Genomic DNA, 72089 nt, shown 5'->3' with positions numbered 1-72089 from the left:
GTCTGGATTTGCAAACATTTTGTGTGAGGAAGACAAAATTGTCTTCCCCGGAGTCATGTCCAGCGAAATAGTCCTGTACTGGTGGATCGGTGAGGTCGGCCACGTCGAGGAGGTACATGGCAGCGAAGGGGAGCCCCTTGGTGATGGTGCAAGGTGGTTGATGGCAGACGACTGAGACGGTGACCTCGGACCCCGGCTGAAAACACACCACTTCAGGAACGACGGTAACACGGTCTGGTGTGAGCCTGCAATCTCCGAGTATTAACACTGTTACCTCACAATTACGGTAAGGGGGTTCCAGGAACCCAGCGGGAACTCTTACCAGGTCCTCATCCTGGAGAGTCACAGTGATGGAGCTTTTGAGGACCCGGTGAGTGTCTGAATCTAAGTTGCGGATTCTACGGAAGAGGCGGAGCCCGTTGTCGTGGCTCCGCCAACCCTCCGGAACTGTCCGCTGGGCCACCGGTCCTCCCGGATGGTGGGGAGGCCTGGGCGCTGTGAGGGGCCACTTGTTGTCCTTGCGCGGCCCCTCCCCGCGCTCCGCGACCCGTTTCCCGCCTGCTGATGGTAGGGCATCGGGTTCCTGGGTATTGGTCTTGGGGAGGGTGTGTACGAGTAGTGTGGTTGCTCCGGGGGCCAGTATGGGCAGTTGGCTTGTATGTGGCCCATCTGGCCACACCCGAAGCACCGGATGGTGTTCATCGTCAACATCGCCTCCCCAATCCCCTTACTTACTGCAAGGGCGACAGTGGTCTCGGTGGAGGCGGCTTTCGTGCAGGCCTCCACCATCTGTGCGATGGTGGGTTCGGGGTCCTGAGGTAAAGTCCTTAATATCTTCTTTGTCTCGGCTGTCGCGTTGGTCATGGCCATCTTTCTCAGGAGCTCTTCCCTCGCTGCAGGATGGTCTATCTGCCGGTCGATGGCCTCCCTCAGCCGGTCCACGAATTTTATGAAAGATTCCTCTGGGCCCTGGGTAATAGCTGAAAAGTTCTGGAGCGGGGTTTTCCCATCGGGGATTTTTAACAGTGCCGCTCGGCCAGCCTCCTTGATGTCATCTAGGACCTCCGTGGGTAACAGTATTTGGTCCTCTGGCTGTCTGAACTCCCCCTCCCCTGCCAGGGCTTCTATGGCTTCCTCTCCCTCTCCAATTGCCTCTGCTAAGTTGTGTTTTTTCAGAAGAGGCTTGAGGAGCTTTCTCCATTGAATGTCCCACAATAAAAGCTCGGTGGGAGTGAGCAGGGACTTGGCAATATATTTAACGTCATGCTGGACCAATGTATGGCCCGAGAAAGTGAGGTCCAATACATTCTTAAAGAAAGGAGAGTCTCGACCATAGTCTTTGGCAGCCTTCCTCAGTTCTTTAATCTCCACATATGGGAGTTGCTCCCAGTGTGGCCGCTGCCCCCTGGTCCTCACCACAGGTGCTGCGAACGGCCCCAGATCTTTTGCGAATTCTAAATCCCCATCCTTAATTGCCTCTGCCCTGATCCGGGCCCACCCACCTCCCGGCCTAGGTGTGGGCCGGGGGCTGTCGCTGTCCTCATCCTCATCGGAGGATGAGGCAGGACGGGCAAGGACTCGGACCTTCCCCTTGGCCGGTGGGCTTCGGTGGCATGAAGCCCGGCAGGCCAAGATGGCCTGCTTCCGGCCAGGCCGACTTCCGGTTCCGGTGGCGTGGGAACCAGAAGAGGCCTGAGGGGAGGCGTGGCCAGGCTCACCCACCGGGGCGTGGCCTTCCGGCAGGGGGTTCCCTCCCACCGGGGCGTGGCCTTCCTGCAGGCCGGTCCCTCCCACCGGGGCGTGGCCTTCCTGCAGGCCGGTCCCTCCCACCGGGGGCCCACCCAGGGGTGTGGCCATGGGGGCTGGAGGGGCGGGTCCCGACGACGTAACAATCAACGCGGTGGTAGGGGCGGGACCCGACGCAGGGGCGGCACTCGACGGAGGTGGAGCCTGAGGGGGACTGGCAGGGGCCCGAAGGGAGTGAGGAGGTGGAGAGGAGGCGCCATTTTGTCCCTCGGTGGCGGGCTGCTCGGCCATGTGGCCGGCGCCATTTTGTGAGGTGTGGTGACAGAGATCAGGAATCGAATAACATGGTTTTAAACTGGGTACAGGGGTTTGAGGGCTTTGGGGAGAGGAAAGAGTCGCACTGGGATGGCCAGTCCCAGGACGAGGAGAGGACAGAGTGGGGCGGGGAGCAGCAGGGAGACGGTAGCAGCCCTGTGCCTGGTTATGGCAGGATCTGCTGCCCGACCCACCCTTAGGGGAAACCGAGTTAGGAGTGGGGGGGGCGGAATGAGGGTTAGGAGAACCGGGAACCCAACTCTCACCCTTTTGTTTAAATAAAGTGTAAATAGAATGAAAAAGTGGAAAAAAATGCCCCACAGAAAAATTCCCCTTTACTTGTAATGCGTATAACAGTTTCCCAATATTTCCCCAGAAAATAAGAGAAGAAAAATCATCCCTGGAGGTGTCAGGGAAGTTATCGAAAATAAGATTAACAAAAGCCTTAAGGTCCCTCTTTTTAAAAGAAATGTTACCCAAAACAAGGGAGGATTTAACGTGGAGGTAAAAATCCCGCTGGGCAGGAGACAGGCGATTGCCCATTCTCACTGCAGAAAAAAGGAAATCCCCAAAGAGACAAAGAGAGAAACGAAAAGGAAAAGAGACAGGGTCGGGTGCCAGACAGGGCACCAGGAACTCACCACAAAAAAGACCGCTGTCAAAACGAAAAAGCCTCTGAGGGGGAGAGGAAGCGCTGCAGGTCTCGTCCCGTTCGGAGTCTGCTCTCAAACTCGAAGTCGAACCAGGACGAGGTGTCTGCAGCCCGCGAGGTAGGCGATCTTCTTCAACGAAGAGCAGCCGCTCGTGGAACTGGCGGCGAACGGCGCTTTTCGTCCTCGGGCAGCCGGATCACAGAGCCGATGCAGCCGAGGAGACGCTCTGCGGCTGACTCCTGAGAGGGGCCAGTCTGTTCGGGCGCCAGTTGCGGCTTCTGGGTCTCTGACCACTCTGCTTGTCAGAGAGCCGAGTCCTCGAAAGCCGGATAGTGTAATGAAATCTTCCTCTATGAAGGCGGGACGGCACACAGGCGGCTTTATTTCCAGGAGCGTTTATTGAGGAACAGCAATTCAGGGAGCGAAGGGAAAACAACCTCTCCGGGAGGGAGCTCGCTCTGAGAGCCTCGAACAGGGGGCGGAATCGGGATTATAACTGGGACAAGAGAGGGAGGGTCCAGGCATGAAGCGTTCAGTGAAGGAAGGCTTCGGGGGCAGAGTCAGGGTCGAGTGGCAGGGTTATAACCAATGAGGGTAAGGGGAAGGAGCGGCTTCAGGGAAGGAACCAATGGAGGTATAAAGAACAAAGAATTTTCTAGCACCAAGGGATGACAGACATACTGATTGATAACAGGGGAGGCAGGGAACTACACACCTGTCACCTCCCAGGGTAATTCGGGGGGACAGTTTCCCAAGTCCCCTCCCACACACCACTGGAGGGTTTTGCCCCAGGGCATGAAGAATAGCCCAGTTATATGCCAGTGGTACGTCTCTTCCTTGCTGTCCCCCGTCCGTGTAACTGTAGGAGACACCATCATCCTACACTACATGGATGACATTTTGATGCGTGCCCCCACCAATGATCTGCTTGCCTATGCGCTTGAACCGACAACAGAACAACAGATGTGTTGATTGCCACAGGGTTCAAGCTCCAGACCAAGAAGATTCAAAGGATGCCACCTTGGAAATACTTGGGGCTGCAGATGACACCGAGGACCATTGTTCCTCAGAAATTGGAAATTCGAAATTCTGTCCGGACCCTAGCGGATCTCCAACGACTGTGTGGGTCTTTGAACTGGGTAAGACCGTGGCTAGGTATTTCTACTGAAGACCTAGCCCCCCTCTTCAATTTATTGGAAGGGGGAGAGGGGCCTAGTTCCCCACGGACCCTTACCCCAGAGGCGGAGGAGGCACTGGAAAAGGTACAGAAATACATGTCTGCCAGGCAGGCTCACTGCTACCAATTGGGCCTGCCCTTTAGTTTCATCATCTTAGGAAAACTGCCACATCTCCATGGGGTGATTTTTCAATGGCACAATAAGATCAAGGGAGAGGACCAGGGCGAGAGGGACCCTCTCTTAATCAAAGAGTGGGTCTTCCTCAGCCATCATAGGTCCAAAAGGATGACATCGCCACAAGAACTGATGGCTGACCTGATTTGGAAAGCGCGACTGCGCATCAGGGAGTTGGCAGGGTGCAACTTTGACACCGTTCACGCCCCCCTGACATTGACCACGGGCCAAATTACAAAAGCAATGCTAGAACACCTACTCCAAGAAAACGAGTCCCTGCAATTTGCATTGGACAGTTACACCAGCAAAATTTCAATTCATCGGCCGGCCCATAAATTTTTCAATTCGGACGTCCAATTTTCATTATCATTAAAAAGGGTCCAAAGCAGGTCACCTCTAAAAGCTCTGACAGTTTTCACTGACGCGTCCGGAGCATCCCACAAGTCAGTCATGACTTGGAGGGATCCTCAAACTCAGCGGTGGAAGGCAGACATTGCCGAGGTGGAAGGATCACCTCAAGTAGCTGAGTTGGCCACTGTCGTCAGGGCCTTTGAGAGGTTCCAGGAACCCTTCAATTTGGTTACAGATTCAGCATATGTAGCCGGTGTGGTGTCCAGGGCAGAGAATGCAGTATTGCAGGAGGTGTTCAACATTGCCTTATACGAGTTGCTCTCGAGATTAGTAGATCTTGTCTCCCACTGAGAGCAACAGTTTTACATAATGCATGTCAGGTCACACACTGACCTGCCAGGGTTTATCGCCAAGGGGAATCGAAGAGCTGATGCCCTGGCGGCTCTGGTACACAAGGTGCCACTCCCCAACAAATTTGAACAGGCCAAGTTCAGCCATCGCAAGTTCCATTAGAATGCACCTGGCCTGGTCCAGCAATTCCAACTTACCCGTGACCAGGCCAAGGCCATTGTGGCCACATGCCCCTAGTGCCAAAATTATCAGATGCCTGCGCTTAGCACCAGAGCTAACCCCCGAGGACTCAGAAGCTGTGAGGTGCGGCAGATGGATGTGACCAAGGTTCCTGAGTTTGGCGGACTGAAAGACGTGCATGTCTCTGTAGATACCTATTCTGGCGCAGTCTATGCCTCTGCCCACGCAGGGGAGAGGGCAAAGGATGTAATCAACCACCTTGTCCAAGCCTTTTCCGTGTTGGGGGTTCCTAAGGTTTTAAAAACGGACAATGCCCCAGCGTATGGCTCCAAGGAGCTCAGGAGCTTCCTGCAGCAATGAGGAGTGGAACACACGACTGGCATCCCCCACTTCCCAACAGGTCAAGCCATAGTTGAGAGGACCCACCAGAGTCTGAAGGAAATTCTAACCCATCAACGAGTGATGATGAAGGTGGAATCCCCTCATGTCCAGCTGGCCCAGGCATTATTTACACACAACTTCTTGAACTGTGCATTTGAAGACCTAAACCCTCCCATTACTTGACACTTCAAAAGTAACCCACAGCTGGAGCTGAAAGAGAAGCCCCCGGTCCTAATAAAAGATCCTGAAACCTGGCAAGTGCAAGGACCTTTCAAACTGATCACATGGGGGCGGGGGGTACGCCTGTGTGGCCACTCCCTCTGGTCTAAGGTGGGTCCCTGCAAAATGGGTGCGCCCATACATTCCTAAGCCAGTCCAAGCCAAACCTGTACAACAGGTGAAGGACGTCTGTTGGAGGAGAAGGAAAACCCTTTCTATTTAAGTTACAACCGTTAATCCTCTTTTAATCTTTATTTTGCAGCCTCAACTCAAGACCCCAAAAGACATTATGAACCCCGCACATCTAGTCACCTTACTGTGCCTCACCGTCCCCAGCTGCTCCTGGATCGTTCCCCAGCCAACAAAAAACGTCTGGAAGACGCTAGCGCAATCCCTGGGACAAGTCCACATCTGTCTGTCCATCTCCTCTGCTGCCGACCCCTTCCTCCCCTGACTTGTGGGGATCCCATATAAGCTGGATGAGTTTCCTTTAACATTTCCCAACCCCACTACTTCTCCTGGCAGGAGAGCCTGCTCCTTCACCATTTGTCAGTTGGACGTGTGGAGGAGTTGGGTCAAACTGTTTCCCCCTATGGATAAGGAACCCCAAGAGCTTGATTTACTAGGTTCCTCCCCTGCATCTACCTGTGTTCACTTTTGCTGTTACCCCCGATCCTCAGGCCTGGCCAAACATTGAAATCAAACAGTACATTCTGGAATATACCGCAAAGGAATGGTGCCGGTGGGTCATCCAAATCCCCATGTTTTCCACCCCTGCTAATAAACCTTACTCCCTACCCAAAGGCACCTTCCTAATTTGTGGCACCCGGGCCTGGGCTGGCATCCCCCCCCCACCTTATCAGAGGCCCTTTTACTTTTGGCCAGTTGAGCCTGTTCACGCCAAACCAAACCCAAATTTCCCATTGGAAGAAGCTAAATGAAACTTATCAATTGGCAAGGTCTAAAAGAGATACTGAACTCACCAATCTGGATGAAAATTGCAACTCTGAAATTATTCATTGGTCTAAACCAAAAGGTGTTGCCACAATTGCTTTTTTACCTTGGGTGGCAATTGCCCATGCCTTCAGGGAATTGGTTGGCCTGGAGTTCTGGGTCGCAAAGCAGGCAAATGTTACATCAACTGCGCTTGCCGGCCTCCTATCAGATGAGGAAGTAACAAGGCAGGCAACCCTACAGAATCGGGCAGCAATTGACTGCGGTGGTGTGTCTTTTATTTAATTTGATATTTGTTCAATATCTGTTCCCCCCCCATCCCTAATCTCCTCCTCTCCCCAATTGTCCGCATTCCCTAGCTCTTCCTTAATCCCCTCCTCTCCAAGTTGTCAATCCTCCCTTTCCCTGCCCCTTTCCCTGGAACCTTCCCTGTCATTCATCCTAGCCCCCTCCTCTGCTTCCAGAGCATTCCCTGTCTATTTAGTGAGGCTCAACATCCTATTGCTTACTTTGTGTTATTCCACTCCCCTGCTTCCCCTGATAGGTTTGTGATACGTTCGTCCTGCCCTAAACTCCTCCCCTTGCTATTCCCTTATTGGTTGCTGTTCCGACACCGGTCTTCCTGAGTTCTTGTATAAAACCTTTGCCCCCCTCCCAAGGGGGTCTTGGGGCTCACTGAATAAAACCATCCTGTTCACCCCCAAGTCCCGTGTCGCCTCCGTCTGTTCCTGCACCACCGACTGGGACAGCAGAGCACCCTGGGGGAAAGCGGCCACCCGTTCTCTTCCCTCTCGCCGCCCAGCAAGCTTCCGCTTGGGGTATCGCGGCGAGAGGAGCGCATGCCGCGCTATAACATTTGCTAGCAGAAGATGGTTCCCTCCTTCATCTTGTAGAAAAAACGGGCAAATTCGTGGGGGCGCCCGCCTCACAGAAGAAGGAGGGAAGAGGGACATCTACGGCTGTGGAAGCTCTGCCGGATGCTAAGAGGAGCTGAGCGCCGAGCAACAAGAAGATTAAAGCTCCGTGACCTCTTTGCCCTTGCCACTGTGCTCTCTACCCGCCCGGGAGCAGCCGCGCTGCGGGGGCAGCCGGGCTGCAGAGGCTTTAAGCGGGTAGACTTACCTGAGGACAAAGACTGCGATTTGGCAGTGGCTCGGGAGTTGAGCCTGAAGAAAGGCTGACTGAGAGGAGGTGGCTTTCCTCTTTTTTTTTTTGCTTTATCGGGACCTGCCAGCCACGTGCTAACACAGGCGGGCTCCCTTTCCTTTTCCAAGGAGGAGATGATAATTCCTTGCTTGGTCTTTTATGGAAAACCACATTTGAATCCCTCAGTCAAGGCATCTGCAGCGAGATCACCAGAGGCAGATAGTGGCCGAACCCAAGGCTTCGGGGACGAACTTTGGTTAATGGGAACACCTAAGCCTCTGGAAGGGCCAAACTGTGAAGGAACATCCCCAGTTTTAGTGTGACTTTTCCATCGAGTCGAGGAGAAGATTCAAGTCATCACCACCCGGGCCCGGAGGGTAAGGTGGGCTAGACAGGGTGGGGGCCGCCCCGACGGGCGGCTGGGTTTGCCGTTCTTCTTTTTGTGTTTTAACCCCCGCCCGCGCCCAGACTGGGGCTGTATCCCTGCATGTCCCTGGCAGGCGGGTGGGTTTTCCTTTTCTGGGGGGGGGGCTAGCACTCTTCGCTGTGTGATACCCTTCGCCCAGACTTTTGTGGAGCCCCATACTGGATTGCTTTTTCTTCTCAAAAATGTTGTCTTCTCTATCCTCCCCTCCCCATTCTGGGCTGGACGGAGGGGGTACAAAAGACACAAGTGAGATAAACATCTAAAAGGCGACACGTTAACTATGGGAGGGTTGTTAAAAGAGGCCCTTTACGCCCACACATTGCACCGACATCCAGCTGCGTGGGGCCCCCCTCCTATAAATTGCCCCTTTTTGCTTCTGTGAAGCTCCCCATACTCTCATCCCCTCGGACTTTCCTAAACCTTTTCCTATCCTCCCTTGGGGATTGCTGTGGCCGAGCTGCCCCAAGTGCCCTGCTGGACACTGTTCAGGCCAAGTGCAGTGTACCCGGCAACCCTTTCCAAGATGGCGATGGCCACGCCACTTGGAACCCGCTTTCCTGCCTTGACCCTTCTTTTCCGCCCCTGGTTTCCTGCCAACCCCATCCCTTCCCCAAGGACCCTGAACCATCCCTGCACGAGGCTAGTCCCTATTGGGGGAGGCGGGGTTGGATATTCCCCAATCCTTCTCCTGGCTCTTCCTCTGGGGGGAAGGATCAGGATGGACCTTCTTCCGAGAAAATGGAGTCAAAACCCGGGACTAGGGATCCGTCATTTTGTTTTCCCCCTAAGATGGTGGCATCCTAGTCCACTCCTTATCGATTCCCCTTATTATTCATGACAATCACTAATTAAGTGATTGTCTGATTCCCCTATCCTATTCCTTAATGTACCCTACCCAATGTTCCTTTTTATTTAACTTCAAATTCTTCTTTTTGCTTTTGATTATTTTTGGAATAATCTGTTTGTTGAGTTATATTTTATAGAAATAAAGATCATCCCATTTAATTAATACCAAAGATATTATGCCAACCTCTCAGACAAATATTCAAATTGGACAAACCACATCGCTATACGCTGACTCTGCTTTAAGAATTTTAAGAAGCTGAACATCACAAGCGCTGCGACAAATCAAGTTCTAAATTGGATCAAGTTACAAATTCTGCTGGTTTTTTACCCTAGATTTGGAATTCAGTTAGTAAAATTTTGTATACGTTATATTAACTTTTTATGTGCTTCATGTGTTGTAATCATAATTAATTTATCCTTTTTTAATGTCTTTCGATTTATGCCTTTTTAGTAATGTGTAATGTTATTATTTGAGTAGGAAAACATATTAAAAAATCTTTCTTTTGACTCCTCCTATGTCCCCATTAGCCTAGAAAGGTCCTTCCCGAAAGGGAATTTTATATTAAGCTGTTTTGTTGTAATTATAATTAATCTATTATTTTCTGATATTTTTGACTTAAATGCTGTGTTTGTGACCATCATTGCTACTGGAATCACGTAGCTACTGTATCACTTCAGGCTCGCTGCATTGCTGCGAGGTTTAAAAATTTATTAGTTATATTTAGTTGATCTTTTATTGTATTAGACAAAATTTGACCAATTTAATTATTTAATTCCAATAATTCCATTTAATTATTTTATTTAAATTGGATAGTTGTGATTTTAATCATTCTAATTCAATTATTTAGTTTAATTTATGTTAATTATTTCATTCTATTTCAATCACCTGAATTTTAATTATTCTTTGTTAATCTGATTACAATTCTATTTGTTTTATTTAATTGTTTCTCAGATATGTTTATTTCAATTGTTTTATTTTAATTCATTACTTATCTTTATTATCATTAATTGTTTGTTATAATTTATTATCATTAATTGTTTGTTATAATTGTTTCTTTATTGTGATTACACAATTTTAATTCCAACTAATTTAATTTTATTTGTTTTATTTAAATTCAATTATTTTATTTTAATTGTTTTATTTCAATTGTTTCAATTAAATTTCAACATTTTATTTTTGTTTATTTTCAATCACTTAACCATTCCATCTAGTATTATTTAAATTATTTTAGATTGTTACTCAGAGCAGCAAAGCAGCAAGTTTTTGTGCAGTTTTGTGTCTGATTTAGGAGCAGTATAGCCAGCTAGAGTTGCAGGCACTAATATTCTCTCCAGCTTTCATACAGCCTGGTGCCCTTCCTGGCACTATTGCCACTCACCTCCAGCCCTCTGCTGCCTCAGACCTGGACGAGCCTTAGACAGGCCCGAGCACCACCCAGTCTCCTGCTTGCTACTGGCTCTGGGTTAAGAGTTGAGCTATACCAGAAATAGAGTCAAATAAATGGGATTCCTAACTTCTACCTGTGTGCAGCAGGTCCGTTTGAGGTATTTCAGGCATCTGAAAAGACAAAGATGTTACTGCTCTTCCAGCCTTATGAATGCAATGATGTGTCTTTCATGTCCTTTAAGTAATTTGCAATGTTATCATATGATCCTGTTCTATTTTGTTAATGAAGTTTATATTATTTATATGCTATAATTTTATATTATTTGCATGTTGGATTAATTTGCTTAAACCACAGAATTCTCCTTCCTTTTGTAAAAAGAAAGGGGGAGATGCGGTGGTGTGTCTTTTCTTTAATTTGATATTTGTTCAATATCTGTTTCCCCCCCCATCCCTAATCTCCTCCTCTCCCCAGTTGTCAGTCTTCCCTAGCTCTTCCCTAACCCCCTCCTCTCCAAGTTGTCAATCCTCCCTTTCCCTGCCCCTTTCCCTGGAACCTTCCCTGTCATTCCTCCTAGCTCCCTTCCCTGCTTCCAGAGCATTCCCTGTCTATTTAGTGAGGCTCAACATCCTATTGCTTACTTTGTGTTATTCCACTCCCCTGCTTCCCCTGATAGGTTTGTGATACGTTCGTCCTGCCCTAAACTCCTCCCCTGCTATTCCCTTATTGGTTGCTGTTCCGACACCGGTCTTCCTGAGTTCTTGTATAAAACCTTTGCCCCCCTCCCAAGGGGGTCTTGGGGCTCACTGAATAAAACCATCCTGTTCACCCCCAAGTCCCGTGTCGCCTCTGTCTGTTCCCACACCACCAACTGGGACTGCAGAGCTTCACAGGGGGAGCGGCCGCCCGTTCTCTTCCCTCGCCACCCAGCACGCCACCGCTCAGGGTATCGTGGTGAGCGGAGTGGCACCGCGATACAACAGAAATTTATTAAGCTACTACTATGATAAAAGACACACTAAATCCAGAATGAAAACCTTCCAAAACATTCCTCCTCTCCCCTCACCCAAACTCCAACAAACCACAATGAGACACAACTTGGACCCTTATTCAAGTCATCACCCTTCAGATAATCAATACTCAGGCCATCAAGGGAAAGAGGAGTCTCTCTTCCACCATAGACCCGCAGGAAACACAATTGCCACCTCTAGTGTTTCCATGTCACACATGGCATTGCCCGGAGAAAATCTGCCAGTGTGACACTCTCCTATCCATGTCACAGTGCTCACACCACCGTGCATGAACAGACTGCTCATAGGGCTGCTTTAAGGATGCGTTTCCAAGGACCAAAAGAAACAACAGTTCAGTTTCTCATTTTGGGACCACAGTCCCCCCCATTTTCCTCCTCCCCTGGGGCCGAGAGTGCAAACAGAGATCTTCTTCTTCCTGAAGACAGAGGGCATCATCACACCCTCCTCAGCTCTCTCTCTTCACTCCATTCCTGAACTGGTAGTTGCTGAAGCAGGTCTCTTGGCTCACCATGCATCCCCCTAAAATGCAGTCTCTCTTGGAGGTGAAATTGGTTCAGTCTATGGCTAACAAGAAAAGTCCAGCCAAAAGCCACTCCATCATCTCCCCCCAACCTTCTTTTCTTAATATCTTAGCTCCCAGACTGACTCTCTTCTCTTTCAAATCAAGAAGGAGTAATGTTTCATAAAGCTTTCATTTCCCAGGAAAGGTTTAAATGTCTCGGACTCCCTGGATGGCTGAAATCTCGGCCCAGGACTCCAACTCCCACAGCTGGGCACTTCCCCCCCCCCCCCCTTCTCCTTTTCCTCTGCTGGAAAATTTCCAGGTGCCTTCAGGCTCTCTGTCTCTTTCCCTCTAGATGTTTGGGGGGAGGGAAACAAAGACATTTCAGATTTTCCTCACCCTTCCGTCCTCAGGAGCTGGCTTGGTTCCAGACCCTTCACACCCTGTGCCTACCTCTCCCAGGCCACATGGCTTCCCCTCCCCTGCTGGGCAGGGGAGGTCTGCACTCTCCGATGACTGGAACCAAAGAGAGAGTTCTCCTGGGAGTTCTTGCTTTTAACCCCCTGTGTTCTCAGAGGCGTGTCCAGCCTTCAGTGTTCACTCCAGGTGCCAATATCCAAATGTGACCACTGATTAGTTTGACCCCATTTCCTGAGAAAATTTACTTCCATGTCAAACCACGACACACAGAAAGAACTATAGGTCAGCCCATGGGGTGTACCCTCTCTCTCTAGCTGGGGAATGTTGGGCTCTGACTTTCGGGCCTGTGACTCACACTGGTGTAATGTGGGAACTGTTCCTCCTCACCTCCTCCTATATCTCCCTCATCTCTTATTTGAGTTCCTTGACTACAGTAGAGACATGAGCCTGCATTGGGCCATTAAACATACTTTCATAATTTTTAAGCTTGTTGGCAACAGAACCCACTGTCTCTTGGTTGGTATTGGCATTAATCATTGCAATGAAGGTGGTGTATTGAGATGGCCCTAGATTTGCCAGACTCTATAACATTTGCCCTGTGCACCTGACCTTGTCAGGGTCATTATCATGCTGTCTATCCTTCCTAAAGAGTACTTTTAATACTGCTACTTCTCTCAACTGTTGGATCCCTTCCTCAAGGGTCTTCCAGTGCATTCTATGGTGGTGTTCCTGCATTCTCTCCTTGTGGAGAAATTTCTCTCTGACACTTATTAAAAGCCGCTCCCAGAGGGAAAGGGACCCTGGCTCTTTTACAAAAATCTGATTCATACCTGAGTCATGGGTCAAGGGTCCCAGATTCCTTGCCGCACTACTATCCAGTTGGACACCTGTACTTATAAGGTTCTAGCCTTCAAGTAGCTAGGTTGTATAAGCCTCACGTCCCCGTCGTACAACGTCTTTGTGCAGATTACGGAGACTTTTGTATGTCAGGGACTCGGGTATGATTGCAATTTCTAGCTCCTTTGTGGGTTGTGAGGGCACTCTCTTATCTGGGTGCTCTGATTTGATTTTAGATCTCCTTGTTTCTACAGGGGTAACTGCTGCTGGCTGTGACTGCCTTTGCAGTTCAGCTGGAACCTGGACAGTTGTAACATCTGCAGGTTCCACTGCTGCACTATTAGACTCTCCCTTTTTGAGGCAGGGGGAGGGCTTTTCATTAGCTGGGGAAATGTACTCCTTCAGCATCTTGCTCATCTCCTTCACCAGAACACCGACTCAATCTGGGTAGTTCATATTTGGGGTGGGCTGTGGGGCAGGGTCAGGTTCTGGGGCAGCAGCATCCTTGGTTTTTGATGCTGTGTTAGGTTCTGGGGTAGGTGTCAGGGTGGTTATCTAAGTTAATCTTCTTTTATCTCTAAATGTTACATAGAACAGCAACACTAGCCACTGTATGATATCATTAGCATTTAGAGTGGATCTGAACCCTTCAAAAACTGGTGGGGCAGAACCAAAGAGATGGTTAAAGGGTTGGGAGAAAATTTCCCCGGTATCATTTCCTTACAGTAGGTGCCATTATTAAAGTAACCCCAAAAACATACAGTTAGTGTGTGGTAGCTGTGAATCCATGTGCCTGCTCTCCAGAGGAAGCAAAAAATCTATTAATTCCTCACCTTATTCACCCATAAAACAAACCAGATAACAGCCACAGTAGCCTTAGTTATAGGACCCATGTTTAGATAAGGGCCTGCAAATGGGAGAAATATAGCGACGATTACGTGCCACCCAAACCAGGGTAGGCTGGACCACATGGTGTTGCTTAACGAGGTTTCTATAGCAGCACACAAAAATTAGATTACTCAAGAATTGTTATTCCCTTTTTTGTTTCTATGCCCTCAAGCCTCATGCTGGGCACCAAAATCTGTCTTGGTTTGAAAAAGACAAGTGTCTGCTAAGGAAGGCAAGAGCCCCCCCAAAATGGAAAAAAATGTAGACCACTCCCCTCTGAATTGTTATAAATTTGAACTTAAGGGGGCTCTCAGGCAAAAATATGGGAGCAGAAATAGCAGTTCTTTATTAGGGAAGAAAATAAAAAGATAAAATAAACAATGCAGTGAACTAAAAGAACAGTGACAGAGTTAGAATACAACCTGACACCCTGTTGGACAGGGTGTTGGTAGCAGTCTAATTGGAATTGTGGTTGCAGTCTTCCTGGAGTGTCAGGTGTGGTTCTGTTGGAGTAATGATCCTGTAGAAAAGGGTGCAGCATTCCTCTGAAGAGACAGTGGAAGAGGCAGGGAAAAAGGGGTGGGGCGGAACTGGGAATCCACATCCAATGGGACACAGGTGAGGAGATGGGGGGGATCAGGTCAGGGAGAGACCACCTCACCTGAGGCTTGGGGGGGGGGGGAGGGGAAAGGTGTGTAGAATAGACCAATGTGATATGAACTCCATAGTGCAAGATAAAAACTACCCAGTGCAACTTCCCAATCACCCAGTGCAAAACAACAACTAAATAACTATTTAGTGCATTACAACACTGGTGGGCCAGAATCGCAAGACTATATGCAGGTAGGAATGCTTGGCTCCTCCCTCTGGGCAGAGCATCTCACAATGGGATGTTATAGTTTTTATCAGTCATGAAGTGACACTTAATGGCCCATTATCAGCAGATGTATCCCCAGAGGGAGGATTGATTGTGGAAGAGATAAGGAAAAACTGCCCACTTAACACAAGACAACTGCCATACAGATGGCAAATAGAATACATCTTGCTTTTCAATCTGGGACATACTTTAAAACAAGGTTGTAATCAGATGGGTGTTGGTCTCTTCTCCCTAGTAACAAATAGTAGGACAAGAGGAAATGGTCTCAACTTGTGCCAGAGAAGGTTTAGATTGGATATTAGGAAAAATGTTTTCACTGAATGAGTTGTCAAGCATTTAACAGGCTGCCCAGGGACATGGTTGAGTCACCATCCCTAGAGATATTCAAAAGATGTGTTGATGTGGCACTTAGGAACATGATTTAGTGATAGACTTTACAGTGCCAGATTAACAGTTGGACTGGATAATCTTAAAGGCTGATCTGGATGATCTTTTCCAACCTACACAATTCTATGATTATAAGTCAACACATCTGAAACAGCACTTCTGCACAAAGAGAATTGGAGAGAGTTGGAAAATTCAGAAAAACAGATTTTACATAGGCATAATTTAGATACACGATCAGACGCTTCCAGACTCTGAAAAACACCAGTCACTTGTTTTTTTTAAATTTTAAGTTTATTAGTAATAAAATAGTTATAAAAAATAGTAATAAAATTAGAGTAATAAAAATTTGGACAACGAGGATTAGAACACTGCGAGACAATAAAAAGCAAAGAATTACGCACGTCTGGATGTTTTTGGGCCCTAAGTTGCCAAAAGCACGCCTTGCGAACAAAGGAATAACCCTTAAAAGCAATAGACTGTTGCATATTCATATATCTCATACATGATGCATAAATTCCTTGCAAATTAAGAATTTTTCTGGTTTTTGTCAACTTCTTCCCCTTAATCCTGGTGGTTTCATAAAGACTGAGAGAAGGTGGAAGAATGTTTGTCTTTTCCCATAAGGAGGCAGTAACTCTTTAGGCTTCCTGTTGCTGTTATCTCTGTGTGAAGAGTTTCTTAATTATCTTATCCCTTTCTTGAGCTAGTAAAAAAATATCTTACATCGCATAGCTTCTATTTCAACATCATGTTGTAACCTAAAACTATATTTAAGACACTACTTAAAAAGAATTAATACAGTATTACAAAATAACCCTCCATAATACACATAGTATTGAATTTAATATTTGCGAAGAGCCAATAATTTAATCTGCATTTTTCACAGACTAAACATCTATCATCATCTGCAACTACAGAGAGATAAATAATGATGTAATTCCAATTCTTTACTTCCTAATTATGAGAATCTATACTTAATTCTGTAAGTTATCTATGTAACAATTATTTTGCCGTGAAAGCTCTGGACCAATTTTCCTCATCCAGTGCCTCAGCTTGATGCTGTTTGTTACCAATTAAGAATCAATCTAAATAAACTCTGAAATGAAGTGTACACTGCCTTTTAAGTATGACTACTGCGCATAACTATAACAATCTCAAAATTCTGATGCTAATGTTCTACAGAACAGAAGACTTTTTAAGACCTCTTTAATAAGTCTGAGAACCCTGGGCTTGGTTCAGGGGTCTCGTGTGGTGGTAAAGTCTCTCCTCCAACCCGTGCTTGCAAAGAAAAACTCCGCAGCCTCTTGTTGTTCGGTCTCAAGGCAGTTTATTGCAAGCTATCTAAAAGATTGTCTTCGCGGGCTGTGGCTGGCTGTTTGCTCAGCAGCCCAGGCAGAGACACAAACACTCCTGACACTCTCACTGTCTGGTGTCTTCTTCTTCTCTCTCCCCGCCCAGGGCTGCTTCTATCTTTTATATGATACATTACGTGTTTTATGTTTAGTTTTCCCCAATACCTACTACCTATGTTAGAAGGTGCTTTTCTACTCTAAACCAATCCATAAGTGCCAGCATCACCAAGAACATGGAGGCAAGGAAGAAGAAGGAGGAAGAACAGGATCAGCCCATTTTCCTCCATCTTAGAACTTCTGACCCCCATGTACAAAGTAAAAACCCCCTTGTATAGGTGCTAGAGCCCCTCTGTACAATACTAAAAGAATTTTCCCTCTAATTTGTAACTACTTCTACTATACTATCTAACCCTTTGTGATTGCTTGTTCCACCTTCAAAGTTGGTAACTCATTCCATGGCTCAAACTCAAAATCACAGCTGTTTCCAGCTGCTTGCCAGGGTCTAAAATGCTTCTGACCAAGGCCTGGAACATCTAAAAATGTCTGAGAGACATTTTGAGTTCCAACAAATAAGAATCTTAACATAATTCTCTCATCCTGGAAGTATTTTTTTCTCTTTTTACATAATGGAAGCAATAGGTAAGAGACTTGAAAAGCTATTAAATAAAATAGTGCAACTTTCTTGGAAAAGTGTCTCTTGCTTATTTATTACAAGATCTTGCTTGTTTTATTGATGCAATAAACAAACACACCTATATTTTGACAGAGCTAATAGCATGCCCAAATACATTTTCTAGAAAAACTGAAAGTGTTTCTTATATCCTCTAGTTTAAGCCTTTTCTTTACTACTGCCCATTACCAAAATTCAAAGGTTTGGTTGGAGCATAGTAAGAGAATGAAACATGATAGTATGTTTAAGGTATAATAATGAACAAGATCAAAGCCTAAATCTGCAACATTCACATTTAAGTATTCATACTCAACTGAAAAAGAGGTTCAGCAACCAATATTACAGTAACCCTGAAGAAAACAGATATATGGACTCAGACAGGTGTTATCTAGAGCATATTTTTAATGTAATTTGCATTTAGAGCCAAAAAAGAGTAAGAGTAGAGAAATATATTTGTTATTCCTTTTTTTTACATTATCGTTGAAGCTAATTTTAAAAAGAAAATGCGGTATTTCAATACATGGAATTGATATATTTGAGTTTATAATTCAAATATTTAAATCACATGGAATTTCTTTGCACAGGAAGTCTGTGATACAATGGAAGACAAAGAGTTAGTTAAAACCAAATAAACAACTTTTCATTCTGCCTACTGAGGGTTCAACAGTTACTTTCATCCTCATAGCAAAAAGATTTAAACAATGTAAAATAAACTATATTTAAGTCTAGCACATCTCCATCACATTTCTCAGTTACTTTGAAACATTAAATGCCACTTCATTGTAGTCACAGAACACAGAAATTAGTGTTAAGTCTTTGTACTCACATGTGTCAATATTTGAGAGCATAAAAGGCATTCCACTCTATAATTCAAAGCACAAGGAAGCTATTTCCAGAGTAGTCATATCCTGCGACTGCTAACTTGCAGTTGATGTAAAACTGAGAAGAGGCATATGTCTTTTCTATTAAGGTTTTTATTCTTTTTTAATACCTCAGTAAGAATTTTGCTATAGCATTCCATTCCTTCTATAAGATAGTGTTTTATAAAAGTGAAAAGAGTTTAATTTCAACAAATTTCAAAAGAATCAGTAAAAGAGATTTTTTTGTATTTAGGTAATATATAAAAATACCTCCTATCCAAGGACTGTTGCAGAGTATGCACGTGAAAATAACTACACACTTGCCTTGCATTTTAAAATGTGCTTTCTACCATGTGCATAACAATCAGAACCTCAGAGATACTACAGACAGCTGGAATCTTGTTACTGACATAAGCAATATAAAAATAGGAACATAATTTTAGAATTTGACAATAACAGCTTTTTCATTTTTTCTTTTTAACCACAATAATTTTCATCTTCCTGGCTGAAGTATTTCAGTGGAAGTTCAGGAAGAATGCTTTGAGTATTTATAAAAAAATAAATCTAATTTCAGATGTTTCAACAAGCAATGGGGTATTAATATCCTTGTCTTTAAAACTACATACCTGCAAAGTATTTAATAAATTTTTATATCTATATTTCACCCCTACAGAGCATACAATTTTTTCCTCAATGTTCTCAATATCTTTACGGGCTGACAACTTGGGTGCAATGTAGTTTAATCATTAAAAATCAGAAAAAAAAAAAAATCAGCCAATTTAATACAAGTTTACCGCTGCAGATTTGCAAGAGAAGCAAATAGGATTTTCTTATACACAGAATTTAATACAGTATAGGTATATCATGGAACAAACACATGAAAGTGGTTTCAAAATAAGAGTTTAAAAGTGGCAATATACAAACATCATTACTTTCAACATATCTTTATTTAACGGTATTACAGTATTCTCCCCAAGAATGGCTAAACTTGTTGGCTCCACACTGAATACTAAGAGAAAACACAAAACAGCCAAGAAGCGAGGATGAACTTTTTTTATATATATACTCTTTTATACTCTCAAGACATTCTTCGTCAACTTAAATCACAAAAGAAAAATACTCCAACATGAAATTAAAAAAAAACAACTCTCCTAAATAATTTTTCTTTTTGTCTACTTATTTTGGCTTTTAAACACCTCTATCACCAATAAAAGCCTAAACCAACTTGTTGAGTTCCTGGAGTAAGAAACCCATTTACTGCCCATCACTAAAATGAAACACCAAGTCAACAATATTCAATATGCTGGAATATTAAATTTGCAGGTAAACTATATTCTACCCAACACAAATCAATTTCACTTAGACATTCGCAGGGCTTATGTGCCATAATAAATTCTACTACTGATCAACAGTAAAGTGCTGAATTATATTAAATACCTGAATCTCATTCTCCTTTATGAAATTCTTTTATAGATTCTTTGCAAAACAAAAGAGCCCTTTCGGTTGTAAAAGTTAAGCTATTATGCAAATATTATAAAAATAGGTAAGTTAAATTAGGACCCATATATTCACACAACAAACTGCTTTTTCTTAAGTACAGCTGACATAATAAGAGATAGAAAAAACATGCATTTATACACATATTTAAAATTAAGAAGGGGAGACACTGCTATAGAATTTCTAGTACTCTGCCATGCAGCCATTCCCTGTGTTATAATGATACTGGTGATACCTATATTTCTGGACTGATAAGAATCACACCACCAACGTGCTTTAGTTTCTTTTGTAGTTAAAGAAGTTGATTTGTAAATTTAAACTATGGCATACACTCTAATGAGAAATAGATAAAATATAAAATTAAGTTTCTGGTTCAACTTTGAACAAGCTTTATATCTAGTCACATAACCAACACAAGCAAGACATTAGTGCAAAAGGGAAACTGTCAGTTGTACATGATGAATACTCTTTCCCTAACTGCATGATGTGAGAGAACAATTATCAGATTAAAAGTTCAAGTGGATTAACATGAGAAGAAGAGATATTTTTTTCTCCCAAACTTAGCACTGACTTCCAGAGGATCATCAGGAAAGCAACATCAGTTACAGCTAGAATAAAAAAGTTAAACCCCAGTTCAGAAAGGTGATATATGTGACATTCACATTCTCTCAACAGAGAGACATAATTCTGTCTCTCAGGATTTCTTGGAGAAGCACAGAGAGAAGAAAAGAAAACAATCTTTATCTCTGCTTCTTTGTTTTCCCCATGTGGAATGGAGATTGTTTACCTGAAGTGATTGCTTGACTGGATTCTGGCGAAGGTTGTTTGGGTTCAATGACCAATCGGATCCAGCTGTGTCTCAGACTCTCAGCAGAGAGTCGAGTTTGTTAGGTAAGTAAGAAGTATGTAGAATACTATAGAATCTCTTTAAATAGTATATTAATGTAATATAGTATAGTTTTAATAAAGCTATCCTTCAGCCTTCTGATCTGGAGCCAGACATCATAATTTCTTCCCTTGATCCAAGGTTCACCGCATTTTGCTATAGATATGTAGGTCCAAAATTTGTAATGCTATGAAGGCAGCATGCTCAAAAAGCGCTCCAAACAAAACTGCAAATCAAAATGGGCATTTAATTTGAAGTTGGCCAACTGCTGCATAGAATTGGTCATCACAGTCACATTTAAGTCAGTGCAAGAGAAGATAAAAAGCACTTATGGTAGTTGCAAATGTTAACAAGTCCATAGAAAAAGAACAGAGTAAAAGTAGGAATGCTCAAGCAAAACCAAAAAAAGATTACCCTCCAACTGTATAAAATCCACACAACAGTTGTAGTAAAAAGAAATCAGTGGAAAATATTCAACTCAGTCCTAAACACTTGACAGGAAAAAAGGACCAGAATAGACAAACCAATGGCAAACAATTGTAAGAGTCTAAATATAGCACTATATTTTTAAATAGTCCACAAAATATAATGTATGGCATATTCAAATATTGGTTAACCAACTCTGCAGATGCAATTCTAACATCGCTTTAGAAAATGAGAGCAAGATGGAGCAAACTAAAGGAATACTGATATATTGCAACAGTGCACAAGAAAAACATTGTCACCAAGCTATGCTTCAACAACAGCACTCTGTGCTTGCACACTATTATCTATGAAGCAAAACAAATTTCTCTAGCTTTTCAGGGATGTGCCCTGCATAGCATATGTTATGATTGACTATAACACAAGCAGAAAGACATTGCAATGTAGTATGATTTATAGGATGGATTAAGTTTTTTGCTATTTTTTTCTCATCCAGTAGATCGCTAGCAGTTTGTTTATGCAAGTTTGTGGCATCAAAGTGTGAACCTGACTCGATAAGAAAATTCATTATTCCTAGATGGTTGTTCAGTGCAGCAATATGTAAAGGACTGTTGTTATCAGAGTCTCTGACATTTATATTAGCACCACATTCCACCAGGATAGCAGTAACTTGTAGAGAGGGGAATTTACAAACTGGGTAGCGACCCACACATGTAGTATTCTTGTCAACAGCAAGATGAAGTGGACTGAAGTTATTCTTCCCTCTAGGCTGAAGCTTAAGAAACTTATATATAGTCTGTTTTTTAAAATGCTCCTGTTCTGAGGTGCAAGGTACTTTTTCCAACAAGCAAATTAAATGCAAAATGATAGAAAGTGCTTTGTTTAGCTGTATTGGATCAGGAGGACACTGGATTTGTTTCATGGCCCGCTCTATTTCAAGAACACTTTTGCATAGTATACCCATTAGATCATCAAATGTGACAGTAGCTCCTAGCAGGCCTTTTGCCTTGTCCTGCAGCATGAAGGAGAAGAGTTCAGCAAATGATAGCAAACTGCTGGCTGTCATAGGGCTCAGTGGATGTAGATTGCTCTGCTGCATGTCCAAAGCATATTTCCATAAGTTGATGCATCGTTTAAAGTTTCCAGAGTCTGCATAGACAGCACCTCTGTACCTAATGTAGTAGGATGTATCTGGGTGAGAAGGACCAAGAATACGTTCTCTAATTAATAGTGCTTGCATTCTCATCTCATCAGGATCTGCAGTAAGATTTTCTAGCTCTTCTAAGCTGTTTACTTCTTTAGCATAATCATAGGCCATAATTAGCGTTTGTGGTACAGGTCTGTTCAGGATACTAATCCTATCATTGTATCTCATTTCCATAGCTCGTTTCCAGTATTTCAAAGCACCAAGCAGATCTCTCTTTTTGTCCACAAATGTTGCTCCTAGAAGTTCCAGAGCATTTATACATTCTGTCTTACTAGTCTGTTCATGTTGGGTCAGGAAGTCCACAATATTTGTGTGGCCTGTCACACTGGCTGACAGGAGTCATTCCATAGCCATCCTTTTCCATCTTAGCACAATACTTGAGAAGCATCTTCATGATCTCTAAACTTCCAGATTCTGCACAGTCATGTAATGCAGTGTTTCCTAGAAAAAGAAGAAAAAAAATCACATAAATTATAATCAAATTACAGTCCAGATATCATCCCATTAATAGGTTAAAAAAAAAAAAAAAAAAAAAGCTTTGACATCTAGAAACTATGAAAGGCTTAAATGACAAGTTAAAAAAATTCAAGATCTGATTAAAACATCACAGCTGCCACACAGTTATACAAACCAAAATGCTTGACATTATTACCCAAAATAATTAAACAGATTTTAAGGACATGTCTCATTATTCAAAACTTAAACCAGAATTCTCTACCACATGAGAAATTTTGTATCTGCTTTCAAGTATAAAACAGAAACCTAAGCTTGCCAACTTAAGTGGTTATATTTTCCCTTCTTCCCTTATCAAATTTCCTTCACCCCTATCTCTATCCATAATATAAAATAAAAAATAAGATTTGAAAAAAAATTAAAGCTGTGCTAACTCAACACTAGCCTTGCTCACTGCTATACTGTAGCTCTTCTTCTCTCTTTCATCCAAAGCCTTTAATTAAAGTGGTCCAAGGTAATAATTGTACATAGAGGCAAATACAACTCATCACAAAAGGCCCTTCATATCAGCTGGGGCCTCAGAGACTGCCAGAATATTCTGAGGGACCGAGTTATTTTGTCAAGCCTATGTATACACACAGACAAACTATTTCTAGTACTTTATTAGGTTTTTATTCTGAAGTTGCACATAAACCCCACCTCTGCTCAGGATTCCCAAAATTGAAAAAAAACCCGAAGCCCCCAAACCCAAACAGTGCCTTTGACAGTAAAATGGTTTTAAAATCATGGGGATTTAGGGTTAAAAGGAAAAATAAGCTTAGTAGGCCCTGGAAAAATAAACACCCTAAGCACATGGAGAACTCGTACTTGCTAGAACTGCACTGTGTAGCTAGTACATGATAATTGATATAATTGTTAGATGTGATGATTGTTTAGTAATTAAATATAATTACTGTTTAATAGTAAGAATAATCATGAGAAACTGTGGTCAGTGACCTAAGAAAGATCACAAGAAACTCATGTCAATGTACACAATAGAACAACATAAGTTTAATAATTAATATGTGAGTTATGTAATGATAGAATATAAAATACGTTCAACTCAAAAGCCATGTCGGAGTCAGATTTGGGTCTGTACCCCTGATTCCCAGAGCTCTTAATAAAAGCACCTGCATATAATCATATCCCATGATTATGTGTGTTTCTGAACGCTAACACCTTCAACACACAACATGCAGACATTTGTTTTATAAGTCTTATCATTTACAATAAGATTATTTCTTATGAAGAGAACATGCAATATCATGCTAAAGGCATTCAGGTGGCACTCATACTATGTGGTGAAATTTCCAGCAAGCAGTAATGTCAACCAACTGCAAAACATTTGTAGCAAACTAAAAAGAAATCATTGGACACCACAATTAAATGTCAAACTACTATGTTTTAAGTAGGAGAAAGTTTTGCTTAAGACCATACATGAGTAGTTCACTGGGGGAGACAGGAAGATGGACAACGGATAACTCTCTCTGTCCTCCCCAACATAATAAAGCTTCTTGGGGTTTTTATTGCTTTTAAAACTACACAATTTAAACCTAGCTTCTTTTTCATATATACTACAGATTCAGGTGTACCAACTTTTCAGCCTCCCACTACATTAACATGAAAATAATTAACAGCACGCCCATGTAAGAATCCTACCCTCCCACTCCCCAATTAAAATGTCTTATACCACTAGCCTTGCAAATTCTGGTTTACTGGCTATCAGATCATCAGTATCTGTTATATCATCAGCAAGTTTCCACATCCTCAAGTCAGAGAACCCTTTTCCAAGGATTCTGTACATTCATAGTCATCTGATTTGGCTTTTAAAAAAGTTCAGAGAGAAAGTTTCATAAACTTTCTCATTTGCATTTTGGCAGGCTTTTTTCTATGACAACAAGACACTGATTTGCAGTAGCCTTTTCTTTGGATTTTTAGATGTATAAACAGAACTGAAGTAGGTAGAGAAAGAAATCAATAGGGATGAAATCTTCAGCTGATGTTTGGGAAAAGTGCATTTTGTAGGTATACAGTCTCCTAATTTCAACAACTTAGCTTAGACTTGTCTTAGTACATTTTCCTAATGTACTCCCCTCCTCTCCCAGGCTGTTATCTGTAGAATGTGCAGTTTACCTTTTACATTAGAGTGTTTAGCCAGTAAAACTCAATTTGGTCCCTAAAAGGTGCCTGTGATTTGTCTTAAAAGCTAAACAGGGCATCAAAATAAACTGAAAAGCTGAGGAAGACACTCCCCACAAAGCAGCACCCAAAATTATCTGTTAGATCAATACTCATGAAACTAAAATCAGGTCTTAATAGGAAGTGATTTTCAGTCTCAAATACCCTAGGCAATCTTTGTCAACAATGGAGAATTAAATCAGTGACAGGAGCTTGATCAACACACGGGTCTGGCCACACTACAGTTTCTACAGAGACCAACAAATTCTCCAATCACAGGAACAGACATTTTTTTTTCCAAATTTAGGTGCATTAAAAGTTTGGTTTGTCAACTGCAGTTTATTAACTAAAATTACTTTTTAAAAAAATTATGCTAAAACTGTTCATACCTCCAGACTAACAAGCATGAGATCTTTAAATTCCTAAGATTAAGAGAGCAAAAGCAGACAAATGCATATAACTAGCTTGCCAATATACAGACACATTATAAAAGTCATCTCGCTCTGCTGGATGCCTAGTAAAAACTTTTCTATAGCTGTCAACACAGAAACAAATACTGACTGGCTCCTCAGGCCATCTACACTTCTGAAACACTTACTGATAAAGCCAAAACCATATGCATCTGGTTGTGGCTAAGCCACCAGTTACTGTAGCCAGTTTAGGGTATATTCAAGTCCATGCTACCTCACTCACAGCAGAGCTCTGAAACACTAGAAAGGTCTTTTGGAAGCTGCCACTCAAGACATGATCTGGGATGAAAAAGATTCAAAACTACAAGTGTTTTTACCAATACATGACAGAATGTTGTGTTAGCTGGGCAAATTAAACATTTAAATTTAAAAATATTCATATACATATTTTAAGTTGTATTTGAGGTGCCAGTTGATTTTTAAAAAAATACAACCTCACAAAAAAATTTTATTGAAGACCATATTGTACTTGTTAAAAATTATAGTCATCCTTAAGTCACAACTATTTCATCTTTACCTATTATCATTCACAATCTTTTATTTCTACCTTCAAGTCAATATTTTTAAGATATTAAGTCCTAACAAATGCATATTACAGACAAACATCAAAATGCACTAGTACCACCAAAGTTCTTAAAATTATTTAACAACTATTGATATACATATTGCTATATTTGACAATAGGATCAATGGCAACTATTCATAATACACATTGTAGATACATCACCACATACCTATGACATTTATGCTCTTTTATCAGTTACCATAAATGTATGCCATGACACACTAATAGTGCAAAAAGTCATACAAATTAGGCTTAGCCAGTGCCTACATAATTCAAGAACACACCGTCACCCTGATTCTTAAGACTTTCTAAAGCCTTCTGAGTTTACATTCTTTTGGAGAACTTTCCCACACAATTTCTGTAAACAACATATTGTTTACATTCTTTTATGGGGTTGGAGAACACTTGATGTACTAGTGGTTTGTCCAATGTCTTTGGAGAGTTGGCCCATTCACTCTCCAATCCAATGTCACCTTTGGGAAAGTATAAAAGACGGAGTGGGATAATAAACTTTCTTCTTTACCTTGCAAATAGCGGGTGGCTCGCGTCGTGCTTTCACGTGTCCTATAGCGACATCTCGTGACCGCCAACGTGTATTGCAGCTTAGGCTGAAAACACGTGGGACAGCTGACCGGTCAAGAGGGGATGGCGGTTTTGGATCCACTGGACCGCCTCAAGTTCACTGGACCGCTGTCCTGACTAAAGACCGTCCCAAGATGCTGTGTACCCTGTCCATCCCTGGTGCGACGCCGTCAGAGATCCGCATGCGTGGGCTCCTTGACAGTGGCGCTGATGTCATGGTTCTCTGCCTCGCTGCCTGGCCTCCACACTGGCCCCTGGATCCAGCGGAGACGTCTGTTGCGGGCCTGGGAGGAACAGCGCGATGTTATGTGAGCCAGCGGCCCGTGCTGGTCACAAACCCAGAGGGACAGACGGCTTGGATTAGGCCTCATGTTACTTCTTCTCCTGCTAACTTCTGGGGGAGGGATGTTCTGTCTGCGTGGGGGATGCGCATCGGGACGGGTTTTTGATGGGGCCCACTGCAGCGAAGGGCGAGGAGTGTCCTACACCTCCTATATGGTGGCTGGTGGATACACCTGTTTGGGAAAACCAGTGGCCCCTTCCTCAAGATAAACTGACTGCCCTTCGAAATTTGGTGCAGGAACAGTTGGACCAGGGTTGTCTGGAGCCTTCCAAAAGCCCCTGGAACATCCCTGTTTTCTGCATCAAAAAGAAGTCTGGGAAATGGAGGTCGTTACAGGGCCTCCGGAAGGTCAAGGCATGGGAACATTGCAGGTGGGCATGCCATCGCCTACCATGCTTCCTGCAGGCTGGCCGATCTTCATCGTGGATTTGAAGGATTGTTTCTTTACAATTCCTTTGCATCCCAATGACAGACCAAAATTTGCCTTCACGGTGCTGGCGGTTGACAATGATGAGCCCCGCACAGCGATATCAATGGAAAATTCTGCCACAGGGGATGCGTAATTCCCCGGTCATATGCCAATGGTACGTGGCTCGTGCCTCGTCTGGAGTGCGCAAGCAGTTCCCTGATGCACGTCTGTATCATTATATGGACGACATCCTGGTGGCTGCGTCCACTCAGGAGGAGCTGCTGAGGATTCAGCCTCAGTTTCTCGATGCTTTGCATGCTCATGGGCTGCAGGTGGCTCCAGAAAAGGTTCAGCAACAACCTCCTTGGAAGTATTTGGGGGTCAAAATTCTGGAACGGACAATCCGACACCAGGAGGTGCAATTTGTGCATTCGGTGAAAACACTGAATGATGTTCAAAAACTGATGAGTGTCATCACCTGGTTACGTCCATACTTGGGACTAACTGACACACAACTGTCTCCTGTGTATGATTTGTTGAAAGGAGACCCTGATTTAAAATCACCTCACACATTGACCCCTGAGGCACGTCAGGTGCTGGAGGAGGTTCAGCAGGCTGTTTCTGCCCGTCAAGTTTATCGTATTGATCTTTCCGTTGATGTCACTGTGTTTGTTAGCACTCCAGATTCGCATCCCACAGGTATCATTGGTCAATGGAGTGACAAATGGTCTGATCCCTTGCACATTTTGGAATGGGTTTTTCTGCCCCATCCGCCGCAGAAGACGGCAATGACATTGGCTGAGTTGATTGCTCAGTTGATAATCAAATGCCGGCAACAGTGTTTGCAATTGATGGGTGTGGATCCTGCAAAGATCATACTCCCGGTATCCCGGGAGGACTTTGACTGGAGCTTTGCACACTGTGTGTCCATGCAACGTGCTCTGGAAAATTTTTCAGGGCAAATCACTTATCATTTGCCCAGCCACAAGCTACTGCAGGTGGCAAAATCTACGCAGATCTCTTTGCGGCCCAGAAATAGTCAGGAACCCGTGCAAGGACCCACCGTCTTTACTGATGGTTCAGGGAAAACAGGAAAGGCCATTGTTACGTGGAAGGACAGATCTGAGTGGCAGGTTCTGAAAGGTAATCAGGAGGGGTTGGCCCAATTGGTTGAGTTGAGGGCTGCTGTTATGGCATTTGAGAGATTTTCCCAAGAACCTTTCAATTTGGTCATGGATTCTGCCTATGTGGCTGACATCGCACAGCAGCTGGGTCACTCGGTTTTGAAGGAGGTCAGTAACCCTGCCTTGTTTCATTTATTGAAGTCCTTGTGGTGTGCTATTCAGGCCCGGGTTCATCCGTTTTATGTTCTGCATGTGAGAAGTCACACCAATTTACCAGGGTTTGTGGCGGAAGGTAACGTGAGGGCTGACAGATTGGCTAACCCAGCGTGGGTAGCACCTCAGCCTGATACACTCGCGCAGGCCAAGGCATCGCATGGGTTTTTCCATCAGAATGCACATATTCTGCAGAAGCAGTTTTAGCTGATGCCAACAGAGGCTCGTGGCATTGTTGAATCCTGTGACGACTGCCATGCACTTGCTCCACCTCTACCAGCAGGGGTAAACCCTAGAGGCGCTAGGGCCTTGGAGCTTTGGCAGACTGATGTCACCCAGATTGCCGAGTTTGGCTGGCTCAAGTATGTGCATGTCACGGTGGACACGTTCTCCTCTGCAATGTGGGCTTCTGCTCACACTGGAGAAAAGGCTTGTGATGTCATTGCCCACTGGAGGCAGGCCTTTGCTGTTCTGGGCATACCTTCTGCTGTGAAAACCGACAATGGTCATGTAGCAGCAGGTGTGGCAGTTCCTGCAGTTGTGGGGGGTTATCACACAAGTTTGGTATCACCCACTCTCCAACTGGCCAAGCTATTGTAGAATGCGCTCATGATACTCTGAAGCGGGTTTTTCAAAAACAAAAACGGGGAATGCAGGGTGAGACCCCGCACAGTCGGTCAGAGAAAGCATTGTACACCATCAATTATCTTACGGTGCAGCAGAATTCAAATAACCCTGTCATTTTAAATCATCATCTCTCGTTGCAGGCTTCAGACAAGGCACATCAGCCTCGAGCAAAAGTTTGAGTGTGGAATTTAGTCACCAAACAATGGGAAGGTCCCTATGACCTTATCACTTCTGGGCGCGGGTATGCTTGTGTGTCCACAGATACTGGGGTACGCTGGGTACCTTCGAAGTGTGTTTGTCCTGATCTGCAACCACAGAGACAGAACCCGATCAATGGGCAACATGGAAACCGTGACCAAACTGAAAGGCATCAAATCGATGGATCGTCGAGTTATGACTCAGTTGAGGATGATGGCAGGTGATCACTCTGATGATTCCTCCGTGAATGGACACTGAGCCTTTTTCATTTTTTCCTTTTTAAACTGAAAAGTGTGAGATGTCACCCTGATTCTTAAGAGTTTCTAAAGCCTTCTGAGTTTACATTCTTTTGGAGAACTTTCCCACACAATTTCTGTAAACAACATATTTTTTACATTCTTTTATGGGGGTGGAGAACACTTGATGTACTAGTGGTTTGTCCAATGTCTTTGGAGAGGTGGCCCATTCACTCTCCAATCCAATGTCACCTTTGGGAAAGTATAAAAGACAGAGTCAGATAATAAACTTTCTTCTTTACCTTGCAAATAGCAGGTGGCTCGCGTCGTGCTTTCACGTGTCCTATAGCAACACACCAACAGTTTATATGGCATTAATTTACAATGAAGCTATGCATAACATGTGGAAATATTCCTACGTTACCAAGGATTTTCAGTATTGTCTCCATCTGGATCTCCTTTATTAAGACTTGCTTTTTTCTTACTGTCATAGTTATTTACTCAAAGAGTGGTTACTGAAAACATATCAGGAATAGGGTAATTTTTAGCTACTTATAATGTAGTAGGCCTTGGAGATCACAGTTACTTCAAGCCGTGCACAAATTAATAAATAAAAGTGACCACCGCTAATTTTTAGTGGCTGCACTTCAGTTTGACTGGATGCAATGGCAGCAGGAAGGAAATATAAGAATACAAGCTTCAATAAACCAAAAGTGGACATGGGCAGATAGATGGGTATAGAATTGCCAAATTAAACAAACCCCACACCCACACACCCACACAGCCCAACCTTAAGAATTAACAAGAATTCCAGACATCTACATAGTAATCATGAAGTGTTACATTTGAGAGGACATGGCAGTTAGCCTTGATATCTAAATCAAGGTCTATGTTCCACAATTTACCCATTTCAAAAATACTGTATTATCTATAGTGACAGGAATAAACAGTGACTGAACATATCTATGCAATTCTGCAGTTAAGGCAATCCAATTTTTGTAACAATTTCTTTAGTAAAAAAATAAAATCAACATTATATCTACTGCTGTATTAAAGAGAAAATAGTTTCACGTTTCTTCCTAGCCCTACTTTAACAGGGATAATATGAACTTTACACAAATGCTTTGTGTATCACAGAACTAATTCCCCAACTATCCAGTCTTGCAACAAAAAACCCAAACAAACAACTCAAACCAAAACAGACAAAAAAACCCCACAAAAAAAAACCCCAACAGGCAGTTCATCAGGGGAGATGTGTCTAATGAAGTCGTGTCAGAAGCTAATTATTTTCAAAATGGGCTGATAGCTTGTGACATGGGAAGGAAACCAATTTCGCTTGATCTGCAACCAATATTAACTACATCTACTAAAGTTTGCAAAATGCTTAATCAAAATTCTGGTAAGCAAAACTTTTTAAATAAAAATACAATTTTTAAAGTATGATAGCAATGTGGTACCAAACTAAAGATCTCTTACTGAAAATACACACTCAGCTGCTGAACTTTACACACTGGTCAATCCTTCAAATTAAATAATATTTTCTTCATATGTTTAAAAGGAACTGAATGTATATTTTTGCAGCCTCATAGATGAAATTAATCACCTTCAGAAAATGAAATTGTTCATAAAATAATTTATTTGTTTTTTTAAGCAGACCACTTGAAGGAAATAGTTCCTCTGGTAACTTTGACTTTTGAAGAAAAAATTATTGATATGTACATACATACAAACATAGACAATGCAAAAGAAAACTGTTTTACATGTCTATACTCAGTATACTTGACAAGGGAAAATGAAAGGTCTGTCTTTCTTTTAAAAATAAAGTAAAAATTGCAAAGAGCTCTTAACCTCAACAAGTTGTTCTAGGTTCTGTAATAGAATATTTGTTCCCTTGGTCACAAAAGTACTTAATGATAACTCATATTACCAAGATTAATAATACAAAGTGGCAGTAACGTAGAAAATGTTGTAAACCATTGACTTTCAACAGGAACTATTTTTTTGTATCTGAAATATGCTTCCTTGAGCTTCAGGAATAGAAAGTGAATTGCTAAACTTACAGATGCAATTTTTAAATTCAAAAATAGAATGCTCATCTGAAAGCCTAAATGGTAAGAGTAAACAGCTCATTCCCAAACAGATGATTCTGGCACACTGATGTCGTATGCCTTTTTTTTTTTTTTTTTTTTTTTTAAGCTTCCTATGTCCATACAAGTTCAAATCTAAGGAAACAAATTTTATTTAGTGAAAAAGACCCATCTTTCAGTTTATGCACATCATCTCACTTTCAGTGAAGTTGGTTTTACTCTTTAATTGCAGGCTACTTGTACTTCCTTATCTCATGCAATAGCTTACTAGTGCTAATCAACTCTTCCCTACTTTCTTGAATTGCAAACAGCTAGTCAGAATGAGAAATAGCTTAAAACATTAAGTGAATTCCAGAAACATACAATAATTAAAAGGATACTAATGTCTCTTGTAAAAAACTGATGAAGTGAAAATTTCTGCACCTGCATATTCAGTTCAAACATCACATATATGAAATGGTACCACCTAGCATTCCCCTTCAGAGTTTAGCATATTCAACCACTTTGTGAAAGAGATTAATATACAGTAAAAAGTAATAAACATCCTATCAATCACTGCAGGACTTCTGAAAGCAGAACAAAAAAACCCACAAAAAATCTGGGAAAACTTGTCTCAACTGACAATAGAACTAAATAAACATGGCCCTTTCCAAAGTCAAAAGACTCCATCTTTACATCAAGGGTTGAAGCTTTACCTTGAAGAAAGTAATTTAAGTGTAGATCAAAAAGTCCTCATGATGTGTCAGAGAGCTCCAACTGATGACCATAGTAGGTTTATCCTAGGATCACCTATATTTGAAAAAAGACATTTCTGTTTATGTAACTTTTGTGATTAACCTTTGATGGGAAGAGTCGTAGCTTCTACCACTACAACTACTTCTTCCCCTTCAGGGTTCATATGCATTCCTCTGATTCCTAGGCATGGGTTCCAATTACACTGTATCACTGCAGCAGCTATATAAAAAGCCTGTCACAAAGGCTGTTTATCCTGATTCTAAACTTGATGGTTTGAGTTTTGTTTTACATACCTGTGCTGGTTTAAAAACACAGCTGAAAAATTAACCCCCACTTAAACTGCTCTCTTCGTGTCCCTCCCGTTGCCCCCCCTCTGGTTAAAGGGAGACTAAAAGCAGAGATTCCAAGTTAAGAACCATTTACTTGAAAAAAAACCAACAGTAATGAAATAAGAAAAATTAACAGTAACTGTAGCAATGTATTTGCACAGCTTAGGCCACAGTGTGCTCCAGCCAAACCACTTTTAGTTATTCCTATTAGCACCCTCTGGAATTCGTCAAGGTTACTTAGACATAAATTGTGCTAAATTAAGAAAGAAGAGGCTGAGAAACAAAATGTCAAGACCACAAGAACTAGAAAAAGGAAGGCGGTGAAGCACCTGGACTGTAAGCAATCACATATCCTGAAAAGTGTGTACAGAGTGCATGGACAAGATAGAGGCACCAATCAAGAAATGCATGATCGACACGTGCAGTAGTGTTAGAATGCATAAATAGAACATAATGTAAACAATAAAATGGCTTCTGCTTAATCACATTGGTTAGTCCTGATGTCCCGCAAGCTGGTGACCTGATGATGTGATGCTGCGGACCATACCCTTTGGATTCTGAAGGGGTTCTGCTGAGCTGAAAAGAGATACAGGCTCCACAGGCGGTCTCAGACAGTAACAACGCAGTGCTACAGCCCGCCCTGGCTCCGCAACCCGCACTGGAACCAGAGAAAATGGATGTGGATGCACTGCTCCCTCCTCCGGCACCGGAATTACCCACAGGGTATCCTGTGGTGTTTCCTGAGAAATTAACAATAGCATTGGGGGGCGCATATTTTGGTGGGTAGACACTGCAGTGGTTGAAAATCTCGGGCTCCCTCAGGGGGACTCTAGGCAGTTTACCACCCCAGGCATGACGTTGGGGAAAGGGTCTTATGCTAACCCACAAACTCAGGCACGTTTACATACAGCAATTTTGCAACAGTCTCAGAAGCTGGCAGGGGAAGCATTGCATGCTGTCCCAGACATAGGACTTCCACCACCATCCTATTCAACCATTAAGCAAGAGGCAAAAGAGACTTTTATGAGTTTTCTAGATCGCCTTAGAGATGCAATTGATCGAGTTCCGGGAATGTCTTCAGATGTAAAAGCTGCACTGGGGATGCAACTGGCAGTGGATAACGCGAACTCCACCTGAAAGAGGATCTTGCACACCTTGCCTCGAACCGCCACCTTGGTGGACATGATAGAAGCTTGTTCTAGGGTGGGAACTCCAGAGGAAAAAGCCACTTACCTAGCAGAAGCGATGGCAGTTGCCCTTAAACCACTGGAACAGCAAGGAAAAGGTGACACTAGCCTAAAATGTTTCAACTGTGGTAGACCTGGACGCTTTAAAGGCCAGTGCTGAGCGAAATCCGTGAAGAAAAGTAAGTCAACAGCGACATCTACTGGTTTCACAGGAAACTGCAATAGATGTGATAAACTTGGTCATCTGTTGGGGTGTGTTTTAAGTTTCCCCCAGTTATGGTTGCTCCCTGTCATGGTTTGACACTGGCACAATGCCAGTGCCCCTATGAAAATGTAACTTATCCATTGAATGTTGTGAAGTGGAATTTAGAACAGAGCAAAGCAGGCCTAAGCTTAATAACAGAAAAAAAAAAAAAAAAACCAAACTTTATTAAGCTACTATTATAAAAGAAAAAAAAAAGAAAGGAAAAAAGGGGAAAAAAAACCACATAAAGATTAAATTAAAACTTTGCAAAACATTCCTCCTCCTACCACCCAATTCTAACAAACTACAGTGAGACACAATCTGGACCCAAATCAGGTTTCCACCCTCCAGGCAATTAATACTCAGCCCCTTCGAGGGAGGCAGGAGCCTCTCTTGTGACACAGACCCCCTAAGAAAACACAGCTCTACATCCTGTGTTTCCATGTTACACATGGCACTGCCCGGAGAAAAGTTTGCCATAGTGACCCTCTCCTTTCTATGTACAGTGCTCTCACCACTAATGCATGGATGGACAGACTGCTTTTAGGATTTTTCTTTTCAAGGATGCCTTGCCAAGAGGGGACAAAAATAACAGTTTAGTTTTTTATTTTTTGGGACCACAGTCCCCCCCATTTTCCCATTTCCCCTGGGGCCGAGGGTCTAAGAACAGAGATCTTCTCTTTTCTTTCTTTTGAGGACAGGGAGCGCCACCACAAACCCCCTAACTTTTTTCTCTGTTCACTTCACTTCTGTCTTTTCTCAGCTGAAGCAGGTCTCTTAACTCACTAGCATCCTCCCAAAATATAGTCTCTCTTGGAAGAGAAGATTAGTTCAGGTTGTGGCTAATACGGAAAAGTCTAACTAAAAGCCACTCCTTGTCCCCCTCCCATCTAGAATTCCTCCTTCTAACATCCCAGGGTTTAAAGTGTCCCTCTTCCTCTCTTTTAAACCGAGGAGGAGAAAGGAAAATTTACAAAGCTTTCATTTCTTAAGGAAGGGTTAAAAGTCTGAACTCCCCAGGGATGGCTCGATGCCCAGACTCCAGCAACTCCCACAGCAGCTGGGCACCTTGCAGCCCCCCCACTTTTTTCCTTCCCCGCAGTGTATTGCTGACAAAAACTGCTGCTGTGTCTCTCTCTCTCTCTCGAGAAACTTTAGGGGGGTGGAACGGAAACATCTTAGATTTCTTCTACCCTTCCATCTGCAGGGGCCAGCCCAGTTCCAATCTTTCCACCCTTGAGCCTAGCTTTATCAGCCCATGGGCCTTCCCCTCCCCCACCCAGCCACGAGCCGGGCAGGGGAGGTTTGCAGTCTCCGCTGACCAGAACTAAAGACTGAGTTCTCTTGAGAATTCTGCTTTTAACCCCTCTGTGTTCTCAGAGGCGTGTCCACCTTCAATCGGTCAATATCCAAATTGACCTCTTCCTTCCGGAAAAAATTCTCTTTCCGTGTCAAACCACGACACTCCCTCTCCCCCTCTTTTCGTAAAATGGTCCAGCCTTCCTTCTCCTCCCCCCTCCGTCTGCCCGTCATTCCTCCCTCCACCCAGTTCATTGTATTCCTGCTGAGTTATCCCCCCCAACCCCATCCCGGAGCCTGTGTGTCTCTCAGAGACCTCTCCCTTCCACCTAGAAAGTTCCATCCAGGGCCTTGAGTGATAAACTGGTCTCCAGGGTCCCCTCCCTCCCTCCTACCTCATTGGAAGCTCCCCCTGCGTGTCACCCCTGTTACCACCCCCAGTTGTTATCCCATTGGTTGGCTGCTGTTTCCTCCCCTTGTTACCACCCCCCTTTAACAAGCAGGGCACACGGTGCCCATCGCCTTTTGGAGCTTATCTTCCTTCGAGCCAATAAACTCGGAACACAGATACCCTCAGAAGGACGGCTCCTTACTTTTGTAAGCGTCGCTCTGTGTCTCTTCCAGTCTGGTGGCTTTGTTTCCCACTGGCCATACCTTGTGCCCCCAGCGGCACATGAGAGTGGCCTTTGCTGCCACAGTGCTAAAGGTACTGCGCTAGCCGAGACTTGGTAAGCTAGCAACAGCCCTGGTGGCTCCGCAGTAGAATTCCCGCCTGCCACATGGGCACTAGTGCTAGCTGAGACTTGGGAAGGCACAGTGATAGTCATCAAACCAGAATTTCAGTTGAAATGCAAGAAAGATGGAACACCGTAGGGAAACGGGAAACAGAGCATGAAGAGGGGATGTGCAATGACACAAATGCTCCCCCACAGCCAGGCGCCTGCCTGGACATCCTCCACTCAGCAACAGCAGGGACTGCAGGAGTGGACTTGGATACAGGAATAGAAGCAACCCTGGAAAACACTGATGCACAGGTCATCTCATCAACAGCAAACGGACCCTTAGGGCATGGACTTAGTGCCCTGCTGATAGGGAGATCATCCACATCAAAGCAAGGCATTTTTGTTTTGCCTGGACTAACTGATGCAGATTATTTAGGCAATATTGGGATAATGGTGCAAACGTTGAGGCCACCCATCCACATTCCAAAAGGCACAGCACTGGCACAGTTAGTTCCCTTTAAGGCCAAGGTTCCTAGACAAGGGATCATGCTGAGGGAGAATGCAGGTTTTGGGTCAACAGAAACACCTCAGGTCATGCTTACATTACCATTATCGGGAGCAAAACCAGTTAAACCTATTTAAAAACCAGAAAAACCAGTTTCAGCACCCCAATGGAGGAACTCTCACAACGAAAACCGCATTGCTGGACATGGATTCAGATGTCACAATTGTTCCCTCGTTTGCATGGTCTGCAACATGGCCTCTGAATACCCTGGAGACACCAGTTATGGGGGGGTGGGAGACGTGCAAATGACTCAAATTAGTAAAACATTCTTAACAGTGTGGATTGATGAAGATGCACGTCTGTGTTCAGGTGAGACCTTACGTGATGATTACAACAATCTGGCTGCTGGGACGGGACGCATTGAGCCAGATGGGTTTCTGTCTTACCAATGAGGGTTTTTAGCGGTGGCCATTGAGGGACAGCCAATCCTAAAATTAAAATGGTTAACAGAAACCCTAATCTGGGTTGATCAATGGCTGCTGTCTAAAGAAAAGCTTGCCCATGTCAATGAATTGGTTGATGAGCAACTGAAAAGGGGGCATATCATACCCTCTATGAGCTCCTGGAACACACCCATTTTTACAATCCCTAAAAAATCAGGAAAATGGAGGTTATTACATGACCTCCGAGCCATTAATTCCGTAATGCAGGATATGGGACCCCTGCAGCCCGGCCTACCCTCGCCATCAATGTTACCTGTCAATTGGCAACTGTTAATTATCGACCTAAAAGATTGTTTTTTCACAATCCCCCTGCACAAGGATGACCGTGAGAAGTTTGCCTTCTCAGTGACATCCATTAACAAGGCAGAGGCAGCAAAGAGGTATCAATGGGTTGTATTGCCACAAGGGATGCGAAATTCTCCCATGATGTGCCAACTGTATGTTGCCTGGGAGCAAGCCCCGCTGAGAAAATGATACCCACAGTATTTTATCTATCAGTACATGGATGATATTCTTATAGCAGGAGAACATCTAGATACAGCAACCCTGCTACCTGCCTTACAGCAACAATTACGAGAGGCAGGCCTTCAAATTGCTCCTGAAAAAGTCCAACAACAAGCCCCATGGAAATATTTGGGTATACTTATCACTGATGCTCAAATTTGGCCCCAAAAATTAACTATTTGTACATAAATTCTGACTTAATTGGATGTTCAAAATTAATTGGGGACATACAGTGGATTCGTAGTACTTGTAGCATAACTAATGAAGACCTCGAGCCCCTAATGCCATTATTAAAGGGGGGAAATCAGGCCAATGTGCTGCACGAACTGACTGAAAAACAACAGAAGGCTCTGACTCAAATTGCCACAAAATTGGGTAATTCCTTTGCAGATCGTTGGTTCCCTACTTTACCATTGCCAGTGGCTGTGCTGAATAAAGTAAAACATGTGATGGCTATACTAATGCACTGAGATGGCCAGGCTAAACAGCCACTACAAATGTCGGAATGGGAGTTTTTATCAATTAATTTGAAAAAAATCCTTGACCACGCAAATTGAGGCTATAGTAAAAATTGTGATCAAGGCACGGAAGCGGACAGTGGAAATTGCAGGAATGGAACCCCAAAATACTCTTCTCCCATTAACAAAGCACTATTTGCAATAGTCATTACAGAATTCAGATACCTTACAATGGGCATTGTTGAACTTTCCAGGTCTCATTGGCATTCATTTTCCCCCTCATAAGCTTTTTTTCTTTGCATCAACAGGTGGAAGAACTACCTTGGCTATCAAGGCAACCTGTAGAAGGCCTCATGGTTTTTACTGATGCCACTCGAAAGATTTCTAAAGCAGGTCTTACTTGGCAGTACAAAGGCAAATGGCTCAGTGAAATCCTTGAGGGGCCAGGAGACTCTTTACAGGTTCTTGAGTTATGTGCTGTTATCAGCGTGTTTAAAAAATGGCCAAATGATCCCGTTAACATTGTTTCTGATTCTCTCTACGTAGTAGGTGTTGTTGAGCACATGGAGCAAGCATTACTGAAGGAAACTCAAAACCGGCGGCTGTGGCAAGTCTTTTTGCAACTGTGGCAGTTACTTAATTCTCGCAAGCAGGATTATTTTATTACCCATTGTCCTGTGTTGACTGTATGATGCTTTTATCCCCAATTGTCTGTTCTGTTTATGCTGAATAATAAGTTTTGCACCTTTAAGACTTGTTCCAGGAGTGAAGGGGGGGAGAAGAAGTGCGGAGTTTGTTTTCAGAAACGGCACTCACTCCTCCACGTTCCTGCTCCTGGACTGTGTTGTCTGTGGATGGACAGACAGCGAGACAGAGCTCTCCTTTGCTTTTAGTTAGTTTTAGCTAGCTGAGGCAAAGAAGTTCCCTGGACTGGGGCTTTTCCTTTTCTTTGGACCTGCTCAAACCTGCTCTGGACTGAACACCCAGAAGAGCACCGTCAGCTTGCACCTGTGGCCCACCAGGCCTGGCCTGGGCTGCGGCATTTCCAGCATCAGAGGGACTGATAACAGACTGAGTGAGCCAAACTGCAGCCCGGGGAGGGGACTTTGTGAGTTTGCCTCTCTTTTGGAGCGGCAAGAAGTTTTATTGTTTAATATTGTTTAGGTTTTCTTGTTTAATAAACAGATTTTTCCACTTTTCTCCAATGAGATATTGTGAAAAATGCATATTTTATGATTGGCTTTTCGCAAATGTTACAATGAATATTATATGTGTAATGTTAGAAAGTTATGCTGTATTAATTCTCTTACGTAGTGTGTTAAATGTAGTTTTAGGTTACAACATAATGTTAAAATAGAAACTCTGCAATATAGGATTTGTTACAAGCTCAAGCAGGAAGATGAGATAATCAAGAAACTCTTCACACAGAGATGTCAGCAAAGGGGGCCCATAGAAAGTTACAGCCTCCTTATCAGAAAAGACAAACATTCTTCTACCTTCTCTCCGTCATTGTGGAACCAACAGGATTAAGGAGAAGAAGTTGACAAAAACCAGAAAAGTTCTTAATTTGCAAGGAATTTATGCATCATGTATGATATATATGAACATACAACAGGCTATTGCTTTTAAGGTCATTCCTTTGTTCACAAGGTATGCTTTTCATGACCTGGTGTCTGAGAGCATCTGGACATCCGTAATTCTTTGCTTTTTATTGTCTTGTAATTGTCCTAACTCTAAATTTTATTACTCTAATTGTATTACTATTTTTATAATCATTTTATTATTATTAAAATTTAAAAATTAAAAAAACCAAGTGATTGGCGTTTTTCATAGGTATTTTTTCTCAAACCGGTTGGGGGGAGGGGTCGATTGAATCTGCTTCCTAGAGGAACCCCTTTGGGGGTTCTCTCCCAAATTTGCCCTGAACCAGGACACCCATATACAGAATCACTCTGGATTGATGGGAGGCCTGGCCTTAAGAAACGAGAAAGCTGACCAATTGGTGGCACCACTTTGCGCCTCTGCTTCTCCTAACATTGATAAGTTTGCCCAGGCCAGAAGGGCTCACGAGTTTTTTCACCAAAGTGCAAAAGTTTTACACAAACAACTAGGAATATCGCTGCAGGATGCTCAAGGAATTGTCACAACTGGTCCACAATGCCAGGGCATGATTGGCGGATTGGGTCCTCAGGTCAACCCTTGCGGCCTGGGCCCTTGCAGTTATGGCAAACTGATGTAACTATCTAGGCCCCATTTGGTCACTTTAAATGCATTCATGTAACCATAGACACCTTCTTTGCCATGGTTTGGGCTACTCCTATGACAAGCGAAGGGTCTTGTTTTGCTGTTCAACACTTGCAAGGCTGCTTTGCCGTAATGGGCTTGCTGCAGGAAATCAGGACAGACAATGGGCCAGGATATATAGCCCGATGGACCCAAGATTTCTTGGCTCGTTGGGGAGTGAAGCATAGCACAGGTATTCCATGTAACTCCACAGGACAAGCTATCATTGAAAGAACACATCAGGTACTGAAAGGACTGCTTGATAAACAAAAAATGGGGGAGGATGGGCTGAGTCTACAGGACAGAGTGCTGAAAGCAGTTTATGTTATGAATCATCTATGGTTAGTAGGTAATCGTAGTGAACCACCAGCAATAACACATTACTCAGGTGTGCAGCAAGATTCTGAATTGATACAGCACTGACCGAAATTTTGTTTTAAAAATCCTATGACATGTTTATGGGAAGGACGTGCAGATTTATTAATGCGGGGTAAAGGTTATGCTTGTGTCATTACAGACAAAGGACCCTGAAGGATACCAGCGAAATGGGTTCGCCCCAGGCTTGAGAAGGACACTCTGATCTCTAATATCACCAATGAACCAACAACCACCGCTACCTGAAAACATCAATTGCCCTCAGAACTGTGAAAGCTTCTGCTATCCTTGGGTGAGATTAGAACGTGTGGGGTGTGGATTAGATAGGTGATATCAGTACAAAGGAGGAAGCTTCCAGAGGTGTATTGAGTGCAGACATAGGCACTCCCAAGAATTCAATACCTGGGTGATGTTATCCCAAATGACAGGAACAACGGTTACTTCCCCTGAAACCTGTCAAGAGGCGCTGAGCTTAAGTCTCAGGAGCAATTGGGGCAGGCTATTCAGTAGTTTCATAATTGTCTTGGTTCGACAAGACAGGAGTCTGTGAAAGAAGGCAAAGCCTCCTGTGCAATGGAGAACGGCAAACCCCCCTCCCTCTGAATTACCAGGATCTTTAAATTAAAAGGCTCTCAGGCAAAGATATGGGAGTGGGAGTAACAATTCTTTACTAGGAGAAAACTAGACAACAATTTAAAAAGGCAAATGCAATCGGTACAAACAAAACCAGTGAAAGAAAAAGTCCAGAACCTGAGGGGTGCCAGTATCAGTTCCGCTGGGACAATTGCTTCCCTTGCAGTGACTGATGAATTGTAGCTGCAGTGGTGATCTTTAGAAGGGTATAGTTTTCCTCTGAAGATCTGGTGGCAGTGGGGCCAGTCTTCCTCTGCGCCGGGGTTGCCTCTGAGCTCCGCTGCCGTCGCCTCCGCGTGCGCCGGCTGCTTCGCTGTGAGTGCCGCCGAAGAGAGAGAGAGCTGCTTCTCTGGGAATCCCGCGAAGAGAGAGAGAGCGAGCTGCTTCTCTCGGAGTCCCGCCCAGAGAGCTGCCTCCTCTCCCCAAAAAGCTACCCCTTTAAACAACAATAGAGTGCTTGGCTTCCCCCCTCTGGGTGGGACCCCTCACGGTGTTACATTTACCAGCCCTGCATTGGATCAGTCAATGGTGTATAAATAAACCATTGCCTCTACAGGGCAAACCATTGTCTCTGAGAGAGATAACAAAAACCTGTCCAACCGGTTTGCCTTCAACAGATGGCAAATGGAATACAAGCTTATATTACAACCCAGGACAATAATGAACGCTGAAAGCTCGAGCAAAAAGAGAGAGAGAGAGAATAAGATCAAGGCTATTAAATGTGGGAAAGAAATATTTATCACTGGGACTTGGGGAGTTAGACTGGATCAGTGGGAACAAGCAAAGTGGAAGTGGGTGTTGGGGAAGATGAAATGGGAAAGCCTTACAAATATGATTGCCTAGCAAAGGATTTGGAAAATACAGAGACTGTGAGTGAAATTGAGATGAGAACAAGCTTTGATATTTCAGACCTTGGTTGCTAAGCAACTGGGGAACAGTGGAATAGCTAGTAGAAGGTAGCTCCCTTTTTTTGACCCACGGACGGATCCAAAGGTCAGATAAAATGTTCTGTCTCATCCCTCAAAAATGTATAGTGTATCCCTCATATTTAACCCTCCCCTGAAGTATCATGTATCTGTAATCCCATTGGCACCCACTTTGAAGCCCCCTTGATAAGGTGTACTTGGGAGACCAGGGCCCCCCCTCTCTCTCCTTCCCTCTCTCCTGCCCCTTCTCCTTGCCTCGCTCCCTACCCTTCTATCTGCCCTCTTGGACCCTCTCTTGGAACTCTCTCGCTATCTCTCCCTGCCCCCACTCCATGGGGCCTGCTACGAGCTGCGGCTGGCAGCTCCAAGCAGGGCCCCACAATAAACCGTATATCATAAGACCTGACTTCAGAGATCTCTCATCTCCATCCATCCCAACCGTCCAGGGGACCAGCCCTTGCCACAGGTGGGAAGAGAAGAAACAGAGAAGATAGACTAGGAAAAGGGTGCAAAGAGCAAGAGGCACTGTCAGTTTGGATTTTATCCCTGATCTCATAGGGGAAGGTTTTTTTACCAATTATCAGGATGAAAAATAGTCTTAAATTAGATGTGCGGGTTTTTGGGGGTCTCCCTCTGTTACTTGTAATATGTGGCAACATCTGTAGTACAGGTAGTAGGAGCCGGAGGAAAGCCATATGTGGGAGAAAATAGATCAAGCGTGGATAATCGCTGGTGTAACATAACCAGAGGTGGTACAAAATTGGACATATGCAGAAAGTTGGGGATTAGGCCAAATGGCGAGGGCTTCCAAGCAGGTATGATAACACAATCACTGAATGAAAGTGGACTAGAGCCCCAGGAACTAGACCTGTTAGGATCGGTACCTGGGAATTATTGCTTGTTTTTAACTACTTTTTAAACCCCAAATCAACTGATATGAGCAATGTCCTAGTCCCACGACCCAAAAAGAATAGTGTCATCCTTAATCCCAATTCTCCATGGTATCAGAATGTGATCAAATATTGCCACAATTGGACTTATCCTGGAAGTCCTGGCAAAAATGTGACTGTAAGAAAGCTTCCATCAGGTGTCTTCGTAATCTGTGGGGATAGGGCATGGCCCGCAATTCCGAGTAATTCATTTGGTGGTCCTTGTTACTTAGGAAAGCTAACCACATTTGACCCTAGCATGCACGAAATGCTGAATCAGACTATTTGGAGAGTGGGACATAACAAGAGAACTAAAAGAGCAATCACAACCTTGGGACCTGATTGTGACAATCACATAGAGTTTTGGGGCACTCCAGCATGAATAGCATCATTCCTTACTCCAGGTGTTGCTGCTGCTCAAGCTTTGGCTACGTGTAACAAGCTGGGATGCTGGACAGCCAAACAATTAAACATAACTTCAGCTATTTAAAATCAGATGCTCACTGATATAGATAGTATTAGACATGGCACACTGCAAAATAGAGCCGCTATAGATTTTTTGCTATTAGCACATGGGTGCGGGTGTGAGGATTTTGAAGGAATGTGTTGTATGAACCTCTCCGACCATTCTGCATCCATTCACAAGAAACTCAAACAATTAAAGGATAACATGAGGAAATTGTCTGTGAATGACTGGGGTTTGGATGAGTGGTTTGAGGGATGGGGAATAACTGGATGGTTGAAAGATATTGTAAAGGGAGCTTTATTATTACTATTAGTTATTGTTATACTGCTTTGTATTATTCCATGAATAATAAAATTGGTGACTTTCTTGGTAGAAAATACAGTAAAAAGGGTTTGGCTGATGCAAGAAGAAGAAGGGGGAATTGTAGCAATGTATTTGCACAGCTTAGGCCACAGCGTGCTCCAGACAAACCGCTTTTAGTCATTCCTATCGGCACCCTCTGGAATTTGTCAAGGTTACTAAGACATAAATTGTGCTAAATTAAGAAAGAAGAGGCTGAGAAACAAAATGCCAAGACCACAAGAACTAGATAAAGGAGGGCGGTGAAGCACCTGGACTGTAACTAATCACATATCCTGAAAAGTGCATGCAGAGCGCATGGACAAGATAGAGGCACCAATCAAGAAATGCGTGATCAGCGTGTGCAGTAGTGTTAGAATGTATAACTAGAACATAATATAAAAAATAAAGTGGCTTCTGCTTAATCATATTGGTTAGTTGTCCAGGTGTCCTGATCTCCCGCACAGTAACAGCAACAAGATTAATAGACAAGTACACAAAAAAAGAGGATTATTAACATCCTAAAAGGCGATCACCGACCTAGGCCTCATGGCCCAAAACAAAAGACAAAAACGCCCCCCCCCCCCCCCCCCCCCCTGCCGCGGTGGACTACACAGTACAGTACCTGGAAAGCTAATTAGTCCGAACAGGAGCTATCCTGCCAAAACAGTGTCTCTCTCGGTTGCAGCAGTGGTCCCGATGCAGGGGGCTCCCTCCCCCCGGGGTGGTGGTGGTCCAGGCGGCAGCCCTGGTGGGCACTGTGTCATGTGGCGGGGCTCTCGGCAGCTGCAGCGGTAGCAGCAGTTGCATCATTCTGTGGCTTCAGCAGCGGTTACCCCTTTTTGCAGCTTCAGCAACAGTTACCACTTGCTGCGTGTTTAAGGAACCAGTCTCCCCTTTTCCCCAATGGAGGTAAACCCTGCACAAACTTCTGGTGGCTCGCCGTTTTCTGCTGAAACCATGCTCCCGCCATGATGTAGGTGGTATGGAATTAAACAGTGCTAGAAACTCCACCCCCTCCTTTATTCTGTACCCAGGACAATACCACAGCAAAAGAGAAAACCCCAGAGAATAGTCTGTTTTACCCATGGCAGGAATCAGTCAGTGAGTGATCTCTACCCATCCTTATGTCAATTCATGAACCTTTGCATATTTCCTCTCCCCTGTCCAGCTGAGGAGGGGAGTGGCCGAGTGGCTTCAGTGAGTGCCTGGCATCCAGCCAGGGTCAAACCACCACACACAGTACTGTCCATACTATTCCTTGTTTTAAGAGGAAAACAAACAAAAAATCCCAATCAAACAAAAAATAACCCCACACAAACTAATTTGCTGTTCAAGACCTCTGATTCATATCAGTGAAACCTATCAAGCCCAGATAGTTGTAACCTGCAACTTCTCAAACTAAGAGTAATGTACTGGGAAAGCCTCTGAATTAGGACGACAGTGCCAAATTAACTCACATTGGAAGCATTGCTTTAACTACTTACGGTCTTGAATTCTACAGGTATCTATGCTATTTTCCACAATTCTGAACAAAAAACCAAAATAGTTTTCTTATCCTGTTTAACACCACCACCACCACTCCCCCGCCCCACACTGTTCAGGTTAAGAAAATCCTTTGTTTCCATTTCTGTGGTCCATATGTTCTTCATAAAAGTTTGAGGAAACTGTAAAAGTCAGATCAGTAAAACAGTGGCAAGAAGAAAGACAACTAAATGCTCATATTTTAAATTCAAAACTATTAACCATCTGTTGCAGATTAGCACTTGTCTAACCCCAAACATCTTGTTACCTCTGAGATGGGAAACATGCATGTTTATGAAAATTCAAAATTTTAGAAGCATATAATGTACTTGGGCGGGTGGAGGAAAACAAAAATATATATAGCTTATTTAGCAAGTTTGCAAAAGTACAGAACACAGTTTGTAACAGGAATGTAATTTGCCAGGTAGAAACAACTTGTAACAGAATACGTAAGAATTTAGTTGCTAGGTAAAGGCCATAAAGATAAGAAAACTCAGTAAAGCAAGACTCAGGTATTGTTGAAACCCATAAAGCAGAACCTTTTGCTTAAGGAGCCAGCAAGAACCAGGCTCCTAGTTTTGGCCAGGGCAAACTGACCTGAGAGAAAGCCAAACCTCCACCATGCCTGCCCAGAGACAAGGTCAACCAGCAAACACCCGAGGAAGACCTCTTACTTCATCAAGAAGACCCCTGCCCACGACCCCCCAGGGGGCATGGCACCACAGAAGACTAATTATAATATGAAGTGCAAGGAGGCAGAGAGTGAGCAGCGAATGAGCGGGCAGGGAGGCGTGAGCTTGGGGGATCAATGTGTATTTAAACCTGAAACCTGTCTTAGCCAGGTATACATGTCTCTGGTGGAAATATCTCCCATGTGTCCCAGCTGGAATAAAACATACGTGCTTTAAAATTTTTAATTGTAAAGTCCTTATGCTGCAACTCACGTCCTCCTTCACCATCATGTCCTGTTAGATGGTGCTAAACCTATATTTAACCTCAATGTACTAGCCTACTTGCATCAGACTCAGAAATCATATATCCTAGCTGTTGAAAGGAATTAAACAAAGAATTTTGTATTTTTGCCTAGCTTGGTAGTTTGTTTTTAGTTGTTTCTATAGTTTGCCTAAATATCGTAACTTTCATTTTATAATTTAGTTTTACTTCCTTGATTTTGCTTAAACTTTGTAACTTTCAATCTACAGCTTAGTTTTACCATATAACCGCCATTCGTATCTTTGGTTTAATTGCTATTTAGACTATTAGTTCATAGTAGAACATTGATAACAAGGGACTGAGAAGATGAGCAAACCTCCCCAGCTGTGGCTTGATTACAGTGCCCTAAGACCTTCAGAACACTAAATAAGTAGAAACCTGTCAAGACGAAAGACTCATAAATTTTGCCTTGCTGAAGCTACTTGCATGAATCTCATGTTACCAAGATAAGAGGTGAACAAGTCAGCACAGATGGACACCACATACACAAGCATGGACGTTCAAGCAGAGGACATGATGAGAAGGACGCTGGAATCATATAAAACACCCCAAAACCCCAAAAATAAAGAATGCTGTTCCAGCCAACAGACAGTAGATGACAATCTTCCTCCACAAAAACATAAAGGACCAAAAATCCAAGAAATTTTGAATTATGTACCTATTATGTACCAAGGGGGACAGACTTTGAGTGTGGCTTGGGGAATTCTTTGAATATTACAATGTATAAAGCCCCGAGGGAACAATGCCTGAGCAGGACACCCCCAGCACGTCCTAGTACTGAATAAAGGAATGCTTTCTTCACAAATGATGCCGTTAAGTGATTTTCTTTGAATCACTGTACTTTTGCACTTCCACAACTTTACTTTCAAAACATCTGCATTTTGAATGCTAGGAGTCCAAGCCACAGGTGGATTATGTCTGTATTGTAGAAGCAGGAGTTAATTGCATGCTTTTAAACTATTCTTTTATCTCCCTGTCTCAATTGTCATCCTGGCTTTTAGACCTCTGTGATTTACCTATCTTTTCATTTCCAAGTATTTGAAGTTTTCCTTGTGTGGGAAACCACAGACTGAGGTATTGTTTATTTAGATATATATAAAGGTTAGGAAATGGATTTGTGAGAAACCACAGACTGAGGATAGGAAACGGAGTGTGAGAAAATACAGACTGCTTACAGACTAAGGTATTGTTTAGGAAATGAGGATACGCAAATAGCCTGTGGACACAGCATTTGCAAGATAAGAAAACCACAAACACACCTGTGGACTGACGATACAAGATAAAGATAACCACAATTAAACACAGACTGCTTACGTAAACAGAAGGAAACTGCAAGATAATCCAGGAATTAGTTTAAACAAAGGAGACCCCTCAGGACTTCATGGAAAGAATGGAATAAAAAGAGGGCTGTTTGGACGAATCGCCGCGGCAGGGAGGGAGCTGAGACTCCCCGGTCGCCCAGCACTGTCTTTGTTCATATCCTACTTGCTGTAATTAATAAAATTCTAATTGGATTATGATCCGTTGTGGAGTAAATTTATAACACTTGGAAGTGTCAACACTTGAAAACATATTTTCACATTTCTCTCAGTTCTAGAATTGTCCCTGGTTTTTAAATGTGAATAAAGTCCTATCTTACAACAAGAAAATCTACTGGAAAAGCCTAAGGGATAGTTTGAGTAATTTTGCCCACTCACTTTCACTGCTGTGATGGTGTAAAATAGTTGGGTCTTGGGCGTTCTCCCCACCCCTGCACCCTCCCCCTACCGTCTGAGGGGCAGTGGGATTTGTGCTAAGATAAGAACACCAGGTAGGAATTGCAGGAGTAACTGTCTGAATGCTCGCACAATTAACGCATTACAGAGATGGGGGAGCTTTGATGATTGTGATTGACTTTGGTAGACATCGGCCTGCAAAGGGTTTAAAATGCTCCTTAAGAACGGACCAACTGGTCTCCCGTCATTGCGGGCAGCTTCCGGGTGGATCCCTCCCCCCTCCCCAGCAGGGACAGCTGCAAGGTACATCGAGCCCAAAAGATGTGAAACACTCACTTTTGGATGGGTGAGTAAAAGCACTAAGATCTGGTCACATATGTATATAAAATCCTAAAGTAGCTCCATAGATGCTTTGTTATTGTGCATTCTGCAAGGCCAAAGACTGTAAACCTGTATGTTTCTAGCTGAACCTGCTGATATTTTAACCCTTTACACCTGCTCATACTGCATTGGCAACATTTAGACACTGTATTAGCAATAAATCTAATCATAATCAGCCACATAATCAATGTCATACTTCTTGCACCTGGCCAAGAGTCTTCTCTCTACTACTCTGCCACACCTGGTTTCAAAAATACCTGGAAGAGAATCTCTAGTAATCTCCCATAACAGCATTTTATATTTAGCTTGTTACTCCAAGAACCCAGTCTAGAAACATGGCATTTTTTCCCACCACAAGTCCATGATTTATAGGCAAACTTAAATCCTTCCAAAGGAAGATTTATTTTGTTCTGCCCACCTCTATGACAATTTCTTTGTTTGGCTTTCTTTATATAAAACCCACATAACTCCATGACTTGCAGAAAAAAGGCATATTTAATGGAACAGCTTTTTCAAAGAGACTACTCTCATATTTGATATTTAATATTTTAAAATAATGTGCAGTAACCAAGGACCTACAGGTATTTCTGTCAAAATATACTTGAAGTATATGATACTGTTAAAATTGTAATTAGCCGGAAGAGGGCAACTGAAGTAATATGCTACAAAATGTTTTATTAGGAGATATATTATTAATAAACATTTTTTTTTAAAAGAAGCTGCTGAGACACAATCCCGGCTCAATGAAGTAAAAAAGTTAACCATAACCTGCAATAATCAACATGCTTTTTAGGCAAATATCATAGTCACATATAAGTTTGATATGTAACAAAAGACAGCAGTTAGAATAAGAGGTCCACATAAATATAATCACAGCAAAAAGGACATAAGTTTTCACTTTGAACAATGTGTCAGGATAATTGTCTACCAATGCAAAGATATTCTTTGTGATCTGTGCACCACTGTAAGTCATTCTGTTGCAGTCACATGAAGCTTCATCTCCTTAATCTTAAAATACATTTTTGTCTACTAACATTGGAAAAAAGGTCCAAAAGGATTCAGGAATTTGAGGGAGAGGAGGAGTAAAGAGGAAAGTGATTATTCATTTCCAATGTAGAAAAGAATTATTCTCCTTTATGCATCTTTCCCTGTTCTAGTCTTAGTGGCACAGGTAAATTTTACATACAGCATATTTGGTTTGTTAAGAAACAGTATCAAAAACATCCTAAATTTTACACAATATATGCTCACATTATTATTACTGCACAAACCTGCTAGAAATAGTTCTCAGCAAAACTGAAGTAACTCTTTGCATCTGCATAAACACAAAGTCTTTAGGTTAAAGTGCATCAATTTAGAATTACATTTCATAGCCACTATTAAATGAGTATGCTGAAAAAATTTGTAAAAACAGCTAAATACACTTCATCTCTTACTGGAAAATACATTCACATTGTGAGACTAGAAGAATATTTTTGGATGTCATCCTCCTCAAGAATATGAGTAACTTCACTCCTATTTACTACAAGAAAAAATAAAACAAACTTACCTTTAACACTTTTTCTGTTAACATCAGCTCCTTTTTCAAGTAAATACTGAGCAATTTCTTTGTGGCCTTTGTAACATGAGATCATCAAGCATGTATGCCCATGACGGTTTGATACTTCCAAGTCTGCTTTGTGCTCCACAAGGTATTTTACTATTTCCAAGTGACCATCAAAACAGGCTGCTCTAAGCGGAGTTGAATTTGTTAGAGTTGTGTTGTTGACAGATGCACCATGATCCAACAGACACTGAACCACCTTCAAGTGTCCAGCAGCTGATGCTGCCCATAATGGTGGAGCGCCTTCAATGATCTCACCATCAAAATTAACCGAACCACCAATCTCTATAGAAGCAGAGCAATAATCCAACAAGTATTCCACCATGTCAACGTGCCCATAACGGGCTGCTATCAAAAGTGGTGTGGCACCGTTGGTTTTTTCTGACATTAGTAAGGCCACCTCTTCTCTGGTTTTGCTTGCCAGTAACTTGGAAAGGAGACGCAGCTTGCCATCACGAGCTGCATTGAACACTGCTGTCTTTAGATCCATTTAGTCTGTACCTCTATTTCTTGAAGGATACACACCTGCTGTGAAAAATGCATATTTATGATTGTCTTTTTGCAAATGTTACAATGAACATTATATGTGTAATGTTAGAAAGTTATGCTGTATTAATTCTCTTATGTATTGTGTTAAGTGTAGTTTTAGGTTACAATATAATGTTAAAATAGAGACTATGTATGTGGGGGGAGTTTTCCTTTTAGGAATGAGATACTCGCTTCGAAGAACACCTAAATCTTCCAAAGGAGAGGAATTTATGGCTTCTTATCAGAAGAAGCTAATTTCTTCAGGCCTTGCTCAGACTCGAATACGTCAGGGGACTAAAGGAAACAGCTGATATACAACAGAAAGAGTTTCTTGTTTAGAATAGAATGTATGCATAACCATGAAGGATGTATGAATATGCAACAAGTGTATTGGTTTAAGGGTGATTCCTTTGTTCACAAGTCATGCTTTTCGTAACTTAGTGTCCGAGAGCATCCGGACATCCGTAATTCTTTGCTTTTTATTGTCTTGTAATTGTCCTAACTCTAAACTTTATTACTCTAATTGTTTTATTATTTTTATAACCATTTTACTATTATTAAACTTTTAAAATTTTAAAAACGAAGTGATTGGTGTTTTTCACACCTGCCCTTTTCAGAGTCACAAACAAAAGCTTATTGGAAACACACAGCCCCAACTTTTTCTCAGATCAGACATGATAAAACATGGAGATGCTGAACAAGGCCCTGACAAAGCAGAGGCTTCACTTGACAACTACAAAAGAAAAAGTTCTGGATGTTTTTACCTTCTACTTCTCAAATAAGTATGTACAATTACATTTTTCTACAGCTATACTCAAACAAACCACTGGCTGTGGTGCACCAACATCCAGCTGCCGTTCATGGGACTTCCCTGGACTGCACAGTATCTCTTAAAGGAAGATATTGATCAGGACGCCAGATCCTAGAAGTGTGCTATGTATACCATTTGCAGGAAAACACTTGCCCCTCACAACATAACAAACCGTACACTTGTATCAACTTCTGCTTTTAAGCACAGCCTAAGTAAAGAACCATGAGCCCCATCCCCTCAGATCCTCTGCGGAGCTCTATACACACAAACACGCTCGTCCCCATGCTACCTCCACCCTACTGGCGAGGGAGCAATTTCAGAGCCTGATCGGAAAAACAAAACACGTCCTTGCCACAGTCATGTGATTTAGTATCAGACACTGCTGAAACCCCGATTTTGCCCTTCCATCACAAACACCCTCAGCCTGCCCAAAGGCCCCCACCTCCAAACCTCCTCCTGCAAGACGACGCGATATTTGCCTCCCACCCCAAAGCTGCCTACCCCCACCCCCGCCCCCTCCCCCCACCCCGGATTACCCCGTGCCTCTCTTCAGATCGTCCCTTTATTTTCTACCTCTAGTCCAACAACCACCCGCCTCCCAAACCACCCTAGTCCCCAAAAACCTCTTCCCAGCTCCCTCAGAACCACTCCTCACACGACCGCTGGGACAGGGCAGCCTCCACCGCCTGCGCGGAGAGGCGGCAGCAGTGGCACTGCCGCGCCGCCCACAACAGGTGGAGAAGGACCCAAGGGTGCGAGCTCCCTTCCCAGGACACCACCGGGTCTCTCCCACCTAAGCCACCTTCACATGGAAGTGCCCGCCGCCTCCCCCACTCCATCCAGCTCCTCCACGACAGACCAGTCCCCACAGCGACGAGCCTCTACCACCAACCCTACACTCCGAAACAGAGGAACCTACCAAACACATCCCGGCCACCACTAGGCCCAATGAGAAACACGCCTGAGCGCCGGAGGCGGGAGGTGGGACTACGCCGTCGCTCAATCTACGCTAAGAGTGGGGCACTGCTGGCGGAAGGTGGCGATGCGGTAGCTGTCCTCTGGGGGGGGGGGGGGGGGCAGTGCTGGCCCCTCACACCGCCCTCTACTGTAGCGCGTGCGGGCTGGCAGAACGCAGCGGGAAGGAGGTAGGCTTTGATTAGCTCTGATATGTGGGGATCAGGTACGGGTGGTTCTTTTTCCCCAGCCCGTGTCTTCTTTTCCTTTCTCTAGAATAAAACAAAGGGCAAGGCAGCGCTAGAGCGGAGTGTGCACCGGCGGGGAGGAATGTCATAGGGGTGAGGGGACAGCGGGGGTGCACGGTACCTGCCTGGAGAGGGGCGCTTCCATGAAGAGTAGCAAAAACCCGCAGGGCTCCAGGAGGAAATCCCTCATGGCTGACCATGTGTGGATCTGCTGAGCAGTTCCGGCCAATAAACCCATCCCCTGCAGCGGGATTCAAAACCTGCCCTGTCTGGAGAAAGAAAAGTGGGTGTTTCCTCCTCAGAAATAGATTGGTTTACTGCTGAATTGAAGGGGGGGGGGTGTTAATTCGATGCTCCATTTAGTGGGAGAGGCGGCCATGAAGGTCTGCAGAGCCTGCAATTTGTAGGCAGACCTTCCCTGCCCACCCGTGCTGTAGGGCAGGGTGAGAGTCTGGTGTGGGAGCTTCAGTGCCCTGCTGTGCCTGTGGGGAAGGATGGGACCCCAAATGCCCTCATCACAAAAATTTGCAACTGGCCCGTGCTGACTGAGAAGACAGGACACAAAGTATAGAACTACAAGGGTAAATATTTCTTCCTGTGCATGAGGTGTCCCAGACAAATTTGGGCACTCCAAATGTGGTTTTACACAGGGTTCTTATACCTTTGAAACATTCAGATACAACACAATTTGACAAATCACTAACATACACACACACTACCCATTAATAATCATAGTAGAATTTTGTAAAGCAACTATATTTTTGCAACATTCTTGCTGCTTGTCTCTTGACTCAAATGTCCCTGGAGTCAGTCTTGCTAGTTACTTAGCTATGATGCCAGATAATGCTGGGAGGGTTTCAGACACACGTTAGATAGCGGCTAGGATGCTGGCATTATCTTGATCATCCAGGGGTATTTTTTATTCTTCATGCACAGCTCTAAGCTTCCAAAAAGCAGTGTCTTTATTTCCAGGGCCAGGCTGTCCATTAGATTGTTTTACTTAAGCACGAACAATACTGAAGTTTCCAATAAAATTCCACTACCACATTACAGTGTATAATGTGAACTAGAATAAAAATGTGAGTGTTGAATAGTGGGGTGCTGCTGCCTGTTATCTGTTCCTAACAAACCTCTCCTGTAGAAAAGCAGGTTGGGTTAACATTCAGGCAACGCAGTCAGACCCCCACACCACTCACCACAGCTGGCTCAGTGAGAGAGGCAAGAAAGGCTCTTTTTGTAAGGCTTTATTCCAGCGAAGTACATCACATGAGGCTGAAGGGAACCCAGCAAGAAAGAGAACAACCATGTGGTGCAGGCAGCCTAAGAAGGGGAAGGGGTGGGGGGCAAAGCTAAGGGCAGGGCAAAGGTCTTTAGGGGAGGGGGGGCAGCCACCAGTGGTGCCAAGCCAGTGATGGGACAGGGAAAGGGGAAACCAGGGGAGGTCCACGTGAGAGTCTTCCCCCCTGAAATGAATAGGGCTTATGCCTTAATTAATGTTTAGCTCTTTCTTGAAAAAATCAGCTGGGCAGGGGGCCTGACACCCATCAGTTTTTCAACATCATTCAGTGTTTTCACCGAATGCACAAATTGCACCTCCTGGTGTCGGATTGTCCGTTCCAGAATTTTGACCCCCAAATACTTCCAAGGAGGTTGTTGCTGAACCTTTTCTGGAGCCACCTGCAGCCCATGAGCATGCAAAGCATCGAGAAACTGAGGCTGAATCCTCAGCAGCTCCTCCTGAGTGGACGCAGCCACCAGGATGTCGTCCATATAATGATACGGACGTGCATCAGGGAACTGCTTGCGCACTCCAGACGAGGCACGAGCCACGTACCATTGGCATATGACTGGGGAATTACGCATCCCCTGTGGCAGAATTTTCCATTGATATCGCTGTGCGGGGCTCATCATTGTCAACCGCCAGCACCGTGAAGGCAAATTTTGGTCTGTCATTGGGATGCAAAGGAATTGTAAAGAAACAATCCTTCAAATCCACGATGAAGATCGGCCAGCCTGCAGGAAGCATGGTAGGCGATGGCATGCCCACCTGCAATGTTCCCATGCCTTGACCTTCCGGAGGCCCTGTAACAACCTCCATTTCCCAGACTTCTTTTTGATGCAGAAAACAGGGGTGTTCCAGGGGCTTTTGGAAGGCTCCAGACAACCCTGGTCCAACTGTTCCTGCACCAAATTTCGAAGGGCAGTCAGTTTATCTTGAGGAAGGGGCCACTGGTTTTCCCAAACAGGTGTATCCACCAGCCACCGTATAGGAGGTGTAGGACACTCCTCGCCCTTCGCTGCAGTGGGCCCCATCAAAAACCCGTCCCGATGCGCACCCCCCACGCAGACAGAACATCTCTCCCCCAGAGGTTATCAGGAGAAGAAGTAACATGAGGCCTAATCCAAGCCGTCTGTCCCTCTGGGTTTGTGACCAGCACGGGCCGCTGGCTCACATAACATCGCGCTGTTCCTCCCAGGCCCGCAACAGACGTCTCCGCTGGATCCAGGGGCCAGTGTGGAGGCCAGGCAGCGAGGCAGAGAACCATGACATCAGCGCCGCTGTCAAGGAGCCCGCGCAGGCGGATCTCTGACGGCGTCGCACCAGGGATGGACAGGGTACACAGCATCTCGGGACGGTCTTTAGTCAGGACAGCGGTCCAGTGAACTTGAGGCGGTCCAGTGGATCCAAAACCGCCATCCCCTCTTGACCGGTCAGCTGTCCCACGTGTTTTCAGCCTAAGCTGCAATACACGTTGGCGGTCACGAGATGTCGCTATAGGACACGTGAAAGCACGACGCGAGCCACCCGCTATTTGCAAGGTAAAGAAGAAAGTTTATTATCCCACTCCGTCTTTTATACTTTCCCAAAGGTGACATTGGATTGGAGAGTGAATGGGCCAACTCTCCAAAGACATTGGACAAACCACTAGTACATCAAGTGTTCTCCAACCCCATAAAAGAATGTAAACAATATGTTGTTTACAGAAATTGTGTGGGAAAGTTCTCCAAAAGAATGTAAACTCAGAAGGCTTTAGAAAGTCTTAAGAATCAGGGTGACGGTGTGTTCTTGAATTATGTAGGCACTGGCTAAGCCTAATTTGTATGACTTTTTGCACTATTAGTGTGTCATGGCATACATTTATGGTAACTGATAAAAGAGCATAAATGTCATAGGTATGTGGTGATGTATCTACAATGTGTATTATGAATAGTTGCCATTGATCCTATTGTCAAATATAGCAATATGTATATCAATAGTTGTTAAATAATTTTAAGAACTTTGGTGGTACTAGTGCATTTTGATGTTTGTCTGTAATATGCATTTGTTAGGACTTAATATCTTAAAAATATTGACTTGAAGGTAGAAATAAAAGATTGTGAATGATAATAGGTAAAGATGAAATAGTTGTGACTTAAGGATGACTATAATTTTTAACAAGTACAATATGGTCTTCAATAAAATTTTTTTGTGAGGTTGTATTTTTTTAAAAATCAACTGGCACCTCAAATACAACTTAAAATATGTATATGAATATTTTTAAATTTAAATGTTTAATTTGCCCAGCTAACACAACATTCTGTCATGTATTGGTAAAAACACTTGTAGTTTTGAATCTTTTTCATCCCAGATCATGTCTTGAGTGGCAGCTTCCAAAAGACCTTTCTAGTGTTTCAGAGCTCTGCTGTGAGTGAGGTAGCATGGACTTGAATATACCCTAAACTGGCTACAGTAACTGGTGGCTTAGCCACAACCAGATGCATATGGTTTTGGCTTTATCAGTAAGTGTTTCAGAAGTGTAGATGGCCTGAGGAGCCAGTCAGTATTTGTTTCTGTGTTGACAGCTATAGAAAAGTTTTTACTAGGCATCCAGCAGAGCGAGATGACTTTTATAATGTGTCTGTATATTGGCAAGCTAGTTATATGCATTTGTCTGCTTTTGCTCTCTTAATCTTAGGAATTTAAAGATCTCATGCTTGTTAGTCTGGAGGTATGAACAGTTTTAGCATAATTTTTTAAAAAAGTAATTTTAGTTAATAAACTGCAGTTGACAAACCAAACTTTTAATGCACCTAAATTTGGAAAAAAAAATGTCTGTTCCTGTGATTGGAGAATTTGTTGGTCTCTGTAGAAACTGTAGTGTGGCCAGACCCGTGTGTTGATCAAGCTCCTGTCACTGATTTAATTCTCCATTGTTGACAAAGATTGCCTAGGGTATTTGAGACTGAAAATCACTTCCTATTAAGACCTGATTTTAGTTTCATGAGTATTGATCTAACAGATAATTTTGGGTGCTGCTTTGTGGGGAGTGTCTTCCTCAGCTTTTCAGTTTATTTTGATGCCCTGTTTAGCTTTTAAGACAAATCACAGGCACCTTTTAGGGACCAAATTGAGTTTTACTGGCTAAACACTCTAATGTAAAAGGTAAACTGCACATTCTACAGATAACAGCCTGGGAGAGGAGGGGAGTACATTAGGAAAATGTACTAAGACAAGTCTAAGCTAAGTTGTTGAAATTAGGAGACTGTATACCTACAAAATGCACTTTTCCCAAACATCAGCTGAAGATTTCATCCCTATTGATTTCTTTCTCTACCTACTTCAGTTCTGTTTATACATCTAAAAATCCAAAGAAAAGGCTACTGCAAATCAGTGTCTTGTTGTCATAGAAAAAAGCCTGCCAAAATGCAAATGAGAAAGTTTATGAAACTTTCTCTCTGAACTTTTTTAAAAGCCAAATCAGATGACTATGAATGTACAGAATCCTTGGAAAAGGGTTCTCTGACTTGAGGATGTGGAAACTTGCTGATGATATAACAGATACTGATGATCTGATAGCCAGTAAACCAGAATTTGCAAGGCTAGTGGTATAAGACATTTTAATTGGGGAGTGGGAGGGTAGGATTCTTACATGGGCGTGCTGTTAATTATTTTCATGTTAATGTAGTGGGAGGCTGAAAAGTTGGTACACCTGAATCTGTAGTATATATGAAAAAGAAGCTAGGTTTAAATTGTGTAGTTTTAAAAGCAATAAAAACCCCAAGAAGCTTTATTATGTTGGGGAGGACAGAGAGAGTTATCCGTTGTCCATCTTCCTGTCTCCCCCAGTGAACTACTCATGTATGGTCTTAAGCAAAACTTTCTCCTACTTAAAACATAGTAGTTTGACATTTAATTGTGGTGTCCAATGATTTCTTTTTAGTTTGCTACAAATGTTTTGCAGTTGGTTGACATTACTGCTTGCTGGAAATTTCACCACATAGTATGAGTGCCACCTGAATGCCTTTAGCATGATATTGCATGTTCTCTTCATAAGAAATAATCTTATTGTAAATGATAAGACTTATAAAACAAATGTCTGCATGTTGTGTGTTGAAGGTGTTAGCGTTCAGAAACACACATAATCATGGGATATGATTATATGCAGGTGCTTTTATTAAGAGCTCTGGGAATCAGGGGTACAGACCCAAATCTGACTCCGACATGGCTTTTGAGTTGAACGTATTTTATATTCTATCATTACATAACTCACATATTAATTATTAAACTTATGTTGTTCTATTGTGTACATTGACATGAGTTTCTTGTGATCTTTCTTAGGTCACTGACCACAGTTTCTCATGATTATTCTTACTATTAAACAGTAATTATATTTAATTACTAAACAATCATCACATCTAACAATTATATCAATTATCATGTACTAGCTACACAGTGCAGTTCTAGCAAGTACGAGTTCTCCATGTGCTTAGGGTGTTTATTTTTCCAGGGCCTACTAAGCTTATTTTTCCTTTTAACCCTAAATCCCCATGATTTTAAAACCATTTTACTGTCAAAGGCACTGTTTGGGTTTGGGGGCTTCGGGTTTTTTTTCAATTTTGGGAATCCTGAGCAGAGGTGGGGTTTATGTGCAACTTCAGAATAAAAACCTAATAAAGTACTAGAAATAGTTTGTCTGTGTGTATACATAGGCTTGACAAAATAACTCGGTCCCTCAGAATATTCTGGCAGTCTCTGAGGCCCCAGCTGATATGAAGGGCCTTTTGTGATGAGTTGTATTTGCCTCTATGTACAATTATTACCTTGGACCACTTTAATTAAAGGCTTTGGATGAAAGAGAGAAGAAGAGCTACAGTATAGCAGTGAGCAAGGCTAGTGTTGAGTTAGCACAGCTTTAATTTTTTTTCAAATCTTATTTTTTATTTTATATTATGGATAGAGATAGGGGTGAAGGAAATTTGATAAGGGAAGAAGGGAAAATATAACCACTTAAGTTGGCAAGCTTAGGTTTCTGTTTTATACTTGAAAGCAGATACAAAATTTCTCATGTGGTAGAGAATTCTGGTTTAAGTTTTGAATAATGAGACATGTCCTTAAAATCTGTTTAATTATTTTGGGTAATAATGTCAAGCATTTTGGTTTGTATAACTGTGTGGCAGCTGTGATGTTTTAATCAGATCTTGAATTTTTTTAACTTGTCATTTAAGCCTTTCATAGTTTCTAGATGTCAAAGCTTTTTTTTTTTTTTTTTTTTTTAACCTATTAATGGGATGATATCTGGACTGTAATTTGATTATAATTTATGTGATTTTTTTTCTTCTTTTTCTAGGAAACACTGCATTACATGACTGTGCAGAATCTGGAAGTTTAGAGATCATGAAGATGCTTCTCAAGTATTGTGCTAAGATGGAAAAGGATGGCTATGGAATGACTCCTGTCAGCCAGTGTGACAGGCCACACAAATATTGTGGACTTCCTGACCCAACATGAACAGACTAGTAAGACAGAATGTATAAATGCTCTGGAACTTCTAGGAGCAACATTTGTGGACAAAAAGAGAGATCTGCTTGGTGCTTTGAAATACTGGAAACGAGCTATGGAAATGAGATACAATGATAGGATTAGTATCCTGAACAGACCTGTACCACAAACGCTAATTATGGCCTATGATTATGCTAAAGAAGTAAACAGCTTAGAAGAGCTAGAAAATCTTACTGCAGATCCTGATGAGATGAGAATGCAAGCACTATTAATTAGAGAACGTATTCTTGGTCCTTCTCACCCAGATACATCCTACTACATTAGGTACAGAGGTGCTGTCTATGCAGACTCTGGAAACTTTAAACGATGCATCAACTTATGGAAATATGCTTTGGACATGCAGCAGAGCAATCTACATCCACTGAGCCCTATGACAGCCAGCAGTTTGCTATCATTTGCTGAACTCTTCTCCTTCATGCTGCAGGACAAGGCAAAAGGCCTGCTAGGAGCTACTGTCACATTTGATGATCTAATGGGTATACTATGCAAAAGTGTTCTTGAAATAGAGCGGGCCATGAAACAAATCCAGTGTCCTCCTGATCCAATACAGCTAAACAAAGCACTTTCTATCATTTTGCATTTAATTTGCTTGTTGGAAAAAGTACCTTGCACCTCAGAACAGGAGCATTTTAAAAAACAGACTATATATAAGTTTCTTAAGCTTCAGCCTAGAGGGAAGAATAACTTCAGTCCACTTCATCTTGCTGTTGACAAGAATACTACATGTGTGGGTCGCTACCCAGTTTGTAAATTCCCCTCTCTACAAGTTACTGCTATCCTGGTGGAATGTGGTGCTAATATAAATGTCAGAGACTCTGATAACAACAGTCCTTTACATATTGCTGCACTGAACAACCATCTAGGAATAATGAATTTTCTTATCGAGTCAGGTTCACACTTTGATGCCACAAACTTGCATAAACAAACTGCTAGCGATCTACTGGATGAGAAAAAAATAGCAAAAAACTTAATCCATCCTATAAATCATACTACATTGCAATGTCTTTCTGCTTGTGTTATAGTCAATCATAACATATGCTATGCAGGGCACATCCCTGAAAAGCTAGAGAAATTTGTTTTGCTTCATAGATAATAGTGTGCAAGCACAGAGTGCTGTTGTTGAAGCATAGCTTGGTGACAATGTTTTTCTTGTGCACTGTTGCAATATATCAGTATTCCTTTAGTTTGCTCCATCTTGCTCTCATTTTCTAAAGCGATGTTAGAATTGCATCTGCAGAGTTGGTTAACCAATATTTGAATATGCCATACATTATATTTTGTGGACTATTTAAAAATATAGTGCTATATTTAGACTCTTACAATTGTTTGCCATTGGTTTGTCTATTCTGGTCCTTTTTTCCTGTCAAGTGTTTAGGACTGAGTTGAATATTTTCCACTGATTTCTTTTTACTACAACTGTTGTGTGGATTTTATACAGTTGGAGGGTAATCTTTTTTTGGTTTTGCTTGAGCATTCCTACTTTTACTCTGTTCTTTTTCTATGGACTTGTTAACATTTGCAACTACCATAAGTGCTTTTTATCTTCTCTTGCACTGACTTAAATGTGACTGTGATGACCAATTCTATGCAGCAGTTGGCCAACTTCAAATTAAATGCCCATTTTGATTTGCAGTTTTGTTTGGAGCGCTTTTTGAGCATGCTGCCTTCATAGCATTACAAATTTTGGACCTACATATCTATAGCAAAATGCGGTGAACCTTGGATCAAGGGAAGAAATTATGATGTCTGGCTCCAGATCAGAAGGCTGAAGGATAGCTTTATTAAAACTATACTATATTACATTAATATACTATTTAAAGAGATTCTATAGTATTCTACATACTTCTTACTTACCTAACAAACTCGACTCTCTGCTGAGAGTCTGAGACACAGCTGGATCCGATTGGTCATTGAACCCAAACAACCTTCGCCAGAATCCAGTCAAGCAATCACTTCAGGTAAACAATCTCCATTCCACATGGGGAAAACAAAGAAGCAGAGATAAAGATTGTTTTCTTTTCTTCTCTCTGTGCTTCTCCAAGAAATCCTGAGAGACAGAATTATGTCTCTCTGTTGAGAGAATGTGAATGTCACATATATCACCTTTCTGAACTGGGGTTTAACTTTTTTATTCTAGCTGTAACTGATGTTGCTTTCCTGATGATCCTCTGGAAGTCAGTGCTAAGTTTGGGAGAAAAAAATATCTCTTCTTCTCATGTTAATCCACTTGAACTTTTAATCTGATAATTGTTCTCTCACATCATGCAGTTAGGGAAAGAGTATTCATCATGTACAACTGACAGTTTCCCTTTTGCACTAATGTCTTGCTTGTGTTGGTTATGTGACTAGATATAAAGCTTGTTCAAAGTTGAACCAGAAACTTAATTTTATATTTTATCTATTTCTCATTAGAGTGTATGCCATAGTTTAAATTTACAAATCAACTTCTTTAACTACAAAAGAAACTAAAGCACGTTGGTGGTGTGATTCTTATCAGTCCAGAAATATAGGTATCACCAGTATCATTATAACACAGGGAATGGCTGCATGGCAGAGTACTAGAAATTCTATAGCAGTGTCTCCCCTTCTTAATTTTAAATATGTGTATAAATGCATGTTTTTTCTATCTCTTATTATGTCAGCTGTACTTAAGAAAAAGCAGTTTGTTGTGTGAATATATGGGTCCTAATTTAACTTACCTATTTTTATAATATTTGCATAATAGCTTAACTTTTACAACCGAAAGGGCTCTTTTGTTTTGCAAAGAATCTATAAAAGAATTTCATAAAGGAGAATGAGATTCAGGTATTTAATATAATTCAGCACTTTACTGTTGATCAGTAGTAGAATTTATTATGGCACATAAGCCCTGCGAATGTCTAAGTGAAATTGATTTGTGTTGGGTAGAATATAGTTTACCTGCAAATTTAATATTCCAGCATATTGAATATTGTTGACTTGGTGTTTCATTTTAGTGATGGGCAGTAAATGGGTTTCTTACTCCAGGAACTCAACAAGTTGGTTTAGGCTTTTATTGGTGATAGAGGTGTTTAAAAGCCAAAATAAGTAGACAAAAAGAAAAATTATTTAGGAGAGTTTTTTTTTTTAATTTCATGTTGGAGTATTTTTCTTTTGTGATTTAAGTTGACGAAGAATGTCTTGAGAGTATAAAAGAGTATATATATAAAAAAAGTTCATCCTCGCTTCTTGGCTGTTTTGTATTTTCTCTTAGTATTCAGTGTGGAGCCAACAAGTTTAGCCATTCTTGGGGAGAATACTGTAATACCGTTAAATAAAGATATGTTGAAAGTAATGATGTTTGTATATTGCCACTTTTAAACTCTTATTTTGAAACCACTTTCATGTGTTTGTTCCATGATATACCTATACTGTATTAAATTCTGTGTATAAGAAAATCCTATTTGCTTCTCTTGCAAATCTGCAGCGGTAAACTTGTATTAAATTGGCTGATTTTTTTTTTTCTGATTTTTAATGATTAAACTACATTGCACCCAAGTTGTCAGCCCGTAAAGATATTGAGAACATTGAGGAAAAAATTGTATGCTCTGTAGGGGTGAAATATAGATATAAAAATTTATTAAATACTTTGCAGGTATGTAGTTTTAAAGACAAGGATATTAATACCCCATTGCTTGTTGAAACATCTGAAATTAGATTTATTTTTTTATAAATACTCAAAGCATTCTTCCTGAACTTCCACTGAAATACTTCAGCCAGGAAGATGAAAATTATTGTGGTTAAAAAGAAAAAATGAAAAAGCTGTTATTGTCAAATTCTAAAATTATGTTCCTATTTTTATATTGCTTATGTCAGTAACAAGATTCCAGCTGTCTGTAGTATCTCTGAGGTTCTGATTGTTATGCACATGGTAGAAAGCACATTTTAAAATGCAAGGCAAGTGTGTAGTTATTTTCACGTGCATACTCTGCAACAGTCCTTGGATAGGAGGTATTTTTATATATTACCTAAATACAAAAAAATCTCTTTTACTGATTCTTTTGAAATTTGTTGAAATTAAACTCTTTTCACTTTTATAAAACACTATCTTATAAAAGGAATGGAATGCTATAGCAAAATTCTTACTGAGGTATTAAAAAAGAATAAAAACCTTAATAGAAAAGACATATGCCTCTTCTCAGTTTTACATCAACTGCAAGTTAGCAGTCGCAGGATATGACTACTCTGGAAATAGCTTCCTTGTGCTTTGAATTATAGAGTGGAATGCCTTTTATGCTCTCAAATATTGACACATGTGAGTACAAAGACTTAACACTAATTTCTGTGTTCTGTGACTACAATGAAGTGGCATTTAATGTTTCAAAGTAACTGAGAAATGTGATGGAGATGTGCTAGACTTAAATATAGTTTATTTTACATTGTTTAAATCTTTTTGCTATGAGGATGAAAGTAACTGTTGAACCCTCAGTAGGCAGAATGAAAAGTTGTTTATTTGGTTTTAACTAACTCTTTGTGTTCCATTGTATCACAGACTTCCTGTGCAAAGAAATTCCATGTGATTTAAATATTTGAATTATAAACTCAAATATATCAATTCTATGTATTGAAATACCGCATTTTCTTTTTAAAATTAGCTTCAACGATAATGTAAAAAAAAGGAATAACAAATATATTTCTCTACTCTTACTCTTTTTTGGCTCTAAATGCAAATTACATTAAAAATATGCTCTAGATAACACCTGTCTGAGTCCATATATCTGTTTTCTTCAGGGTTACTGTAATATTGGTTGCTGAACCTCTTTTTCAGTTGAGTATGAATACTTAAATGTGAATGTTGCAGATTTAGGCTTTGATCTTGTTCATTATTATACCTTAAACATACTATCATGTTTCATTCTCTTACTATGCTCCAACCAAACCTTTGAATTTTGGTAATGGGCAGTAGTAAAGAAAAGGCTTAAACTAGAGGATATAAGAAACACTTTCAGTTTTTCTAGAAAATGTATTTGGGCATGCTATTAGCTCTGTCAAAATATAGGTGTGTTTGTTTATTGCATCAATAAAACAAGCAAGATCTTGTAATAAATAAGCAAGAGACACTTTTCCAAGAAAGTTGCACTATTTTATTTAATAGCTTTTCAAGTCTCTTACCTATTGCTTCCATTATGTAAAAAGAGAAAAAAATACTTCCAGGATGAGAGAATTATGTTAAGATTCTTATTTGTTGGAACTCAAAATGTCTCTCAGACATTTTTAGATGTTCCAGGCCTTGGTCAGAAGCATTTTAGACCCTGGCAAGCAGCTGGAAACAGCTGTGATTTTGAGTTTGAGCCATGGAATGAGTTACCAACTTTGAAGGTGGAACAAGCAATCACAAAGGGTTAGATAGTATAGTAGAAGTAGTTACAAATTAGAGGGAAAATTCTTTTAGTATTGTACAGAGGGGCTCTAGCACCTATACAAGGGGGTTTTTACTTTGTACATGGGGGTCAGAAGTTCTAAGATGGAGGAAAATGGGCTGATCCTGTTCTTCCTCCTTCTTCTTCCTTGCCTCCATGTTCTTGGTGATGCTGGCACTTATGGATTGGTTTAGAGTAGAAAAGCACCTTCTAACATAGGTAGTAGGTATTGGGGAAAACTAAACATAAAACACGTAATGTATCATATAAAAGATAGAAGCAGCCCTGGGCGGGGAGAGAGAAGAAGAAGACACCAGACAGTGAGAGTGTCAGGAGTGTTTGTGTCTCTGCCTGGGCTGCTGAGCAAACAGCCAGCCACAGCCCGCGAAGACAATCTTTTAGATAGCTTGCAATAAACTGCCTTGAGACCGAACAACAAGAGGCTGCGGAGTTTTTCTTTGCAAGCACGGGTTGGAGGAGAGACTTTACCACCACACGAGACCCCTGAACCAAGCCCAGGGTTCTCAGACTTATTAAAGAGGTCTTAAAAAGTCTTCTGTTCTGTAGAACATTAGCATCAGAATTTTGAGATTGTTATAGTTATGCGCAGTAGTCATACTTAAAAGGCAGTGTACACTTCATTTCAGAGTTTATTTAGATTGATTCTTAATTGGTAACAAACAGCATCAAGCTGAGGCACTGGATGAGGAAAATTGGTCCAGAGCTTTCACGGCAAAATAATTGTTACATAGATAACTTACAGAATTAAGTATAGATTCTCATAATTAGGAAGTAAAGAATTGGAATTACATCATTATTTATCTCTCTGTAGTTGCAGATGATGATAGATGTTTAGTCTGTGAAAAATGCAGATTAAATTATTGGCTCTTCGCAAATATTAAATTCAATACTATGTGTATTATGGAGGGTTATTTTGTAATACTGTATTAATTCTTTTTAAGTAGTGTCTTAAATATAGTTTTAGGTTACAACATGATGTTGAAATAGAAGCTATGCGATGTAAGATATTTTTTTACTAGCTCAAGAAAGGGATAAGATAATTAAGAAACTCTTCACACAGAGATAACAGCAACAGGAAGCCTAAAGAGTTACTGCCTCCTTATGGGAAAAGACAAACATTCTTCCACCTTCTCTCAGTCTTTATGAAACCACCAGGATTAAGGGGAAGAAGTTGACAAAACCCAGAAAAATTCTTAATTTGCAAGGAATTTATGCATCATGTATGAGATATATGAATATGCAACAGTCTATTGCTTTTAAGGGTTATTCCTTTGTTCGCAAGGCGTGCTTTTGGCAACTTAGGGCCCAAAAACATCCAGACGTGCGTAATTCTTTGCTTTTTATTGTCTCGCAGTGTTCTAATCCTCGTTGTCCAAATTTTTATTACTCTAATTTTATTACTATTTTTTATAACTATTTTATTACTAATAAACTTAAAATTTAAAAAAAACAAGTGACTGGTGTTTTTCAGAGTCTGGAAGCGTCTGATCGTGTATCTAAATTATGCCTATGTAAAATCTGTTTTTCTGAATTTTCCAACTCTCTCCAATTCTCTTTGTGCAGAAGTGCTGTTTCAGATGTGTTGACTTATAATCATAGAATTGTGTAGGTTGGAAAAGATCATCCAGATCAGCCTTTAAGATTATCCAGTCCAACTGTTAATCTGGCACTGTAAAGTCTATCACTAAATCATGTTCCTAAGTGCCACATCAACACATCTTTTGAATATCTCTAGGGATGGTGACTCAACCATGTCCCTGGGCAGCCTGTTAAATGCTTGACAACTCATTCAGTGAAAACATTTTTCCTAATATCCAATCTAAACCTTCTCTGGCACAAGTTGAGACCATTTCCTCTTGTCCTACTATTTGTTACTAGGGAGAAGAGACCAACACCCATCTGATTACAACCTTGTTTTAAAGTATGTCCCAGATTGAAAAGCAAGATGTATTCTATTTGCCATCTGTATGGCAGTTGTCTTGTGTTAAGTGGGCAGTTTTTCCTTATCTCTTCCACAATCAATCCTCCCTCTGGGGATACATCTGCTGATAATGGGCCATTAAGTGTCACTTCATGACTGATAAAAACTATAACATCCCATTGTGAGATGCTCTGCCCAGAGGGAGGAGCCAAGCATTCCTACCTGCATATAGTCTTGCGATTCTGGCCCACCAGTGTTGTAATGCACTAAATAGTTATTTAGTTGTTGTTTTGCACTGGGTGATTGGGAAGTTGCACTGGGTAGTTTTTATCTTGCACTATGGAGTTCATATCACATTGGTCTATTCTACACACCTTTCCCCTCCCCCCCCCCCAAGCCTCAGGTGAGGTGGTCTCTCCCTGACCTGATCCCCCCATCTCCTCACCTGTGTCCCATTGGATGTGGATTCCCAGTTCCGCCCCACCCCTTTTTCCCTGCCTCTTCCACTGTCTCTTCAGAGGAATGCTGCACCCTTTTCTACAGGATCATTACTCCAACAGAACCACACCTGACACTCCAGGAAGACTGCAACCACAATTCCAATTAGACTGCTACCAACACCCTGTCCAACAGGGTGTCAGGTTGTATTCTAACTCTGTCACTGTTCTTTTAGTTCACTGCATTGTTTATTTTATCTTTTTATTTTCTTCCCTAATAAAGAACTGCTATTTCTGCTCCCATATTTTTGCCTGAGAGCCCCCTTAAGTTCAAATTTATAACAATTCAGAGGGGAGTGGTCTACATTTTTTTCCATTTTGGGGGGGCTCTTGCCTTCCTTAGCAGACACTTGTCTTTTTCAAACCAAGACAGATTTTGGTGCCCAGCATGAGGCTTGAGGGCATAGAAACAAAAAAGGGAATAACAATTCTTGAGTAATCTAATTTTTGTGTGCTGCTATAGAAACCTCGTTAAGCAACACCATGTGGTCCAGCCTACCCTGGTTTGGGTGGCACGTAATCGTCGCTATATTTCTCCCATTTGCAGGCCCTTATCTAAACATGGGTCCTATAACTAAGGCTACTGTGGCTGTTATCTGGTTTGTTTTATGGGTGAATAAGGTGAGGAATTAATAGATTTTTTGCTTCCTCTGGAGAGCAGGCACATGGATTCACAGCTACCACACACTAACTGTATGTTTTTGGGGTTACTTTAATAATGGCACCTACTGTAAGGAAATGATACCGGGGAAATTTTCTCCCAACCCTTTAACCATCTCTTTGGTTCTGCCCCACCAGTTTTTGAAGGGTTCAGATCCACTCTAAATGCTAATGATATCATACAGTGGCTAGTGTTGCTGTTCTATGTAACATTTAGAGATAAAAGAAGATTAACTTAGATAACCACCCTGACACCTACCCCAGAACCTAACACAGCATCAAAAACTAAGGATGCTGCTGCCCCAGAACCTGACCCTGCCCCACAGCCCACCCCAAATATAAACTACCCAGATTGAGTCGGTGTTCTGGTGAAGGAGATGAGCAAGATGCTGAAGGAGTACATTTCCCCAGCTAATGAAAAGCCCTCCCCCTGCCTCAAAAAGGGAGAGTCTAATAGTGCAGCAGTGGAACCTGCAGATGTTACAACTGTCCAGGTTCCAGCTGAACTGCAAAGGCAGTCACAGCCAGCAGCAGTTACCCCTGTAGAAACAAGGAGATCTAAAATCAAATCAGAGCACCCAGATAAGAGAGTGCCCTCACAACCCACAAAGGAGCTAGAAATTGCAATCATACCCGAGTCCCTGACATACAAAAGTCTCCGTAATCTGCACAAAGACGTTGTACGACGGGGACGTGAGGCTTATACAACCTAGCTACTTGAAGGCTAGAACCTTATAAGTACAGGTGTCCAACTGGATAGTAGTGCGGCAAGGAATCTGGGACCCTTGACCCATGACTCAGGTATGAATCAGATTTTTGTAAAAGAGCCAGGGTCCCTTTCCCTCTGGGAGCGGCTTTTAATAAGTGTCAGAGAGAAATTTCTCCACAAGGAGAGAATGCAGGAACACCACCATAGAATGCACTGGAAGACCCTTGAGGAAGGGATCCAACAGTTGAGAGAAGTAGCAGTATTAAAAGTACTCTTTAGGAAGGATAGACAGCATGATAATGACCCTGACAAGGTCAGGTGCACAGGGCAAATGTTATAGAGTCTGGCAAATCTAGGGCCATCTCAATACACCACCTTCATTGCAATGATTAATGCCAATACCAACCAAGAGACAGTGGGTTCTGTTGCCAACAAGCTTAAAAATTATGAAAGTATGTTTAATGGCCCAATGCAGGCTCATGTCTCTACTGTAGTCAAGGAACTCAAATAAGAGATGAGGGAGATATAGGAGGAGGTGAGGAGGAACAGTTCCCACATTACACCAGTGTGAGTCACAGGCCCGAAAGTCAGAGCCCAACATTCCCCAGCTAGAGAGAGAGGGTACACCCCATGGGCTGACCTATAGTTCTTTCTGTGTGTCGTGGTTTGACATGGAAGTAAATTTTCTCAGGAAATGGGGTCAAACTAATCAGTGGTCACATTTGGATATTGGCACCTGGAGTGAACACTGAAGGCTGGACACGCCTCTGAGAACACAGGGGGTTAAAAGCAAGAACTCCCAGGAGAACTCTCTCTTTGGTTCCAGTCATCGGAGAGTGCAGACCTCCCCTGCCCAGCAGGGGAGGGGAAGCCATGTGGCCTGGGAGAGGTAGGCACAGGGTGTGAAGGGTCTGGAACCAAGCCAGCTCCTGAGGACGGAAGGGTGAGGAAAATCTGAAATGTCTTTGTTTCCCTCCCCCCAAACATCTAGAGGGAAAGAGACAGAGAGCCTGAAGGCACCTGGAAATTTTCCAGCAGAGGAAAAGGAGAAGGGGGGGGGGGGGGGGAAGTGCCCAGCTGTGGGAGTTGGAGTCCTGGGCCGAGATTTCAGCCATCCAGGGAGTCCGAGACATTTAAACCTTTCCTGGGAAATGAAAGCTTTATGAAACATTACTCCTTCTTGATTTGAAAGAGAAGAGAGTCAGTCTGGGAGCTAAGATATTAAGAAAAGAAGGTTGGGGGGAGATGATGGAGTGGCTTTTGGCTGGACTTTTCTTGTTAGCCATAGACTGAACCAATTTCACCTCCAAGAGAGACTGCATTTTAGGGGGATGCATGGTGAGCCAAGAGACCTGCTTCAGCAACTACCAGTTCAGGAATGGAGTGAAGAGAGAGAGCTGAGGAGGGTGTGATGATGCCCTCTGTCTTCAGGAAGAAGAAGATCTCTGTTTGCACTCTCGGCCCCAGGGGAGGAGGAAAATGGGGGGGACTGTGGTCCCAAAATGAGAAACTGAACTGTTGTTTCTTTTGGTCCTTGGAAACGCATCCTTAAAGCAGCCCTATGAGCAGTCTGTTCATGCACGGTGGTGTGAGCACTGTGACATGGATAGGAGAGTGTCACACTGGCAGATTTTCTCCGGGCAATGCCATGTGTGACATGGAAACACTAGAGGTGGCAATTGTGTTTCCTGCGGGTCTATGGTGGAAGAGAGACTCCTCTTTCCCTTGATGGCCTGAGTATTGATTATCTGAAGGGTGATGACTTGAATAAGGGTCCAAGTTGTGTCTCATTGTGGTTTGTTGGAGTTTGGGTGAGGGGAGAGGAGGAATGTTTTGGAAGGTTTTCATTCTGGATTTAGTGTGTCTTTTATCATAGTAGTAGCTTAATAAATTTCTGTTGTATCGCGGTGCCACTCCGCTCACCACGATACCCTGAGCGGTGGCGTGCTGGGTGGCGAGGGAAGAGAACGGGCGGCCGCTCCCCCTGTGAAGCTCTGCAGTCCCAGTTGGTGGTGTGGGAACAGACAGAGGCGACACGGGACTTGGGGGTGAACAGGATGGTTTTATTCAGTGAGCCCCAAGACCCCCTTGGGAGGGGGGCAAAGGTTTTATACAAGAACTCAGGAAGACCGGTGTCGGAACAGCAACCAATAAGGGAATAGCAGGGGAGGAGTTTAGGGCAGGACGAACGTATCACAAACCTATCAGGGGAAGCAGGGGAGTGGAATAACACAAAGTAAGCAATAGGATGTTGAGCCTCACTAAATAGACAGGGAATGCTCTGGAAGCAGGGAAGGGAGCTAGGAGGAATGACAGGGAAGGTTCCAGGGAAAGGGGCAGGGAAAGGGAGGATTGACAACTTGGAGAGGAGGGGGTTAGGGAAGAGCTAGGGAAGACTGACAACTGGGGAGAGGAGGAGATTAGGGATGGGGGGGGGAAACAGATATTGAACAAATATCAAATTAAAGAAAAGACACACCACTGCATATTTCTTTCTTCTTTATTTCTAAGCTTGGTCCTGCTCTGCTCTGTTCCTGATCGCATCTCACAGCACTCATTTGGGATGGTGTATTTTCATGGGGATGCTGGCATTGCGCCAGAATCAAACCATGACACTGCGTAACGATGGGAAAAAACATGGGAAGGTAAAATGGAAAACCTACTTCTGTCCTGGCAGCGTGGGTGTGTCAACTCAAGGAGGGAAACACTAACCAAGAGAATTCCAGTAAAGTGAAAGTAGCTTCAACATCCCATGACCAAGCTGCCGAGTATTATCTGTCGGATCCCCTTGAAGTTACCTCTACCATGTATATCCCGGAAAGAAATAATAACCAGGGTTAGATGGGCCCTGCATCTAACGAGGGAGAGGCATGGGAAAACCGGATCTTCTGGATGGTGTGGATCCGATAGCCTACCACTTTAAAACCACAAAAATATGATGCCTTAATTGATACTAGTGTGCAGTATACACTAATACCATCAAGACATGTGAGGGCGGAACCTGTTTTCCATTGCCGGGGTGACTGGGGGTTCACAGCAATTAACCCTGTTAGAAGCCAAAGTGAGCCTGACTGGGAAAGATTAGAAGGAACATCCTATTGTGACTGGCCCAGAGGCTCCATGTATTCTAAGCATAGACTTCCTCTGAAATGGCTATTACAAAGACCCAGAAGGACTAAGATGGGCTTTTGGCATAGCTGCTGCAAAGGCAGAGAACATAAG

At 42.6% G+C, this 72089-nt stretch overlaps 2 protein-coding genes and 1 pseudogene across 2 annotated transcripts in view; 1 reads left to right on the top strand and 2 right to left on the bottom strand.

Annotated features, from left to right (window-relative positions):
- LOC146763053 (uncharacterized) overlaps window positions 1–8678 on the bottom strand; it is an 8703-nt gene extending 25 nt beyond the window's left edge. Inside the window, exons 1-5 of the mRNA XM_085571133.1 lie at window positions 8589–8678; window positions 7625–7802; window positions 7201–7388; window positions 736–1638; window positions 1–252 (exon numbers count right to left, since the gene is read on the bottom strand). The exon at window positions 1–252 is cut by the window's left edge and continues 25 nt beyond it. Coding sequence (XP_085427259.1) covers window positions 1–252; window positions 736–1638; window positions 7201–7388; window positions 7625–7802; window positions 8589–8678 — 1611 coding nt within the window. The remainder of the gene's footprint in view (window positions 253–735; window positions 1639–7200; window positions 7389–7624; window positions 7803–8588) is intronic.
- Window positions 8679–21279: 12601 nt separating this feature from the next.
- Window positions 21280–50810, bottom strand: LOC146763052 (protein fem-1 homolog C-like). The gene is given in 3 exon segments (XM_085571132.1): window positions 21280–22477; window positions 22479–22584; window positions 50267–50810. Coding segments are annotated over 3 exon segments (1848 nt in total).
- Window positions 50811–55569: 4759 nt separating this feature from the next.
- LOC146763051 (protein fem-1 homolog C pseudogene) lies at window positions 55570–60774 on the top strand (annotated as a pseudogene).
- Window positions 60775–72089: the final 11315 nt, after the last annotated feature.

This window comes from Lonchura striata, chromosome W (genome assembly GCF_050655825.1).
Source record: "Lonchura striata isolate lonStrDom1 chromosome W, ASM5065582v1, whole genome shotgun sequence".
Lineage (NCBI taxonomy): Eukaryota > Metazoa > Chordata > Aves > Passeriformes > Estrildidae > Lonchura > Lonchura striata.
Note: the sequence above shows the minus strand (reverse complement) of the source record. Positions and strands in the feature narration are given on the sequence as shown.